Source organism: Enhydra lutris, unplaced genomic scaffold, assembly GCF_002288905.1.
Source record: "Enhydra lutris kenyoni isolate GAN:26980312 unplaced genomic scaffold, ASM228890v2 scaffoldscaffold41, whole genome shotgun sequence".
Lineage (NCBI taxonomy): Eukaryota > Metazoa > Chordata > Mammalia > Carnivora > Mustelidae > Enhydra > Enhydra lutris.
Window position 1 is genome coordinate 9,735,067 of NW_019154125.1, and position 72,089 is coordinate 9,807,155.

The 72,089-nt window shown below is 39.2% G+C and overlaps 1 protein-coding gene and 1 pseudogene across 1 annotated transcript; one reads left to right on the forward strand and one right to left on the reverse strand.

The window, feature by feature from the left end:
- The first annotated feature begins 34,450 nt into the window (after positions 1-34,450).
- On the forward strand, positions 34,451-49,592 carry LOC111155447 (short chain dehydrogenase/reductase family 16C member 5). Its single transcript, XM_022515610.1, has 7 exons — positions 34,451-34,494; positions 36,765-37,111; positions 41,751-41,882; positions 44,101-44,200; positions 46,181-46,325; positions 46,978-47,103; positions 49,467-49,592. Exons 2-7 carry the CDS (start codon positions 36,779-36,781, stop codon positions 49,558-49,560), a joined length of 930 nt encoding a protein of 309 aa, XP_022371318.1. The 5' UTR covers positions 34,451-34,494; positions 36,765-36,778; the 3' UTR covers positions 49,561-49,592.
- Positions 49,593-59,689: 10,097 nt separating this feature from the next.
- On the reverse strand, positions 59,690-59,869 carry LOC111155362 (annotated as a pseudogene).
- Positions 59,870-72,089: the final 12,220 nt, after the last annotated feature.

The following is a 72,089-nucleotide window of genomic DNA, read 5'->3' on the forward strand; positions in this document are numbered from 1 at the left end:
CCAGTCTCCCTAATGAACATCGATGCAAAAATTCTCACCAAGATACTAGCTAATAGGATCCAACAGCACTTTGAAAGAATTATTCACCATGACCTAGTGGGATTTATTCCTGGGCTGCAAAGGTGATTCAACATTCTCAAATCAGTCAATGTGATACACCACATTAATAAAAGAAAGAACAAGAACCACATGATCTTCTCAATAGATGCAGAAAAAACATTTGACAAAATATAACATCCTTTCTTGATTAAAACTCTCTGCAGTATAGGGATAGAGGGAACATACCTCAATATCATAAAAGCCATATATGAAAAACCCACAACAAATATCATCCTCAATGTTGAAAAACTGAGAGCTTTCCCCCTAAGGTCAGGAACATGATAGAGATGTCTACTCTCACCACTATTGTTCGACATAATACTGGAAATCCTAGCCACAGCAATCAGACAACAAAAAGAAGTAAAAGGCAAACACATTGGGAAGAAGAAGTCAAACTTTCACTCTGTATATGACATGATACTGTATGTTGAAAACCCAAAAGACTCCACCCAATAATTGCTAGAATGGATACGGGAATTCAACAAAGTCACAGGATATAAAATCAAGGTGCAGAAATCAGTTGCATGTCTATACACTGAAAATGAGACAGAAGAAAGAGAAATCAGGAATCAATCCCACATACAATTGCATCAAAAACCATAAAATACCTAGGAATAAAACTTACCAAAGAGGTAAATAATCTGTAACTGAAAACTATAGAACACCTATGAAAGAAATTGAGGAAGACAAAGAAATGGAAAAATATCCCATGACCATGGACTGGAATAACAAATACTGTCAAAATATCTATGCTACCCACAGCAATCTACATATTCAGTACAATTCCTATCAAAATACCATCAACATTTTTCACAGAGCTAGAACAAACAATCCTAAAATTTGTACAGAACCAGAAAAGAGCGCAAATAACCAAAAGAATGTTGAAAAGGAAACCAATGCAGAAGACATCAAAATTCTGGACTTCAAGTTCGATTACAAAACTGTAATCATCAAGACAGTATGGTACTGGCACAGAAACAGATGCATAGATCAACGGAACAGAAGAACCCAGGAATGGACCCTCAATTCTAGGCCAACTAACCTTTAACAAAGTAGTAAATAATATCCAATAGAAGAAAAGAGTTCAACAAATGGTGTTGGGAAAATTGGACAGCCGCATGCAGAAGAATGAAACTGGACCCTTTCCTTAAGCCACACACAAAAGCAGACTCAAAATGGATTTAAAGACCTAAATGTCAGACAGGAATCCATCAAAATCTTAGAGGAGAACACAGACAGAAACCTCTATGACCTCGGCCACAGCAACTTCTTGCTAGACATATCTTCAAAGTCAAGGGAAACAAAATAAAAAATGAACTATTGAGATTTCATCAAGATAAAAACTTTTGCACAGCAAAGGAAATAGTCAACCAAACTAAAAGACAACCTAAAGAATGGGAGAAGGTATTTGCAAATGCCTTACCAGATAAAGAGCTAATATCCAAAAGTCTATAAAGAACTTACCAAACTCAACCACAAGAAACAAATAATCCAGTCAAGAAATGGGCAGAAGACATGAACAAATATTTCTCCAAAGAAGATCTTCAAATGTCTAACAGACACATGGAAAAAGGCTCAAAATCACTCAGCATCAGGGAAATACAAATCAAAACCACAATGAGATACTACCTCCTACCTGTCAGAAGGGCTAAAATGAACAAGTCAGGAAACAGCAGATGTTGGGGAGGATGTGGAGAAAGGAGAACCTCCTTACACTATTGTTGGGAATGCAAACTGGTATAGCCACTCTTGAAAACAGCCTGGAGTTTCTTCAAGAAGTTAAAAAGAGAGCTACCCTATGATGCAACAATTGCACTACTAGGTATTTTTTAAAAGGATGCAAACATAGTGATCAAAAGGGGCACTCTCACCCCAATGTATACAGCAACAATGTCCACAATAGCCAAACTATGGAAAGAGCCCAGGTGTCCATCAACAGATGAATGGATAAAGAAGATGTGGTGTATATATATACAATGGACTATTACTCAACCATCAAAAAAAAAAAAAAAAAAAAAGAAATCTTACCATTTGCAATACATGGATGGAACTAGAGGGTATTATGCTAAGTGAAATAAGTCACTCAGAGAAAGACAATTACCATATGATTTCACTTATACATGGAATTTAAGGAAAAAGACAGATGAACATAGAGGAAGGGAGACAAAAATAAAATAGGACAAAATCAGAGAGGAAGACAAATCACAAGAAACTCTTAACATTAGAAACAAATTTAGGGTTGCTGGAAGGGAGGTAGGTAGGGGTAACTGGGTGATGGTCATTAAGGAGGGCACTTGATGTGATGAGCATTGGATGTTATATGCAACTGATGAATCACTAAACTAATAATATATGTTAATTAATTAATTTTAAATTTTAAAAAATGCACCTTTCCTGGACAGTTTTTCTCATTCTGCCAATTTATTGGAATGAGGACAAATCTGGTTTACAGTAAATCCAGGAAGATGAATGAAAGATAAATGTAAATTTTAATAGAAATTGTTGAAAACTGAAGAATTAAGCATACTAGAAAAACCAGTTTTTAGGATATTTAGCAAACTATAGCCATAAAATGTTGGTTTAATTCAACTGGTATAGTTTACTTAAAAGAAAAACAAGTTCAAATTTTGTGTCTCATAGATAAACACATAATAAATTTTAAGATTCTTGAGAAATGACTACACCATACCAGTAACTATTTTGTATGGCCACAGAACTGCACAAAGCATAAGTGTTAAATATTTATTATATGAATCTGTAATTCATCAAATACTTATTGAACAAATAAAATAAAAAGTGAATGAAATATTGGCAGTGTGTTTCTATCTCCCAGGCTTGTAAGGCCTTCTTTCCTTTCATGATTAAATCTAACCATGGTCAGTTGGTCTGTACTTCTATGGTTGCATGAGTAGTTAGTATAAATGGACTATCAGATGATTTCTTTACTTTACTATGTATTATTGTATTCCCTAGTTCATGGCACACTGAAATTATGACTCTTCCAAGGTACAGAGAATTCTTCCTGCACCAAGGGAAAAATCCCTGGTACATGTGGCTTTATTTATAAAGCAGGTATTCTTATTTAAAACGGCAGTGATAAGGACAATAGTCTCTCTTTTTCTCTCTTTTCCAAAAAAACAGATAGAGAGAAAGAAATGTGCTTATTGGCTCATTAGTCTCTTGGGTTAAAAAAAATTGAAATAGTTTCCATCTTTTTGTTAGGTAAATAGTGTGAAGATATAGGAGTAGAGTGGCCACAAAAATGACTTTAAGTGATGTTTTGTCCCCAAGGATAAGCCAGAGAAAGGAAAGGGAATTTCAATTTTTAAAATAATTCCAAGAATTAACTTCTTAAATTCTATTACAAACAGCTTTTCCCTTTGTTTCAGATGATTGTGCAAGCAAATTCACAGCTTTTGGCTTTGCAGTGTCTCTTCTTTGAATTAAGAATACTTTAAAAAAAAGTAAAATTAAAACCAACATAACTTGCTCATAATTCATCAAAACTGGAAAGTTTGGTGTCTGTACAACCAAGTATGTGAACTCTTAATAATAATCTTTGTTCCTATAACAATCTTCTAATGTATGTCAATTATCATCTTTTTATTTTGAAGTTCTGAAATATGAGCAGTCAAACAAAAGAAATAATGAGAATGCCTAATTTAGTAAAAAAAAATCAATATGTATTGAATTAATGTATTGAATTTATTCAATTTAAAGATAATATGTTAGCAAATTAATGGCATTGTGAAAATTTATAGCTAAATTGCTAATCTGAATATTACAATATAACAGAAAAATTGGTAGAGAGAAGTTATTAAAATAGCATTGTAGTGTTAAGAAGATGATTTCTTTCCTAAAAATAATACAAAGTAAAAATGATCCAAAACATAAACTATTTCATAAGATTGATTAATATATGTGGGGAACTGTTGGGGTGATATTTTGATATAAAGGTTACATTTGGTAGAATGGTGCAAATGAATATGCAAATAAAATAAGAGGACTTTAACACAAAGGAGCCAATCAGTAGAGTATATTGAAAAGTATAAACATGATTTAAGGCAAGCACAGTTATTACAGTTGCTAAAGAAGACTGACATGATCCAAATGGCATTAATTAACCATATTTGTAGGAGAGAGAGAGCCAACCAAATGGCTGACTAAAAACAATGAGGCTATTAAAAGTCCAGTGAGACTGTAAAATTAAATAAAAAGTACCAAAGCAGGTGATGAAGAGTTGAAAAATATATAGGGGGGGAAATCTCACAAAGAGATATGTATTAAGTTGGTCAAAATTAGCAGAAAATCATTCAAAATCTGGAGTTAGATCAAAGGGCATGCAGCAATCTGAGAAGCATTTATTCAATAAAATCTACAGAAATTCAGTAAGAACACAGAGAGGACATGGCCTTGGGCTGGAGACTACACCCATCCACCCACAGCTCTGCCCCATAGAATAACGGTTCCAGTGGGCTTGGCAACCAAGATCTGTTTCCATCTCACTCAGATCTCTAAAGTGGAATTGCCATTCTGGGTAGTTTGGCAGCAGGTGAACATCAGAAGATCCATCTTCTGTGAATGACTGATATTGAGTGGGTAGACTCAGCCAGACAGTGCTGTTCCTCTACTCCCAATTCCCATTAGGCAGGAAAGATCTTGAGAAAGGCTGTTGGTGAAGAAAGTAATTCTTTCAAAAACAACTCTTTAGTGTTGGAAAGCTGTGCCAGTAATCTCAGCAGTCAAGTAGCAGGTCCCATCTCTTCCATCTTTTTCTTAAAGATTTTATTTATTTATTTGAGAGAGAAAGAGCACAAGAGAAGGAAGGGACAGAGGGAGAAGGAGAAGCAGACTCTCCACTGAGCATGGATCCCGGGACCTTGAGATCATGACCTGAGTGTAAATCAGACGCTTAATCCGCTGAGGCACCCAGGCAATCCTCTCCTCCATCTTCTTAAGACAAAGATCTGTTTAGGGTAGAGTTACCAGACAGTAAATATATGCAGATCTCAACCTCCCCTGTTCTGGATTGTGGGAGATTCACACATGGTGGAAGCAGCAGCAGGGTGTCAGCCCAACTTCCTACCATCTCCCCAGCCCTCGTATCCTACATAATAAGGACAATTCAGGTAAGGCAGCCAGAAGATAGTGAGTTACTCATCACACTCTACTCTTTCTTTATGACACAGAGGTTCTGCCAGGTAAGGGTCAAATATAGCCTCAAAGATTGGCATCTCTCAGCTTGTCAAGAGACTTAACTTCAGTCAGATAAGACTACAGGTCAGGGTCCACAGTCTGTCATGGTTCTGAGAAACAAACTGAGGGTTTTGGAGGGGAGGAGGGTGGAGGGTTAGGTAAGCCTGGTGGTGGGTATTAAGGAGTGCATGCATTGCATGGAGAACTGGAGGTGGTGCATAAACAATGAATCTTGGAACACTGAAAAAATAAAATAAAATTTGAAAACATTTTTAAAAGAAGACTAAAGATCAGAGCATTGCCCCCCCCCAAAAAAAATCAACCAGCAACACATTGTAGAGGTTAAGAACTGGATGTGATACAAATAGAGGCAGACCAGCTAGAAATAAGGGAGGAGATAGTCAGATTGCCTGGCTAAAATCATAACTATCCCTGACAGACAGGAAAATTATATGCATGCCAAAAATGGTATCTTTGAAGGGATGACATCAGTGACATGTTTCAAGAGACATAGACCTCACTGAACTAGTCTAGTCAAGTCACTAAATAAATAAACAAGCAAATAACCATAAGAACAAGGCTCATGGAGAACTATTATCCAGAACTGCTACAATATATTGTTTAACATGTCTTTTTTCTAACAGAAAAGTGTAAGATATGCAAAGACACAAGACAGTATTGCCTAATCATAGGAAAAGATGTGGGCAATGGAAATTGTTTTAAACTCACAGAAAAACTTCAAAGGAGCTATTACAAAATAAATTCAAACATCTAATGGAATACTTAGTTTAAAAGCATTAAGAAAGTACAATGACAATGGTTCATTAAAGAATAGAAATTTTTTAAAAAACAAATGTAAATTTGGGAGTGGAAAAGAAAAATAACTGAAAAGAAAGTTTCACTAGAGCAGCTCAATAGTAGATTTAAGCTGGCAGTAAAAAGAATCAGTAAACTTGAAGATAGATGAATAAAGAATATATAATCCAAAGAAAAGAAAATTAAGAAAAAAGAAAAAAGCTTCAGAGAAATCTGAGACACTACAAATCACATCACCTACACATGAGGACAGTAGGAAGAAATAAAAGAAAGAACCAGGAATTAATATTTAGAGAAACAATGTCAGGAAACTTCCCAAATTTAATGAAAAATATTATTTTACATATTCAAGAATCTAAATGAATTCCAAATAGGATAAACATAAGGAGTTACAAATCGAGACACATCATATACTCAAAATGTTGAAAGATGAAAACAAAAAGAGGAAGAGAAGAAAAAATGGCTCATATGTATATCATGTACCAGAGGAAAAAGATGACTTATGTTCATTATGTACATATACATATATAAGCTCGAGCAGATACAATTAACAGCCGAGTTTTCAATACAAACAATAAAGGCCAGAGGAAGTAGGATGACATATTCTAAGTATTGAAAGGAAAATAACTGTCAACCAAGAATCTTATATCAAACAAAACTATCTTTCAAAAAATTAAGGTAAAACAAAGCAATACTGAACTCAAAATTTAAAAAAAAAAAAAAGAGAGAATTTGTTACTAAAATACCACCTTACAAGAAATGCTAAAGCTCTTCAGGCTGAAAGTAAGTGATACCAAAGATAATTTGAATCCAACTGAAAAAAAAAAAAAAACTGAGTGTCACATAATAAAAGTAGACAATTTTTAAAAGACTGCATAAATGCATATTTTTCCTTTAACAGATTCTAAAAGCAAATGTGTAAAAAATATGGACATAATAGTATTGTTGAGCCTATATGATATAAAAATGTGATATTTTAGGCAAAAAGAACACAAAGGAGGTGGGTGAGGACAAAGCTATAGCAGTAAGGAAATGATACCAGACAGTAACTCAAATCTACAGGAAGGAATGAAGAGAATTAAAAATAGAGAAGATTGATGTGGCAAATTCTATAATTATATACTTGTTCTTCTTTTCTCTCTCAGCTTCTTTAAAACATAAAATTTATAAAGTAATAATTGCAACAATGTATTTTTTTGGTTTGTAATATATACAGACATATATAATGATAATAGCACAAAAGTGGAAGAGATAATATACCCATAGAGGAGTAAAATTTCTCTCTCTCACTGGAATTAAAGTAGCATAAACCTGATAGATTAATACATTGCATGTCTTAGAAAAATCTCTAAGAAAACTCAAAAATGTAGTGCAAAAATCATTAAAGGATGCCCCTATGAACACCAGAATGCTATAAATTAATTGACCTAATAGATATCTATGGAACATGCCACCCAACAACAGCAGAATTTACTTTCTTTTTACACACACACATAGAACATTCTCCAGGATAAATTATATGTTAGGCCATACAACAACAACCGGAAAGGAATGAAATCATAAAAATTTGTTCTCTCATCAGAATGGAATAAAATTAGAAAACATCAGAAAAAATTCTGAGAAATTTATAATGTGGAAATACAATATACCAAAACTTATGAGATGCAACTAAAGCAGAGCTTAGAAATAAATTTGTAGCTGTAAATGACTGCATTAGAAAAGAATAAAGATCTTAAGTGAATAACTAATCTTTCACCTTAAGAAACTCTAAAAAATAAGAGCACATTAAATGCAAAGCAAACAGAAATTATAAAAATATAGCAGAAATAAGAGAAATAGAGAATAAAAAACTAAAGAAAACTAATGAAACTGAAAGTTGTTCTTTGAAAAGATCAACAAAATTAATAAAACTTTAGCTAGACTGACCAAGAAAAAAAGAGAGAACTTGAACTATTAAAATCAGGAATAAAAGAAGGATTACTACAGACAGAAAAAAAAATAATAAAGAAATACTATGAAAAATTACATACCAAAATTTAGATAACTTAGATGAACCAGACAAATTCCTAGAGGCACAAACTAACAAAACTGACTCAAGAGGAAGTAAAATAACTAGATAATCCTAAATAACATATTGAATTCGTTGTCTAAAAAACTTCCCACAAAGAAAAGTCCAGGCCCAGATGGCTTCAAACATTTAAGGTGCACTCTATCAAACATTTAAGGAATATTTAATACCAATTGTTCAAAAACTCCTCCAAAAATAAGAGAACTGAACACTTTCCAACTCACTTGATGATGTTAGTCTTACCTTGACGCCAAACCAGACAAAGGCACCACAAGAAAATAAAACTGGGGAGGAGTAAGATGGTGGAGGAGTAGGAGACCTAAATATCATCGATCCCAGAAATTCAGCTAGATAGTTACCAAACCATTCTGAACACCTACAAATTCAACAGGAGATTGAAGAGAAGAAGAACAGCAATTCTAGAAACAGAAAATCAACCACTTTCTGGAAAGTAGGATGTGTGGAGAATCGAATCTGAGTTGATATACTGGAAAAGAGACCATGGGGGGGAGTGGCCAGCTCCTGGCAAGCAGTAGAGCAGTGGAGCACAACATCAGAACTTTTAGAAGTCTGCTCCACTGAGGGACCTTGCTCCAGAGGCGAAGTGGGGGGTGGGGCCCTCATGGGGACAGTGTGGTCTCAGGACCCGTGGGTTCACAGAAACACCTGGGGTGTCTGAGTGTGGCAGAGCTCCCAGGCATCGGAGCAGGGAGGCAAGCTGCAGAGATGGAGCTGAGGAGTTAGTTCTCAGCTTGGGGTTACCTTAAACTGTGATCAGAGGCACAGCTGAACCACTGCTCTTCGAGCAGGGACCCCACACGTGGCAGATCCAGGGAGACCTTCTCCTTCCTTTTCTGGGAGAAGTGATGCAAGAGCGTGCTGCAGAAACCTGACAGGTTTGGAAACTCCAAACAGGGCCCTGTGCCAGAGATAGAAATGCTTGGTCATAGGCTGGGTGAGCAAGGAGTGAAGCCTGAGACTGGGGAGACAGGAGTGATTGATTGCTTTTCTCTGAGGACACATTGAGGAGTAGGGACCTGAGGTCTTGGCTCCTCTGGGCCAGAGATTGGGAGGCTGCCATTTTTATTCTCCTCCTCCAGAGCTGTACGGAAAGCATTCAGTGAACAAAAGCTACTGAGAACAAACCTGAGCAAATTACTTAGCCTGGCCATTGACAGGGGACAGGTCAATTCCACCTCAGGCAAAGATATTTGGAATCAATGTAACAGGCCCCTCCCCCAAAAGATCAACAAGATCATCAAGCCAAGATCAAGTTCGCTGATCAATGGGAACTGTAAAACTTTAGAGCTACAGGAATACAGCACATAGAACTCATGGCTTTTTTCCCATCATTCTTTAATTTTTCAAAGTTAATTTTTTTTAATTTTTTTTTCATTCTATTTTTAAAAAATTTTTTCTCTTTCCTATTTTAACATTTTTAAACTATTTTGTCTTACCAATACTTTTTTAAAAAATCTGTTTAAATTTTCATTGTTATATTCTATTGCTTCATTGTATTTAACCTTATTTTTTGTATATATATAGATTTTTCTTTCTTTAAAATTTTGGGATACTGTTTCTTCTAATACACCAAAATATACCCAAAATCTAGTGCATGGCTTTGTTCTCGTTTCCAGCTTGATCAGATTCTTTCCTCTTTTTTTTATCTTTTCAAAAAACTTCTTATCTTATCAATTCCTTTTTTAGAATCCTTTTAAATTTTCATCTTTATGGTCATATTCCATCCCTTCACCATGTTTACCCTTATATATATACATATATAAGTTTTCCTTTCTTTAAAACTTTGGGAGGCAGGTTCTTCTAACAGGCCAAAATACACCCAAAATCAAGTGTGTGGCTCTGTTCTAGTCACCTATTATGTGTGTGCGTGTGTGTGTGTGTGTGCATGCATGTGCGTGTGTGTGTGTGTATTTTGTTTAATTTTCCCTCCTTTCTTCTCCCACCAGTTCGGGTCTCTTCTGATTTGGTTAGTGTATATTATTCTGGAGTCATTGCTACCCCTTATTTCCCCTTTAGTATTTTGTTCTCTCATTCATCTATTCTTATCAGGATAAAATGACAAGGCAAAAATACACACCTCAAAAAAAGAACAAGAGGCAGTACTGATGGCTAGGGACCTAATCAATATGGACATCAGTAATACGTCAGACCTAGAGTTCAGAATGACGATTATCAAGGTGCAACTTAGGTTCAAAAAAAGGATGGAAGATATTAGAGAATCCTTTTCTGGAGAAATAAAAGAACTAAAATCTAAACAAGTTGAAATTTAAAAAGCTATTAATGAGCTGCAATCAAAAATGAAGGCTCTTACTGCTAGGATAAATGAGATAGAAGAGAGAATTAGTGATATAGAAGACCAAATGATGGGGAATAAAGAAGCTGAGCAAAAGAGAGACAAACAACTACTGGACTATGAGGGGAGAATTTGAGAGATAAGTGATGTCATAAGATGAAACAATATTGGAAAAATTGGGACTCCAGAAGAAGAAGAAAGAGAGAGGGAGGCAGAATGTATATTGGAGAGAATTATTGTAGAGAATTTCCCTAATATGACAAAGGAAACAAGCATCAAAATCCAGGAGGCACAAAGAACCCCCTCAAAATTAATAAAAATAGGTCCACACACTGTCATCGAAACTTACAAGTCTTGGTGACAAAGAGAAAATCCTGAAAGCAGCTCAGAACAAGAAGTCTGTAACATACAAAGGTAGAAATATTAGATTGGCAGCAGACCTATCCACAGAGACCTGTCATGCCAGAAAGAACTGGCATAATAATCTCAGAGCACTAAATGAGAAAAACATATGGTCAAGAATACTGTATCCAGTTAGGCTATCATTAAAAATAGAAGGAGAGATAAAAAGCTTCCAGGACTAACAAATATTAAAAGAATTTGCAAACACCAAACTAGACTTACAGGAAATACTGAAAGTGGTCCTCTAAGCAAAGAGAGAGCCTAAAAGTAGTAGACCAGAAAGGAACAGAGATAATATACAGTAACAGTCATCTTACAGGCAATACAATGGCACTAAATTCATATCTCTCAATAGTTACCCTGAATGTAAATCGGCTAAATGCCCCAATCAAAAGACACAGGGCATCAGAATGGATTAAAAAAATCCATCAAAAAAAAAAAATCCATCAATATGCTTTCTACAAGAAACTCATTTTAGACCCAAAGACACCTCCAGATTTAAAGTGAGGGGTGTGGAAAACAATTTACCATGCTAATGGACATCAAAAGAAAGCTGGGGTGGCAATCCTTATATCAGACCAATTAGATTTTAAGCCAAAGACTATAATAAGAGATGAGGAAGGACACTATATCATACTAAAAGGGTCTGTCCAACAAGAAGACTGGACAATTTTAAATATCTATGCCCCTAACATGGAAGCAGCCAACTACATAAACCAATTAATAACAAAATCAAAGAAACCCATCGACAATAATACAATAATAGTAGGGGACTTTAATACCCCCCCCCCACTGAAATGGACAGATCATCTAAGCAAAAAATCAACAAACGCCTTAAATGACACACTGGACCAGATGGACATCACAGATATATTCAGAACATTCCATCCCAAAGCAACAGAATATACATTCTTCTCTAGTGCACATGGAACATTCTCCAGAATAGATCACATCCTGGGTCACAAATCAGGTCTCAATGGGTACCAAAAGACTGGGATCATTCCCTGCATATTTTCAGACCACAATGCTTTGAAACTAGAACTCAACCACAAGAGGAAAGTTCAAAAGAACTCAAATACATGGAGGGTAAAGAGCATCCTACTAAAGAATGAATGGGCCAACCAGTAAATTAAAGAATTGAAAAAATTCATGGACACAAATGAAAATGAACACAACTGTTCAAAATCTTTGGAACACAACAAAGGCGGTCCTGAGAGGAAAGTATATATAGCAATACAAGCCTTTCTCAAGAAACAAGAAAGTTCTCAGGTACAGAACCTAACCCTACACCTAAAGGAGCTGGAGAAAGAACACCAAAGAAAGCCTAAACCCAGCAGGAGAAGAGAAATAATAAACATCAAAGCAGAAATGAATGAAATAGAAACCAAAAAAAAAAAACAAAAAACAAAAAAAAAAACAAAAAAAAAAAACAACCCACACACACACACAGTAGAACAAATCAATGAACCTAGGAGCTGGTTCTTTGAAAGAATTAATAAGATTGATAAACCCCTGGCCAGACTTATCAAAAAGAAAAGAGAAAGGACCCAAATAAATAAAATCATGAATGAAAGAGGAGAGATCACAACCAACACCAAAGAAATACGATTATAAGAACATATTATGAGCAACTATAAACCAGCAAATTTGACAATCTGGAAGAAATGGATGCATTCCTAGAGACGTATGAACTACCAAAACTGAACCAGGAAGAAATAGAAGACCTGAACAGACCCATAACCAGTAAGGAGATTGAAGCAGTCATCAACAATCTCCCAACAAACAAGAGCCCAGGGCCAGACGGCTTCCCAGGGGAATTCTACCAAACATTTAAAGAAGAATTAATACCTCTTTTCCTGATACTGTTCCAAAAAATAGAAATGGAAGGAAAACTACCAATCTCACTTTATGAGGCCAGCATTACCTTGATCCCAAAATCTGTACTCAGAAAACTATAAAGTACTCATGAATGAAATTGAGGAAGACACAAAGAAATGGAAAAATGTTCCATGCTCATGGATTAGCAGAACAAATATTGTGAAAATGTCTATGCTACCTAAAGCAATCTACACATTTTTTTCAATCTACACATTTAATGCAATCCCTATTAAAGTACCATCAATTTTTTTTCAAAGAAATTGAACAAATAATCCTACAATTTATATGAAACCAGAAAGCACCCTGAATAGCCAGAGGAATGTTGAAAAAGAAAACTAAAGTTGGCAGCATCAGAATTCCAGACTTCAAGCTCTATTACAAAGCTGTAATCATCAAGACAGTATGGTCCTGGCACAAAAACAGACATACATCAATGGAACACAATAGAGAGCCCAGAAATGGGAATCTTGCATGATACCACTACACCAGCGGCGCTGAGAGCCCAGAAATGGACCCTCAACTCTAAGGTCAACTAATTTTTGACAAAGCAGGAATGAATGTCCATTGGAAAAAAGACAGTCTCTTCAAAAAATGGTGTTGGGAAAATTGGACAAACATATTCAGAAGAATGAAACTGGACCATTTCCTTACACCACACACAAAAATAAACTCAAAATGGATGAAAGACCTCAATCCATCAAAATCCTTGAGGAGAGCACAGGCAGCAATGTCTTCAACTCAGCTGCAGCAGCTTCTTCCTAAAAACATCACCAAAGGCAAGGGAAGCAAGGGCAAAAATGAACAATTGGGACTTCATCAAGATAAAATCTTGTGCAAAGCAAAGGAAACAGTCAATAAAATCAAAAGACAACTGATAGAATGGGAAAAGATATTCACAAATGACATATCAGATAAAGGGCTTGTATCCAAAAACTATAAAGAATTTATCAAACTCAGCACCCAAAGAACAAATAATCCAATCAAGAAATGGGCAGAAGACATGAATAGACATTTCTGCAAAGACATCCAAATGGCCAGCAGACACATGAGAAAGTGTTCAACATCACTCATTATCAAATACAAATCAAAACCACAGTGAGATACCACCTCAACACCAGTCAGTATGGCTAAAATTAACTAATCAAGAAATGGCAGTTGTTGGTGAGGATGCGGAGTAAAGGGAACCCTCCTACACTGTTGGTGGAAATGCAAGCTGGTGCAACCACTCTGGAAAACAGCAGGGATGTTCCTCAAAAAGTTGAAAATAGAGCTACCCTATGACCCAGCAATCACACTACTGGGTATTTACCCTAAAGATACAAATGTAGGGATCCGAAGGGGCATGTGCACCCAAATGTTTATAGCAGCAATGTCCACAATAACCAAACAATGGAAAGAACCTAGATGCCCATCAACAGATGAGTGGATAAAGAAGTTTGGTATATATACAATGGAATACTATGGAACCATCAAAAATGAAATCCTGACATTTGCAATGAAATGGATGGAATTAGCGAAATAAGTCAATCAGAGAAAGACCATTATCATATGATCTCTCTAATATGAGGAATTTGAGAGGCAGGGTGGGGGATTATAGAGGGTAAGGAGGGAAAAATTGAAAGAAGACAGGATGGGGGAGGGAGACAAACCATAAGAGACTCTTAATCTCAGGAAACAAACTGAGGGTTGCTGGGGGGTAGGGGGAGTAATAGGGTGACTGGGTTATGGACATTGGGGAGGGTATGTGCTATGGTGAGTCCTGTGAATTGTGTTAAGATTGATAAGCCACAGACCTGTACCCCTGAATCAAATAATATGTTAATTAATTAATTAAAATAAAAGAGAAAATAAAACTGAAGATCAATACCCCTTATAAATCTAAATACAAAAATTCTCAATAAAAGGCTAGCAAGGACAAATAAATGTCCCATAATCATCTCAAAAGACACAGTATTTGATAAAATCTAATACTGTTTCCTGATAAAAACACAAGAGGAACTAAAAAAGAAGAGAACTTCTATAACCTGATAAGCAGCATCTATGAAAAACTTATAACTAGCATTTCATTTAATAGTCAAAGACTGAATGCTTGTACTCTAAGATCAAGACCAAGACAACAGTGTCTCCTTTAACCACTCTGATTCAATTTCTGTTCAACAGGACAATTAGGCAATAATATGAAACAAAGATATTCAGATTGGAAAGGGAGAAGTAAAACTATCTTTACTGTTAGATGACATGATCTTATATACATAAAAAATCCTAAAGAATATATATACACACGCAAATTATTAGATATGTTAGAAATTATTAGATACAATGTTATAGGATCAAAATATAAGATCGACATACAAAAGAACCTGTGTTTCTATACACTTGCAATGACAAACCCTGAACTGTATTATTAAACAATTCCACTTACAATAGTATCGAAAATAATAAAATACTTAGGAATAAATTTAACTAGATAAGTGCAAAACATACCCTGAAAGTTACAAAACACTTTTGAAAGAGATTTTAAAAGACTTTAAATAAATGGAAAGACATTCCATGTTCACGGATTGGAACAAATACTATTGTTAAGATGTCAGTATTCTCCAAATTGATCTACAGATTCAATAGAATTCCTATAAGAAAACTAGCTGCCTTTTTTTTTTTTTGGCAGGAATTGAGTGAGTTGATTCTAAAATTTACATGGAAATGCAAGGGATTCAGAAAGCCAAAACTATATTGAAAAAGAACAAAGTTGTAGTGGATCACACTTCCCAATATCAAAACTTATTACAAAGCTACACTAATCCAGTCAGTGTGATACTGGTATAAGGCTAGACATAAAGATCAATGGAATAGTATTGAGAGTCCAGAGTAAATCCTTAAATTATGTTCAGTTGATTTTCAACAGATATTCTAAGATAATTAGATGAGGAATTAAGTCTTTTCAACATATGGTGCTGGGACAACTGGACAGCTATAAACAAAAGAATGAGGTTGAACCCCTACCTCCCACCATATACAAAATTAACTCAAAATGAATCAAAGACCTAAATGTAAGAGATAAAACCATAAAATTCTTAGAAGAAATGATGTAAATATTCATGACCTTGGATTAGGAAATGATTTATTAGCTATGACACTAAATATAAGCAACAACAGAAATTAAATAAATTTGACTTATAGAAAAGTTAAAACTTTGCACTCAAGGACATGAAAAAAGTGAAAATACAATTCACAGAATAATAGGAATTTTTTACAAATCATATATGTTTGATAAGGGACTTGTATCAAGAATATTTAAAGAAGTCTTTACCTTAACAATAAAAAAGACAACCCAACTTAAAAATTGGCAAAAGGTCTGAGTAAACATTTTTTCAAAGAAGATATACAAATGATCAATATGCACATAAAAAGATTTGCATTAGGGAAATGCAAATCAAAGCCACAATGGAAAACAACTTTGTACTCACTAGTATGGCTATACTCAAATAAACAGATAAATGTTGATGATGGTGCAGAGAAATTGGAACTCTCATACATTGTTGGTGAATTGTAAGGTGCAGCCATTTTGGAAAACAGTTTGACAGTTTCTTGAAAATATAGAGTTGCCACATTTTTATCCCAAGATCTATAACCAAGAGAAATGGAAACAACATCTGCCCAAAAACTTGTTTACAAATGTTTATAGCATCATTCTTTATAATATCCAAAAGGTAGAAACAACTCAAGTGATGAATGGATGAATGTCCACGAGCTGATGAGTTGATCAAGAATTGTGGTATATCCATACAATTAAATATTATTCAGTAATAAAAAGGAAAAATGGAGTACTGATACATTCTACCAAATGTATGAACCTTGAAAACATAAGCTACTTTAAAAAATTGTATGTGAAGGCCATAAATGGCATTATTCCATTTATATAAAATGTCCAAAATAGGCAAATTTAGAGACAGAAAGTAGACCATTGATTGCCAGGCACTGGAGGAAGGATAAATGGAGACCATTTGCTAATAGGTATAGTTTATTTGGAGAATGATGAAAATATTCAGGAATAAGGTGGTAATGAATGACTTCCTGAATATACTAAAAGTCACTAAATTGTATATTTTGGAAGAGTGAATTTTGTGATATATGAATCATATCTCAATAAAGCTGTTATTTAAAAAAACAATGAACAGATGGACACGAGTTGTTTCCATATCGTTTCTATTATAAATAATGCTGCAATAGACATAGGGGTACATATACTTTTTTAAACTAAGGTATAATGCTAAGTGAAATAAGTCAGTAAGAGAAAGACAAGTATATAATTTCACTTATATGTAGAATTTAAGAAACAAAACAATGAACAAAGAAAAAAAGAGACAAATAAAAAACCAGACTCTTAAATACAGAGAACAAACTGGTGGTTGCCTGAGAGGAGATGGGTGGGGGAATGGATTAAATAGATAAAGGAGGTTAAGAGTACATTTACATTTATCTTGATGAGCACTGAGAAATGTACAGAATTGTTGAATCATTATTTTACATACCTGAAACTAATATAACATTATATATTAATTACACTTTAATTAAAAAATGAGATAACTTTCACAACTAGGATGGCTCTAATCAACAATACAAACAATAGCAAAGTTGGTGAAGATATGGAAAAATTAGAACCCTCACACATTGCTATTGGGATTGTAAATTGGTGCAGCTACTTTGGAAAATGATAGTTCCTCAAAATCTTAAATGTGGAGTTTCCACGTGGCCCAGGAATCTCACTCTTAGGTATACACTGAAGAGAAATGAAAATATACATCCCCCAAAAAACTTGTATACAGATGTTCATACAGCATTATTCATAACAGCTAAAAGGGTGAAAACAGGGGCTCCTGGGTGGCTCAGTCGGTTGAGCATCGGACTCTTGATTTTGGCTCAGATCATGAGCTCAGGGTCCTGAGATGGAGCTCTTGTTGGGCTCCACACTCAGCAGCGAGTCTACTTGAGTAGCAGGATGTCTACTTAACTTTCTCTCTCCCTCCCTGGTTGCCCCTCCTCCTGTTCATGCAAGCACATGTGTGTTCTCTCTCTTTCAAATAAATATTTTTTAAAAATTAAAAACAATTCAAATATTCATAAACTAATGAATGGATAACCTAAATGTTGCCTAGCCAGAGAGTAGAATATTATACGTGATACAATAATGTAGCAAAAAAGCAACAGAAGTTTTTTACGAGAAACAATTGACTATATGGAATTTATAATATTTGATAAATCACATGCTATACATGCTTTATATCAGTAAAATTTATAATAAATTTCTCTCTATAAACATATACATATATATGCATATATATTCATATTGTAACTGTATACATGCATTTTTAAAATATGAGTTGTGCTAATCCCCTCATTTATGGAACTAGTGTGCCTTTGACTTGATATCTCTACAGCAATGTCACTGATGGGCCAGACCGAATGCTTAGACCATTTATTATATTACTGCAAATCCATTTCCCTCTTTTAACTGTCACAATAATTTCCAAATCTTGGCTGACTACTTCTCCACTCAGGGTTGACATCTTTTATCACAAAACATGAAAAGTGATCAAGCCTCAACACTTGACAGCACAGAGTTAAAGGACTTGCAGATTCATCTGCTCCTCCTGATGCGGGGCTCAATCCCAGGACCCTCAATCCCAGGACCCTGGGATCATGACCTGAGCTGAAGGCAGAGGCTTTAACCCACTGAGCCACCCAGGTGCCCCTCTCTTATCATTTTTCACTTTAGTACCTGAGGCTGTCACAGCCATTCCAATAAGCTCAGTGAATATAACGTATTTACAAAAACATTAATGCAAATTGACCCAAATTTAATTTTTAAATAGACAATATCTGATACTTTTAGAAAAGGGATAATTAAAAATAATTGCCTTGTAAATTAGTGTTTTAGGCTGATAATTTTTCAAATCAGATTTAAAGAAACATACTAGTTTTGTAATGAAAAAAAAAATACAGTTTACCTCGCAAAGTGAAGGCTTATTTGCATTGCCTATTAATTCCGACTGGAGTTGGATGATCATAACAAGGTCCTTAGTGGGACTGAATCTGCTTATTTGTTAAATATAAACTTGTAACTAATCACATTTGTTTGCATCTGGATGTGCTGGACAATTCCTAAGTTCTTTACTCCATAAGAGAAAAGGTTTACCTTCGATGGCTATATACTACTGGTTTGGGAAGGAAAATTATCTTCATAATTAAGTCAATAAGGTATTCTCAACACTGATGTATTTGAATACATGATATGAACTCCCTCTTTTAAAAAAGTCTATACTTACTTGAATGTGCAGCTCACATACCAGTCATTTGGCAAACATTCTTTTTGTAAAGGATTTTATTTATTTATTCGACAGAGAGAGAGAGAGCTCAAGCAGAAGGAGTGGCAGGCAGAAGGAGAAGGAGAAGCAGGCCCACAGGGAGCTGGATGCAAGGCTCCATCCCAGGACCCTGAGATCATGACCTGAGCTGAAGACAGACACTTAACAGACTGAGCCACCCAGCTGCCCCAATTTGGCAAAAATTCCTAACACCGTCTGGGTTTGGAATGGTTCTTGAACTATAACCACTAAACATCAATCTAGCTTTGCCTCTACAAGGTTCAAGAGCTAGTCGGTCATGTTAAAATCAAAACATGAAATTTCAAATAAATTAAAGTATATATTCTGTTAACCAAAGAGGGAGGATTCAATATATAAGATTTATCCCATTATATGAGACATAATATTTCTACATTTATACAAAGAAAGCAGTTTGACTTGATATGAACAAACTAGAGAAAAATTTGGGGACTAACAGAGAACTAAAACATTCCAAAATACAGTATTTTTAAGAGAATGAATTCACTTTTAACTATCTTTTAACTTATAATTATCTTTCAGTTATCTTTTACAATTTTGACACCTCTCTGCCTTCTTAAACCAATAATTCAAAGAATTACTTAACCTTTCTTTATGTCTCAGGGGCATTCACATACTTTCTCTAACCAGGTTGACACTCAGCAGTGACTTTTGAGGGGCCCTTTATCTCTAAATAGACTGGTCCACACTTCCTCACTGAGATATCAGAAGATCTACCCTGTCAGCTTTGACTGCATTCAGACAAGAATGTATCCTGCTTCTAAGTTGGGCCTAAGGAGAGTCTTTTATTCATTCACTGATGCATTCAGGCAACACATATTTCCTGTGTATCTACTATGTGTGGCACTAGAAAGGATAGCAAGTAAGATAGTCACTAAATAAGGTAGAAGACCTATGTGACAGCTGTTGGCCACATAGAGCCTTTGGTTTGGTTGGGTTTTGACTATTTCCCAATTTATGTTGGAAGTTCACTCAGCTTCTCATTTAACAGATTTATAGTATTTTGAAACAGCATAATCCACTCCTCTGTTATCTTTCATTTGTATTTATGCATCACGGGTAAAGTGTTAACAAAACCTTTTGCTTTTCTGCAAGAGAATTTTCTCTTAGGTTAACATCCTATAACTCTGTTCTCCTAGCAACCTGTAAAAGCCAAATGTCAAATATGTTTCTAAGCAACGCTGCTTACGACTAAAAAAAAGAAAAAAAAAGAAAGAAAGAAAAGAAAAAAGGATCACCAATTGGTAACTTGCATCAGACTGAGAGAAATTATAAATGAATTATAAACTCTTGATGGGGAGGAGCACCATTCACTGGGTTTCCTGGAGCTAGAGGATTCTGGTAACTGGGTTCGCAGAATTTATGCCCATGAAACTGTGGGTCTATGGAGCATGAGACTTTAATGCCTGGGCAGATCCTGCACTTGCCCTGTATCAATCTCCTAACACCAGAGCTGGATCTGACAAGAAGTTTCCTGGACATGTGTGTTGAATTCTGTAAGGCCTACCCCCATACAAATCAGGGGAGTGTCTGCCACTGCCCCCTGGCCCCTGAAGCTCCTCTCATACCCTCTGGGTAGACTCTCACCACGCCTGTCTTCTGAGTCTGAATGTTGAGTTGAACCTAACAAGACTCCCTAGTGGGCATTGAACTTTTCCTTCCCTTTTCAGCAACTTGGAACTTTTAGAATATGTAATAGTGTCCATGTAACTCTGCCAGATCTTCACATATAGTCATGAAATCTGTCCAATCAAAGCTACAAAACTGAACTGGTTGTGTCTAAAATTTGGTCACATCTATTCTTTTCTTCCACCAAGTTTTCAAAAAGCAGACCAGTTACTATAACACTTTCCATGTGAGGTCCTACCTTGTGTGATCACAGTACTTAAAGCATTTCTAGGCATGTTGTTTTGGAGAAGAGAAGATTCATTGGTAGTTACTCTCCTTCCACAAGTTTTCCTAATCAAATGCAATTAAGAATAGTCCAAAATATTAACATGTGGAGACAGTATTTAATAATGAATTTGCCATTTTTAAACCAAATACTTGAAAAAAATTTAAAAGCTGAGGAGATAGGAGTCGTTTTTGAGGACGCTAAGAGACAACTAGAATCTTCTATGGGTTTTAGGAAATAAGAGCACTTTCTCTTGCAAAAGTTCTTTTTCTAAAGTAAGCCTTTCCTTTCCTTGGTACTGGAAAAGACACAGATTTTGGCTTAACATAAGAAGGAACTCGGGATGTCTGGGTGGCTCAGTCAGTTAAGCAGCTGCCTTCAGCTCAGGTCACGATCCCCGGAGTCCTGGGATTGACTCCCACATCAGGTTCCCTGCTCAGGAGGGAGTCTGTTTCTTCCTCTGCCTGCTCTGCCTGCCACTCTTCCTGCTTGTTCTTTCTCTCTCTGACAAATAAATAAATAAAATCTTAAAAAAAAAAAAAAAAGAAGTAACTGTCTAATACTAACAGCGGCCTGAGATCAAGTGACTCTTGAGTTTGACTCTTGAAAATGGACTTTTCCATTTCTGAAAATCAAGGGTCAATGACTAAATTATCTGGGTCCCTTCCTATCCTGAAAATCTCTATTTAAGGTTTATTTTTGCAATAAATCTGTATTGAAGAACTACATGTAAAGTATAATATTTGTGGAATTACTGAGTGTACTTTTGACTCATAAACAGAACTCAGTAAGAGAAAAAGGAAATAGGAGAGTCTGGGGTCACTTTGCAAATTTGATAGAACAATGAAAAGTAAGCAGAAAAGCCAGAAATAAAATAGAGAATATCTTATTTTAGAAGAATTATACCTTAGGGTGGAATGTGCTTTTTCTGGAAGGAATATTAGAAACTTCTCAGAATGAGGAATGATCCCCCACCATGAGCCAAGAGGCAAGATGGAGAATAGCAGGCTCTTCAAGCAAGGCTCTCAACTGGCTGTTGGGTCACTTGGGTATGCAAGCTTCAGTTTAGGTCTGAATTGTCTAGGACATTAGGGTTCTTGAGACATGATGTGGAGAAAGAAAATTGTGATAAGCTAACTAAAGAGCAGAGGAACTTTCAGGGTGGGGACAAACTCCTGAAATGGAAAATGTTATTGTGCTTCTCCCATATGTTATGTGATAAAGCTTATTTTTCCCATCCATTCATACCACGCTTCACTTAGCCCCCAAGGAACTGGATCTGTCTTCGATAACACTATTAACATAAAATGCTAAGTAGGGTCTTCAGGTGCATTCAGAATGGAAGCAGAGTTGGCCCAGAAAAGTTCTACATACTTGGGTCACAGGATAACAAGAAAAAAAGAATATATGTATATATATATTTTCTCTCTCTCTCTCTCTCTCTTTCTCTCTCTCTCTCTCTCTCTATATATATATATAAAAGAAAACAGTGAGGAAAATACACCATCCCTCCTTAAAATGAAAAGATGTGTCCAGCAATCATCCCAGACTCAGGAGCAGGAAGCAGGCTCCTGGATCACCGTGGTCTCAGTAGCTTCAAGGCACTTCAGTGAAGAGGGGCCCTGGTGTGAGGACCAGGGAGCTGTGTGAGGCTGGGACAGAGGGTGCAGGGCCCAGCAGAAAGTAAAATGTGGGGATCTCTGTTCAAAAAGCAGGGAAAAGTGATCATTCTGACACATGGACAAACCTATAAATTTTTTTTTAATTTGTTTCCTAGTTTATATAATACAATAAATAATATGTAGGTTATGATAACTTTATTGATTAGAAGAGTTTCCTGGCTCTATTTTTTGCAGATTCATTTCTTAAACTACCAAAATCCATATTTTCGCAACTTCATTTTCAATCGGTAGACTCACTCTAGGCAAATAAAAGACCGCAGATAATATTTTTAACTTTGAAAAGGAACTTTCTGCTGATGAAATTGTTGCTAGAACTTAGGAAATTATATCATAGACTATAACACCATGATAATTTTTTTCAATAGGACACATTCCTGGTAAATTATTTTGAAACATAAATGTTACTACATCTAGAGCTGATAAATCTCATGGAACTTTTCTAAAAATATTAACTCCTAATACAATCCAGATGCATGTGAAGTTTATATCTAATTTTAAATGCAAATGTGTACAATGGCATTTTAATGTTTTCTCTGACATTTCCTATAACTTGTGGCTGTTGTACAAGAAACCAAGATGTACTTCATGGTTTGTTCATAATTCAAAATGCCTGTTGATGCCTTCTGTCGCTGTATCTTCAATTACAAGAGAAAAAGTAATTTTGAAATTGTTTTCCTTACTAGTAATTGGTTCATATGAAAGTGCAACTGAAAGGTATTTTTTCCATCCTATGCAAGAAACCTTAAATTTAATTTCTAGGGGCATCTGGGTGGTTCACTCGATTAAGTGTCTGTCTACAGCACTGGTCGTGATCCCAGCCAGGGTCCTGGGATCAAGCCCTAAGTGGGGCTCCCTGCTCAACGGGGACCCTGCTTCTCCCTCTCCCTCTGCCTGCTGCTCTCCTGCTTGTGTGCTCTCTCTCAAATAAATAAATAAAATCTTTTTTAAAAAATAAACTTAATTTTTATTCCTGAGTCTGTGAATGTTTGCTTGGCAACATACAGCAGTTTTCACAACCAGAAGTTCTAAATCTTTGAGGAATTCTAATAACTCTTTGATGTGCTTTATTACAATGTCATGTACACTTTGATTTTGCGATGATTTACCGACACAGTTTACTGCCAGGGAACTGGCCATTTCTGTGCTGGTGCTCAAATGGGAGATTTAATATTTGTGCAGATGCCTCAGGGCCAGGCTATGGGGACAATGAGCAAGACTGCCTTCAACCCCTGATCTTGACACTGCTCCCCACGTGGGACTTTCTGTCTCTTGCATCTATCACCACTGCCAACTCCCTGGCCGCTGCTGCTGCCACTGACCAGGGCCCAGGTTCAAGCGTAGCCACCTCCTGGGGTTTGTGGTACCCCGACTGCCCCAAGGCACACGCATGCACACAGAGCCCACTGTTGTATGTGCGCCCTCCACCCCGTACATGGGCAGCTGAGGACCACAACACCGTGGGCACACTGCCACGCAGCTTACTGTCTGTACTCATGCACACGCTACAGTGGGCTATCAGACTCAATTTATAAAAGTCAAGTTCAAAGACAAATGGTGACGAATTTTAAGATAGCAAAGACAGATACAACACTGAAGATAAGGCTCTCCTTAGTGCGAGACCTTGAGTAGTTTACATATTGAAGGTCCTTAAAGTGGTCCCTGTACCTGTGTGTCACACACTATGCTGGATCTCCTATGAGAGAGACCAGGAGCCAGCTGGTTCAGACTCAATCCCCAACTTACCCACTAGTTGACCTTCACCAAGGTTGCTCAGCCCTGGTTAATCTAACCTGTAAAATGAGAGTAATAACATGCCACGAGTCAGAGAAGTGAGGACATGATGGATGTGGGGTGGGGTTGGGGGTGAAAGGATTGCTTTACAATAACCCACATAAAGCTCTTAGCACAGTGCTGGCATAAAGCAAATACTCAATAAATTAAAGCTCTCGGGGAGCCTGGGTGGCTCAGTGGGTTAAGCCTCTGCCTTCAGCTCAGTTCACGATCTCAGGATCCTAGGATCAAGCCCTGCATCAGGCTCTCTGCTCAGCAGGAAGCCGGCTTCCCCCCCCCCCCCGCTCTCTGCCTGCTTCTCTGCCTGCTTGTGATCTCTCTCTCCCTCTGTGTCAAATAAATAAATTAAATATTTAAAATTAAATAATTAATTAATTAAAGCTCTCAATATTTTATTGCCCGTGATTAGGAGAAGGGGAGCATTGCAGCCAAGATCGCGGTCCTGATTCAAATGCGTTCCTGGTGCCACCAATTGCCAACCATGACGCCGGGCAAGTCGATCTGTCTGTGCCCAGGTTTCTCATCTGTAATAAAACACATTGATGAATCCAGGCAAAGAACTTAGAAAAGTGCATGGCACACTGCAAGTACTTGGTACTGGCTATTCATATATGTCAGTATCATAATGTATTCTCAGTGTGTGTTGTGATGCTCAACTTATGGATAAGAAACCAAAGCTCTGAAAGGTCAAGTAGCAGCTTATCTGGCATCACACAGACGTAAGGGGTAGAACCAGCTCTCAGACACATGCTACTCCACCACACCCAGCCCTAGAGCCTAGACTCACACCCACTAGCTATTCCCCAAAATAGAAGACATTCAAAGCAAAACTGATATAGTTGACTGGGCACTGAGGGTTCCACAGTGCCAGAGTTACTTCTGCAAAACCACATTAGAAAACTTCTGGGTTTAACTGATTTCCAAACCCTTCCTGCTCTAACACCCAATAAATCCAAATAAAAATATTTGATCTTTTCTCTGTTTGAGTTTCACTCACTGGTGGCTTCCATGGTGTACACCCGAACTACCCTCGACAGTGAGGATCCTGTCCTGAACCCTGGAGGAGATCAGCAAATGATGACCACACACTGTTACCACCGGATAGTATCAGCTCTGACTTCAGGCTAGCTGTCTCAATTACCCACAGCCTGCCCCAGTTTCTGCTGAGCCAGGGGCCAGTGCAATTTTTACCACACTTCCCCATCCATCCCTGGAGGCCCTCTCCTCAGGCTCAGCCCTATGGGCATACCAGACACGCTGGTCCAGTCTCGCCCCAGCAGGGGGAAGCAGGCAGCTGGCTGGGAGCAGAAAGGGGACAAAGAAAGACCTCCCACAGTGGAAGACAAGTCAGGTGCAGGGACTGCTGATCCGCACAGGGGACAGGTATTTGTCCCTCCCAGGGAGAGGGCTTCCCACAGGCAAACCAAAAGAGCTGTTTCTCCAGAAGTCTTTATTTACTACTGTCATTCTTCAAACTGTGAAGATCCCTCCAGCATAGGATGTGCAAAACCCACAATCATGAATTTGATTATATGGAAGCTCTTTGTGAATTGCTCTCTTAAAGACTATGAGTCTACAGTCAAACTTATTTTCTCAAGATTTTATTTATTTGAGAGAGAGTGAGAGAGTGAGCAAGCAAGAACACAAGCAGGGGAGCTGCAGAGGGAGAAGGAGAAGCAGACTTCCTGCTGTACAGGGAACCCCAAGTGGGGCTGGACCCCAGGACCCTGAGATCATGAACTGAGCTACCCAGGCGCCCCCACTGTTAAACTTCGGAGGAATCAGAAAGAGATTGCCTGTCTTGGCGCAGGACTCTCCTGCTACATGTGCCGGACTCACCTGGGAGCACTGCAGGGGTGGGTGAGGCGAGTGGAAGGACCTGCGTGGGTAGGAAGGGAAGAGTGGGAATGGGCATGTGCAAACTGGGGTGTGTGCTTTGGTGCAGGTGCAGGAACAGGCACCACGTGCTAACGGTGGGAGCACCCCGAGCCTCCTCCTGGGGGCGCTGTGCACTGCACCCATGCACAGCTCTGGAAGCTTCACAGCGTCCTCACCAAGCACGAGCCTTTGCAATTTGACAAGAAAATCCTCACGTGGACCTGGAATTTTTAAAAGCCCACTTTGGCCCTGCCAGAATGAGAGGTGCTGCAAGAAACCCAGCCCAAGTGAAAGCTTGTTGCATATGACTGAACTCACCATTACACCTATTTGGCAGGGACTGCCCCTGCCCAAAGGACTGCAGGACATGAAGTCTTAACAAAGTGGAACTACCTAAGAATACTCAGTGGCACAACCAAGCTGCACTTTCTGCCCAGGCTCAGGCTGAAAGATATTCTGCACGACAAACTATTCACCTGAATACCATCACCATTATTGGCAACAATAGGAGGTTGGTAAAATCAGGGAATACTTCACATAAAATAGTTGCCATGATTTCAAGTTGGTGAAAGCAGCACAATGTCTTTTTGTTTAAGTAAACTTCCTGTTGAACTACAACCTACATTAAGGCAAGTTCACCAAGTTCACCAAGTATGCAATTTCTTATGTACTGTGTATTTCATGTACTTAAAGTATATTTTTTATGATAGCTTGAAGCTGTAGAGTGATGTTTGCCATGTAAATAACAGAGCCAGTCCTCGGGGTCAAATGATTGTGAAGCAAAATTATACTTAACTATTAGAAGAAAATCTAACTTGGGTTTGAAAATCTCTGGGTAAACATTTTTTTAATCTTTTTTTTTTTAAGATTTTATTTATTTGACAGACAGAGATCACAAGTAGGCAGAGAGGCATGTGGGGTTGGGGGGGAGCAGGCTCCCTGCAGAGCAGAGAGCCCGATTTGAGGCTCCATCCCAGGACCCTGAGATCATCACCTGAGCTGAAAGCAGAGGCTTAACCAGAAAAGTGGCCCCTCATTTCCTCTTTTAAAATCATCAGTTCAGGTGCACCTGGGTGGCTCAATCAGTTAAGCGACTGCCTGCATCGGGCTCCTTGCTCAGAGGGAGCCTGCTCCTCCCTCTCTCTCTGCCTGCCACTCCCTCTGCTTGTGCATGCACTCTATCAAATAAATAAATAAAATCTTAAACATGAAATAAAATAAATGAAATAATAATTCAGTGCAGAAAAGGAGCTAGGTAATAAGAAAGTAAAATTACTTGGGGCTAAGCTATGTTGAGCTGGTTTGCCAGGATTTTGTTTGAGTTTGTCAGGAGGTAGGGAGGAGGGGTATATCTGTCCAAACTGGGTGCTCATGTACTGGGGAGAAGAGACAAAAACACAAAGCCTATAAATAGCAAGAGGATTGGCTGGGAACCATCCATATATGCCCAGAATCCCAGAAAGGTTACACTGCTGAGGATGTTGAACTAGGGAAGAGGGGAGCGCCTTAGAGACAGTGTGTTGGGGCCAGAATTTACACCATATCTGTTACCTCCACTCTCCGATAAATAAGCCAAATAGTGAGTTTAAAGTGCTCCTAAGAGAAGATATTGGGGTGACTGAATGCACCCCAATAAGGCACACCTGCACAACAACGTAAATTTACTAAAACCAGACTAGACACTGAAAATAAGTGAACTTTCTAGCATGCAAATTACACTTCAATAAAACTTTATAGGGTGGGGGTTGAAGAGGGGGAAGATTGCCTGTCTTACTTCTTATCCTGATCACGGATCCATCCACCAACAAATTGTTCTAAAGCTAATACAAGCAATTAATGTCCTTCAGTAGTAGTATTTCCACTGATTAAAGATAGAGTGAAAAGGGGGAAGAAACTCAAGAAGAGAAAAGCAAAATAAAGAGAGGAGAAAACTTATAGGTGTACCATGACACACTGGCTGTGTTTGAAGGATCTCTCAGAATAATTACACAACCGAGGCAGAGAAAACCAGGTCAAATCTGCATACGTTCATTACCATAAACTCATGATTGCTCAAAATTTTTTTTAAAAAGTTCGTTACAGGCGATAATGATCTTGGAATAAATAGAGGAGCAAAAATAAACTATAACACCACTTCCTTTTGTATTTTTCTGGGACAGGCAGAATGGGAAAGTTTGGCTGTGTGCTGGGCACAGGGAATTCCAGTCACATACCCGGTCCCATCACTGTCTCCCCTGAGCCTTAGTCTTCTGAAACTTCTTAGTTTCTTTGGAATATGATTACTTTCCCAGTAAGGTGGCAGTAAAAGTGTCCCATCTCTTTCAACCCTTGGATTACTATTCCTATGTGTTGTTCTTCGTACACTTTCACATGAGTCAAATATATCTAATACTGCTTCTTCTTCTCATGGAAAGTGCAGATCTACCTATCAATGAATACTGTTCCTAAATTTTAGAATCTCCTGCTACCAAAATCAAGTCTCCCCAGATAATATATTTTGGTAAAACTACTATATTTTGAATGCATCATCGGGTGACTAGATTTCTTCCACTATTTTGCAAAGTAATCCCCAAAGACAATACGTTCTTAAAATAGAGTCCTTTTTAGACAGCAAGTATGTACATTTTAATCATTATTTGGGTTTTTGACATAATAAAACAATGCATGAAATTTGTTTAAAAAATCTAATAATACAGAAACAGACATCAGAACATGGGAAGTCTCCTTTCATGCCTCTTAATTTTCTTTCCTGCTGGGGTAACCACTGGGAATGGCTCCATCTGTATTTACACACACACACACACACACACACACACACACAGAGTCACACATTCACAATGTACTCATCAATTTGACTTCAGTGGAGTAATTCTGTACTTTTTTGTTCACTTAACACACCCTGGAGATCTTTTCCTGCCAGTAAATATAGTTCTAACTTCATTCGTTTTATCTACTTCCCAGAATTCTATTATGTGACTACACCATAATTAATAGGGTACATGGGCCTTTAAGTAGTTTCTAATTTTTTACTATTGCAAACAAGCTTCATTGATTCCTAGACTTGGAGGAGAAGCATCACAAGGCATGATGGTTACTGCCCAATTGCTTTGCATAAAGGATGGGCCAGTTTATACTCCCACGCACAATACATGAGAATGCCTGTGTTCTCACGTGTTCACCATTCCTGAATTTTAATCTAACTTTTTAATGTCTCAGTATTAATGGATAAATAAAAATAATATTCCAACTTAATTTGCATTTTCCTGAATATCAGGGAAATTTAGGATCTTTTCAGAGTCATTTGTATTTATTTGCCTATGAATTGTCTGTGCGTTTCTTTTCTAAGTTTTAAGTTTAATTCCAGTTAGTTAACATATAGTATAGTATTAGTTTCAGGTGTACAATATAGTGCTTCAACTTTTCCATGTATCACTTGGTGCTCATGACAGCAAATGCCCTCCTTAATCTCCACTACCTCTTTAACCCATCCACCCACCCACCTCCCCTCTGGTAACTTCTGTTTGTTCTCTATGATTAAGAATCTGGGGTGCCTGGGTGGCTCAATCAATTGAGCTTCCACCCCTTGTTTCCAGCTCAGGTTATAATCTTGGAGTTGCGAGATAGAGCCCTGTATTGGACTCCATGCTTAGGTGGGAGTCTGCTTGAGGTTCTCTCTCTCTCCCTCTCCCTCTGCCCCTCCTCCCACTAATGCATGTACTCTCTAAATAAATAAATAAAATCTTTTTAAAAAGAGTCTGTTTCTTGATCTGTCTCTCCTCTTTTTTCCCCCTGTTCTCATTTGTTTTGTTTCTTAAATTCCATGTATGAATGAATTCATATGGTATTTGTCTTTCTCTGACTGACTTATTTGGCTTAGCATTATACTCCCTAGATCCATCCAGATCATTGCAAATGGCAAGACTTCATTCTTTTTATTTTATTTATTTATTTAACAGAGAAAGAGACAGCGAGAGAGGGAACACAAGCAGGGGGAGTGGGAGAGGGAGAAGCAGGCTTCCCATTGAGCAAGGAACCTAACACAGGGCTTGATCCCAAGACCCTGGAATTACAACCTGAGCCAAAGGCAGATGCTTAACGACTGAGCCATCCAGGTACCCCAAGGTTCCATTCTTTTTTATGGCTGAGTAATATTTCATTATATATATTGCCTCGGCATTTCTTTACCTGTTTTTCCTACTGCCTTACTCAAATCAGTTTATAGAAATGCTATAAAATATGGCTTATTATCAATTCTTTATGTGAACATATTTTCTCCTACTCTATTGTGTGTCATTTTACATTGCTATACAGTATCTTCCCTTTCAATGGAATTTTGGGGAAAAAACAGGATATAAATGCATATACTCAGTCTACCAGCTTACATGAAGATGTCTGTATATCTGTATACTCTAAGAAACATTTTTATTTGGAAATACAAATATGTACATAATGGGAAGTTTGGAAAATACAAAAAGACACAAAGAAAAAAGTTCATCTATTTGAAAAGAAAAAAATGCTAAGACATTGGTGTATTTACTTCCAGCATTTCTAATGCATTCTAATGAAGACTATCAGAAAAACTGGATCATATATATTTATTCTTATACTATGTTTTTATTTATTTAGTAAGTTAGTTAGTTTTAAAGATTTTATATACTCATTTGACAGAGAGTGAGAGAGAGAGGAGCAAGGGGAGGGGCAGAGAGAGATAGAGAAGCAGACTCCCCTCTGAGCAGCGTGCCCAACATGGGGCTCTGCCATCCCAGGACCTGATCCTGACCTGAGCCAAAGGAAGATGCTTAACTGACTGAGCCACCCAGCCACCTCAGTCTTATACGATGCTTTTTAAACTAACATTATGTAAAAGTATTTTCCTATATACCCTTAAAAATATGATTTTATAAAAAATGGTTGTAGAGCCCTCCATCTGTGCATATTTGTTAGAAAATAATGATGTTTGTTTTTATTAACCTGCTTATTCCCCAAAAGAGTAATGCATGATTCAATACAGTCAAAAGTCTCCCTTCCAACCCATGACTCCCACTGACCAGTTTCCCTTCCTGAAGTCAACAAATGACACCTGATTATTTTCTAAATATAAAGTCCCATTGGTGGAACTAGGTGAGAGGGTATAAACCTTTCTAGCTCTCAATACATACTTGCTCTTCAGCAATGTATAAATTACACCACTCCCTTACGAAGACATGCTCTTTTTTTTCTAATATTTGTCACTTTGTAAGGCAAGAAACACTTTACTACTCATTTCCCTAAGAATAAAGTTAGAGCGTGTTTTCTTTCCTATGTTCATCAGCCTAGTCTACAACTTCAGTCATTACATAGGCTTTTCCCAGCCTTTGCCACAAAAGACCTTTTAAAAATGTTTTCTTGGGGTGCCTGGGTGGCTCACTCAGTTAAGCGTCTACCTTCAGCTGAGGTCATGATCCCAGGGTCCTGGAATTGTGTCCTGAGTAAGACTTCCTGCTCAGCGGGGAGCCTGCTTCTCCCTCTTTGCTCACTTGCGCTGTCTCTCTCTCTCTCTCTCTCTCAAATAAATAAAATCTTAAAAAAAGATAAGAATACATTCTTATCTTTCAGGATCATAGTCAACCTGCTGAGTTTCCCCTACTTCAAGTCAAATTGGGGTCTTCTCCAAACACCAAGGCTTATATTTTCCTTAATGACATCATTTATGAAATTGCCACTGTTTTACATTCATACTTTGTTTTAACAGGATTTCTAATAATGCTTGAGATTTCTTTCCTGAGTTCTACTCTGACCTTCTCATTAGAAAGAAAAGTAGCAGCTCAGAACTTCACTCAAAGAAAACATGAAGAGTTCATGGGCTGGTGTTTTCCACTGGCCACCCATCTGACCTCTTGCAGCCAGGTGATGTGAGCTGGAGCCAGGACAGACTATTCTGCGCCAGAATTCACTACCACTCCCAGGTGTTGCTCACCTCCCCACCTTGGCCCATTCCATCTCCAAAATCTGAAAGACCTTTCCAGTTACCTCTCCTCATGATGCAGGCTGGTTAGAGGCCCCTATTCTATGCACCCCAGGCACGGAGGTGCATGTCTATTGTGAAAATTAAAAACAAAACAAACCAAGAAAACAGGATGAGCCTTGAAAATTCGGAGCAGACAAAGCCAGTTGAGTCATAAGAGCAAAGTTTAATTTAGCTTATTTTATAAGACTAACTTGACCTGAGCTGTTTCTTGCTTATCCCTCTGACAAAACTTGCAACTGTTTCCCAAGGTCGATAGGTGGTAACCACTGACCAATTTCCTATCATTTAAGAAAATTCTAATATTATAACCAATCTCAGTGAAGAGTAGTCACTGCCGTCTCACTATATAAGCTGCTTTAATATGAGACTCATTCCAGGTTTTGGTTTGAGCATTCCCAGTCTGCAAACTTTCTGGTGTGCGCCATAAACTTTCACTGACAACTAGTTCCTTGATTCACTGGTCTTATGTCTGTTATTTCTGTACTTTTGACACTAACATCCACACATGTGCAGTCCATGGATGTGCCCCCTTCACCTCCCCCACCCAGCTCCCCAAAGCTCTGCAGTGCTCCAGAGCCAAACACCAAGCTGGGTACAGCACTTGCCCGGCACAACACATGCCGGTAGGCAATGACTGCTGAGCTGAAACCCGTCCACACTCACCTGCCTCATTCACCTTCAGACATCACAACTATGCACTTTGCACAGCTCACCACTCCCTACAGAACACCCGTAATGCACCAAAATGACCTTCACAGCTCTTCATTGCACTGGCTTTTCCAGACTTATACAACCCACCTGTTTCTTCTCATGGCCAAATAAAGAAGGAATGTTTAGTTCCTCACACAAAAATTGGCTAACCTGCTCTCCCTCGAGGTTTCACCACTTGTGTGTGTCTGACACAACCCTGAGTCAATTCCAAACACAGTCTTGTCCTGACTTGCTGGTTTTCCTTCAGCACTCTGTAATTTATGGATATTTCAGCTTCTTATATCACCCAACAAACTCCACCCTATATAATAAGCATTTCAGCAATGACTTATTCTATATTAGAGGATTAGCTAATGTTGACTGAACATTTTTTTTGACAGCTATACCATTGTTATACTGTCTAGGTCTTGGTACACAGAGGTGTTCAGTGAACACTGACTGGACCAGAGTATGTTGTTGACTTTTTCTCCACCTCATCTCCTTAGAACAAACCTCTCCCTCTCTTACTTCTTGGTCTCCCGCCAGTGCCGCACCCACTCCTGCCCAGCACCCCACCTTCCTTCCAAGAAGTCCCACACTCACACTCTTTACAGCCATTGGGCCAGGGAAGCTGTTGTTGACCTTGATCCCAACTACAGGAGTCAGATTCTGCTGGGGAACTCCTGCCCTGCTCTGCACGCTGCTGAGAACTGACCCGGCTCCCTGCGCACTCCCTGCCGCCCACCCAAGGACTCCTGCACCTGCCTCCTTTTTGGTCTCTAACACAAGGGTTCCCACTGGCCCTACCCCTCCAGGTTTCAGGATTTTTCAGGATTTTTCAACATCCAGGGTTGATTCTTGTATTCGAACCGTGTGCGTCCAGCTATAGCGATCGAATGTCCAGCCTCTATAACTGGCAGCCTGGGGGAAAAAGAGGAAGGGGGGGGGGGGGGGAAGGAAGGGAGGAAGGAAGGAAGGAAGGAAAGAAGGAAGGGAGGGAGGGAAGGAAGGAGGGAGGAAGGAAGAAAGGAAAGGAGGGAGGGAGTGAAGAAAGGAGGGAAGGAAGGAAGGAATGAAGGAAAGAAGGAAGGGAGGGAGGGAAGGAAGGAGGGAGGAAGGAAGAAAGGAAAGGAGGGAGGGAGTGAAGAAAGGAGGGAAGGAAGGAAGGAAAAGAAAAGAAAAGCCGAGTCAAGGGAGCCCCAAGGCGGGGCCCCAAGGTGGCTCCACCCAGTGCGAGGGCGGAGCCGTCCCCACCTCGGACTTGGCCTGGGGCAGACGCCGAGACAAACTCCGGAACCTCGCGCAGCCGGGAGCTTGCGACGCGGCGCCGGTGCCAGACTACTGCTTGTCGACTGATCGCGAGGGCTGCGTGTCCCGGGTGAGTTCCCGAAGTCCAGACCCGGGGCCGGACGAGACCTCCGTGAGGAGGTGGCGCTGCACCCCTCCGAGGCGCCCGTGGCTCGGCGTCCAGCCAGCCACCCGCCTGCCGGCGGTAAAGCTGTGACGGGGTGGCCTGAGGAAGGGGGGAGGGTGGCGTTGCGAGAGAGGGCGCGGGCCGGTGAGCCCCGGCCCTGAGGCTGGGAGTGAGCGGGCGAGAGCGCCACGCTGCTCTCTGCTGCCCAGCGCGTCTACCACTCTCTCCCCACCGTCCGCAGTTCATCACATACCTCTCACCAGGGCAGCTTGCTCCGTCCTGGCATGGGAGGCAGAAGACATGTTTACATTGCATCAAGTTAGTTCAGCATTTTTTTTCCCCCCGAAGTAAGCTCTATGCCCAACATGGGGCTTGAACTCACGACTCTGAGATCGAGAGTTGCTGCTCTCCCGACTGAGCCAGTCAGGTGCCCCAAATTATTTCAGCTTTTGAACTAAGTAGTCAGGCCCTTTACACACCAAAGTGTGTAACCTGATTAAATTTAATGTGCTCTGTAACTTCCTAAGACAGAGTCTTTACACTAAAACGGAACCTTACATTTACTTTTGTTTGTAAGTATACTTACTGTTACCATCTTTCCTTGCTATGGGCAGGGATCTAATTTATATGCTAGCAGGAGCACCAGTCATAGCTCTAGCCAGTCCAGTCATTTTGCTGTTGTGGGCCTGGCATTGTTCTAGGAAGGCCCCCACATTATGGGCATTAGGAGTGGAGACAGAGGTGATATGTAACTTGGCAGGTGCTGAAATCCAGCCCAACTCCTCTTGCCCCACCCCCACCCTATACACCCTGGAAGGAGGAGCTGTGTTCAGGGCAATGAGAACCTTTGCCCCACCACCAATTTGCTCAGAGATTTCATAAGGGATCTTAGGGACAGTATTACACACCTTAACACTTTACCTGTATTAAGTTTTAACTTCCACAGCTCCCCGATTGGTGTATCCTGCAGAATCCCCTTATTTAGAAGAGGAAACTGAGGCACAAAAGATAAAATATTTTAACCAAGTCTGCAGAAAAGTCAGTGGCAGATCCAGAATTCCAACCCAAACTTTAATCTCTACACCGCACTACCTGTGCAGATACTCAGCAGACACCCTAAACCCCAAATGAGAGAGACCTCAGGATGCCAAGCTCTTGAGAACTTAATAAGCAGCTGCCCAGACAGCGATAAGTGGTTAAGACCTTGCTCTAGGTCTTACATCATGCCAACACTGAACCATGGAATCTGAAGTTTGGGGCCTCTGGCATTAAGAACCTTTCCCCAGGTCAGTGGTGAAACTTCTAGCCACCATATGGTGTTGGAGCCCACTGAGGAGAGAAATAGAACTCTCTCCCTGGGGCGCCTGGGTGGCTCAGTGGGGTTAACGCCTCCGCCTTCCGCTCAGGTCATGATCCCGGGGTCCTGGGATCGAGCCCCGCGGCGGCCTCTCTACTCTGCAGGGAGCCTGCTTCCTCCCCCTCTCTCTCTCTGCCTGCCTCTCTCTGGCATGGACTCTCATAGTGGTGTGCCTGAAAGGGGGCATGGTTGGTTGAGTTGGTGTGAGTCCTCTCGTGAAAGGAGTGTTGACAGTGCCCAGCCTGCTGCCTGGGGAGGGTATCCAGGGTGTTCCATTATTGTGGGACGGCTGACCCTCATCCTTGCAGATCTGAAGACACACACCCCACAGTTGAGCTTAAAATGAGAATCTGAAAATCACCACTTGCCCTTCAGGACACCTTCCTTCCAAATTCTGCACCAGCCCCCCATGTATGCCCCCCCCCATAAATAAGTCTTTAAAAAAATAATACCAATACAAACCCAAAAGGAGGCAAAAGTAAAACCAGAAAGGTAGCAGTTACCACATAAACATTACAATATAGTTATGACTTTGAACATAAAAGCAGTCAGCGGGACTTGGGATTATTATGAAGAAAGGTTAACTGTGAGAAAGAATTAACTTCTCCTTCAGGTCAAATATTGGTGTGGTTACAGTTCCTGGTTAGGGAACATTCTTTCCTGTCCTACTCAGATGTGGACCCAGCTTGGTTCTGTGAATGAAAGTTGGCCAAGACACAGTCCCTGTGTCTAAGTTCAGAGTCTGCTACTAAGATAGAAGCTTAAATAACACATCCCAGTTTCTGCTGCTATCTCAGAAAACATGAGCTCCATGTAGTCCACACACTCAGAGGGAGTGGTCACGGATGGCTTTATGTGGGTCTCTCTTCCTTTACAGGTCTCATCCACGACATGGCTTCCAGCCTGAAGTCATCCAAGGAATTGATTGTTTTCTTAGGAAAATCGATGATTGCTTTTGTGGAGCTTTTGATTTTCACCATCATCCCCAAACCACGGAAGAATGTTGCTGGTGAAATCGTGCTCATCACTGGAGCTGGGAGCGGACTGGGAAGGCTCTTGGCCCTCCGATTTGCCCGCCTTGGATCCGTGCTGGTTCTCTGGGATATCAACAAGGAGGGGAACGAGGAAACGTGCAGGATGGTGCGGGAAGCTGGAGCCACGAGAGTTTATGCCTACACTTGCGACTGCAGCCAAAAGGAAAACATATACAGAGTGGCCAAGCAGGTAGATCTTGTGTCTTGCTGTTCCCTGTGGGTAGTAAGCCCCGTTCACGGATACACTCACGTGCCTCCATTTCTCTGTCCTTTTGCCTTGCTTGCTGTTCCCTGCGGGTAGTAAGCCCTGTACACAGATACACTCACGTGCCTCCGTTTCTCTGTCCCTTTGCCTTGCTCAGTGCAGCTTTGCCTGTCTCCAACTTCCCTTTAATTGAAAAAGTTTTGAGGAGTGAGAATTAGGATTTGTGAGTTGTCATTGTATACCATACACCACATGAAACACCCCAGCTGTATTGTATCCTAATCCTATAAAGTGAGGTCCATGACTGTCTCCATTTCACAAATAAGAAAACCAAGGCTTAGGGAGGTAAGTAGCTCCCCTAAGGAACAGGTACTAAGTAGCAAAGATCTGGCTCAACCTTGAGTCTGTTGACTCCATAGTACACACTTGGCCCTGCCAACCAGGTGGTACAGACTGTGTTACAGTATAGGAGGTAGAGAGTGGCCCTCTTATTGAAGGAGAAAGGAGACATAGAGATATTGAATAATCTGCTCAGTGGTCCCAGAGCTAGCCTTTGACTAAGCCAGGGCTTGAACCCATATCCGGTCTGAGCTGAAACTCCCCTATTTCTACCACACCACAGTGCCTTTCATTTGAATGTGTATTTCTCTTAAGTAATCATAAGAAAATCAGAATATTTCATTCATCCTAATGGTGCTTAACCACAGTTGCTCCTTTGGTGATGATACAGCTGTGCATTTAAAGAAGACTTTCAGGAAATCAAAACCCCAGTAAGCAGTGGTAAGAGGTTTTTTGTTGTTATTGTTGTTCATTGAGGCAGGTACTTGTTTGCTGCCTCTTTTCCCTCATAAGGTTTTTCTTTATACCCGCATCGACATGAGTACTCCGCATATCACTCTCCTGGGCCACCTTTTTGGCGGCCCCCAGAATTCCCCAATTTAGCAAGAAAGTAGGAACCAGACTGGCCTGCAAAGAGCAGCCCAGCCCCATTGGAAAGTTCTTGCACAGCTTCTAGCCCCTACCTCAAATCCCCTTGCTGTTTCCCACCTTACTTCTTAGTGGTAAGATTGGCAAGTCATTGGCAGGTGAGTGTGTAGCTTCTGTTGAAATTTGTCTTTAAATTCTATACATCTGTGACTACCATCTCCAGTCCCACGCAGCCCCATACAGTCTGGAGACCCCAACCTGACAAGCTAGTGCCTCCCTCAAAGTGCCAACCTCACAGATGAATGTCTATGCACTTACAGCGATGATCACCTGGCATGTCTCCTCATGCTGACTGCAAACAACTTCTGTAGCCACTCTTAAGCAATCTTCGGTTCATATTCACATACTGAAGACCATCCAATACTGAGCAAGCTAATACGAGGCACTCTATAAATAACCACCTCTTCCCCGTATCTGTGGCTTAGTTCTGACCAACATGCTTAGTTCAGAAATGATCAAATGGTACATATTAGCAGTTCATTTTTCAGCTTTTCTTACTTATGGGTCTTAAAAAGAATTGATTATGTGCTCTTCGGAATTCAGGGGAAGCAAACTACTCTCCACTCATAAACCTCTCTCTGGAGAGAGGAAAGATACCAAAGGATTTTCTAAAAGTATTCCAGAGAGCAGTGATCATGATGAAAGGTTTCAGATTGGTATGACATTGTGTCATCTCCACAGACCCCAAGAACTTTGAAAGCTAGTGTCCTCAGATTATAGTTGGCACTAAGTTCAGAAAGCGTAGCCTTTGCTACTTGGCAACCTAGGTAAGCGATTATTTTAAACAATAAACACATGATGAGAGTGGGGCTGTATCATGGTTGCTTACCTTTGCTGAGGCATGTAGAAGTGTCCTGACTACATTTAATGACTGATCCCTTAGATAAGTCAAATCAGAATCAATTGACTGCATTGGTTCAACAGCGGCGGGGGCGGGGGGCGCTCTTTGTGACATCTATGAGAATTCCATAAGGTTTATTTCTGCTTCCTGATGTTCAAGGTCAAATTTCAGGATCATTTCATCTTTTAAACTATGTCATCACTAGTAGAAGCAGACTTTTCTTTATTGCCCACCACCACTAATGAGTACTGGTTGGGAAGTTCATATCAGCCATCTTGGACAGTTTAAAGTGAGACACTGACTTGCACGATCTTCTGGCTTTTCCTTCTTTTCTTTTCTTTTTTTTTGTTTTTAAGATTTTATTTATATATTTATCAGAGAGAGCAGGGGAAAGCACAAGCAGGGAGAGTAGCAGGCAGAGGGAGAGGGAGAAACAGATTCCTGCTGAGCAATGAGCCTCATGTAGGACTTGATCCAGGACCCTGAGATCATGATCTTAGCTGAAGGCAGACACAAATCGACTGGGCCACGCAGGTGCCCAGTCTTCTGGCTTTTATTATAGCTGGGTTGTTTGTAGAGAAATCCCCACCAGCAGGCAGGCCCAGCTTATGTGGGAGTCTCACTAGACTTGTCATCCAGGGTTGAACACACTGTTGCCACATTCTTACAATGAGGAGAATAATGAATGCAAAAAAAGAAAACTAGTCTGTTGTATTTTCCCTTAGCTGTTACCCTGTGTCTCTTATAAAACAACACAATGCAAACAAGCTTACTCTCATTTTATTGGGTTATCATTGGTCAGTAATACTTAAATATATGTCTCATACAATTAAAGCTGATCTTTTTTTTTCCCCCTAATGTGGTGGAGGCTGAATACTCATGATGTCTTTCCAAGCTAATTTAAAAGGCAAAAGCAGACTTTTGAGCAAGATAATCCTCATTTTAAAAAAAAGGAAAAGATAAACCTATATATAAAACAGATAAAGCAATATAAACCTATATACAAAACAGATAAAGCAATGGGAAGAAAGATTATTCACATGAAAAATCTTATCACAAGTGCTTAGCCCAGTACATTTAAGGTATGATTCATAAAGATACAGTATTCATATACTGCAAAGACACAAGCCACAGATAATGAAACCAGGTGCCATTTTGAAATTAAAGTCTGATGTTAATTTTGTCAAGTATATGATAACATGCTTTATTCAGGTGAGAGGGGGCAGTGGACACACATATCTGTTTATTTCTCTGAGATGTAACTTCTGGCTTTGCCATCCCTGACTCTGAGCAAGGCTATGAGCTAATATCCTAATGGCTTCCAGTTCACAGCCCTGTCCAGCTTTTTTTTTTTTTTTTCCATTTGAGTATAGTTGACACACAATATTATATTAGCTTCAGGCATACATCGTGGTGATTTAACAACTCTATGTGCTAGGGTATTCTCACCACAGGTGGAGCTACCCTCTGCCATCACACAAGGGTACCACTGACTATGTTCTTCGTGATGTGCCTTTTATTCCCGTGATTTATTCATCCTGTAACCAGAAGCCTGTATCCAGTTTTGCCTTAGGTAGGGCTAGTTGTTTCTAGCCTTGACTTTTGTTCAGCTTGAAATTGACTAAATATTTTACCCACTCTCCAAATAAAACTTTAAGTCAGATCTGTTTCCAGTGCTTTTATCTGAAAATGCTACCATAAGGTGAGGTTTCCTTGGTCCTATTTATTTCATCCTCAGTTTTCCCTAGACTGCCACTCTGGTTGGCTCAGAAATCCCTACCATGTCACCCTCATTGCTGGGGCTCAGGCCTTCCAGAGCAGTGGATGAGGTGGTAGCTTCCACCTGGCTTCAGTAATACATCCTGCTCTGTGCCAGAATGTGCCATCCATGTAGAGAGCTGTACACACACACACATAGGCACACACACACACAGCTAGCATTGTAAGGGGTACTGCTGTGAGCTTCCTGTTCAGCACAGGGCAACTGCAACCAGGGTTCTCTCTGATCAGGGGAGCAGAGCCCCTGCTTGGGATACAAATTACAGGAATGGAATTCCAAGCACAGAAAGGAACAAAGGGATACCACCATCTTGTGTCACCAATCCTGAAAAATCCTGCACTCACTTCTGCCATAATAGCCAAGATTACAAGCTAAAGATTTACTATAAGTGAAAGGCTCCAAGGTCCCATGCAGAAATTATATTTCTTAAATACAAGTTATGGAGTACCTACTCTGGCCAGCATTACAGCAGCAAATGGGGCTTACTCTAATCCTCCCTTCACATATCTTAATACCTAGAAGCCTGTGGTAGGGGGATGAAAGCCAGCTAGTTGGTATAAGCAGGACAGACAGGTTTTGAGCTGTGGCATGTGCATAAAACCTGTTTAGAAATGTCATGCTTCCTCTGTGCCTTCCTGCTCCACCCCATCTCAGTGTGTGCTGGGTCTTGATTTATATCACATGACTATAATGCCTATCTCAGTGATTGAAATAACCTACTACTTACATGGAGCCTGAAAAAGGGACTAGATTGTCTCTAACTGCTCTGTTAAGGAAAGTAGCCCTGCAGCGTTGGAACCTCCTAGGAAGGGGGGAAGAACTGAGAAGAAAAGCATCAGACGTGGATCTCTGATGCACCGTACACTCAGCAGAGGAAATAAAGCATACTTTGCAGAGTACATAACCTCCGTCTGAGTTAACTAGGATAAGAAGCCTGTAAAACTATGGAAATTTAAGCTTAGATCATGTAAAGAATTACTCCATGGGTGGTGTATTGCTCTTGTTATTCAATGCAGGTTAAAAAAGAAGTTGGCGATGTCTCCATCCTAATCAACAATGCCGGAGTCGTGACAGGCCAAAGTTTCCTCGACTGCCCAGATGAGTTGATAGAAAAGTCTTTCAATGTGAATTTTAAAGCACATTTATGGGTAATTATTTTTTCTTCTCATAATAAATCTAAAGTTACTCTGAATTTAGAAGTACCTTCCTCTTGTTTTCTTACAATTTTATTCACCTCTAACTAAAGCACGGACTTTTCAATTTCAGATTTCTCCTGGTTGACCCTGATGCTCCCCCTCCCCCACCCTGGATCCAACTTAACCTATACCTGCGTGAGCCTTTGCTCAGGAATCCTGCAAAAAGACAACTGTCCTATGGTTTTACTGTCATTTATTGATTATATCAGGTGCTGTCCTAGGCACTTCCTGTATAATCATTGAAACAGCTCAGTGAAATAAGGGATCAGAGGAGTTAAAAGATTTGCTCAAGGCTACACAGAAATGATATCACATAAATTTGACCAAGGTGACCTTATAATTTCCCAAAACTGGAACCCTTTTGAAAATGGAAAAGATAAAAAATAATAATAATGATGATTAAAAAGAGAAAGTGAAAGAGAGCATTATTAATAAACAAGCATTAATCAGGTCTATTCTGGGCAAACCAAGATGTGCAGTCACCTCACTCAGTATCTAATCAAGGAAAAGAGAGTCTCTACCAGTAGCCTGGGTGACATTAAAGGGCACAGGAAGGTGCCATGGGCATTAAGGATCATAGCCCCTGACTTCTAATATGATGTGCCCCTTGCAGAATTTGGGTTTTCCTAGCTTTTGCTGAACCTAGTCTTGCCACACCTCCCCATCCACAGGCATGCCCCCCATTGCCTCTCTTTGCTCCACTGCCCGGGTGGCTCTCTGCTGGGAGGGTGTATTTGCTGGAGACTTCTGAGCTCCCTCCATCCTCCTTACACCTCCCCAACAGACTCCCTGCCCTACCATCATTGGCAGCCTTCAAATGTTATTTGGACTTTGTCGGTTTCTTTCACCTAGTTTCACCAAAAGTGTCCTGGCACTGGTGGTATTGTTGGTGTTCTGTATTGTTTTCAGGAGAAAGATGGAAAGATTCTGAACTCAGTGAGCACTGTGTTCCTTTGGGAGCTACTGCAAGTGATTTATGTGTTCTTGTCCCAAATATCCCTCTCCTTTGTTAGAATGAAGTTAGATTCTTGGGCCAGAATGAAAATAAAACCATCATCTCATTCATAGTCTCCACTTCTGTTGCGTTCTTTTTCTTCCTGGGTCTCTTCTTTCCCTGCTTTCTCTCTCTTCCTCTAATTGTCTTTCTAGGCAAGTCTGCATACGTTCTTTGAGCCCCTGCATAGAGTAGGCACTTAATTGCTAGTGGGTCAGAGGGCTTCTGGTGGTCATGCTCCCAAGGGATGCGTCCCCAGGGAGAAGTAAAGAGACCTCAGACCATCAGAACTCAGGGAGCTTTTCATTATGCTTCGCTGTGGGCTCGCTTTGATTTTCTGCCTCTAAGTGTTAGTTTCTCTTGGAAAGTCATTGTGATGCACGCAAACGTCATTTGACTTCTATAAGAGATCCCTTTTCTCATATTTACTCATATGATTCAAGTGTGAAAACAAATATGAAATAGAAATTCATTGAAATATGCAAGTATTCCTGTCTAATGAGTTATTTCTGTGTTGTAGAACATATCTTCTGTCAAAACTCATTTCTCTCTCCTTTACCTTCTTTTTTCAGGTCCCACATCAAAGGTAAAGGTGCTCTATATTACTGAGACACAGCACACACCCATTCTAACATATCCTCTCTGCTGACATGGAATAGAAATTAGAAACCATTATCAAAGAAGCAGAGATGAACTTCAAAACAGAGTGATTTTTTAAACCAAAGCCAATAGTGGCATGTCCGGTGCACAACGTCCAGAAAAATTTGAAATCCAAATATGATCCAAGAGGTGAAAAAAGGCAATATAAATCTAAATTATCATATCTCCAGTACTCTCACTGGTGTGTGGTTTGTGCCTGCCATAGTTAAGATTCTCCCATACTGCTTGAATTATTGTCGGAATATTGTTTTTGGAATTTTGTCGGAATATGTGTCACATATACACGAAATATAAGTCTAAATAAGTTGTTTTGAACAATATTGGAACCACCATCATTAAATACTGATTTGCCAGGTTGAACAAACTAAGAGGCTTGCTTGCCAGATGTTGACATTTTTTTATACCCCAGTGCCTTCAGGTAGTTTGATGAGCTTAAAAGACTCTTTTCATCACAACGATCATATAAACATCTGAAAACAGTGTAAACTGTTAACAGTTCTTTCTTGCTCTTCTTAGACTTACAAATCCTTTCTTCCTGCTATGATCGCTAATGAGCATGGACATTTGGTTTGCATTTCAAGTATGGCTGGATTAATTGGAGTGAATAAACTGGCAGGTAAGAGAAACGTATTATTTAGCAGTTGCAAAAAGTTTTATAACTTGATCTTAGTTATCCCTAAACAATCAACGCTGATTTGAGGTACCAATGATAAAGGGTTATAAATTACGAGACATATTCAATAAGATAAGTGGTTGAGAACATGGTACAGCAGAACTGCCTGTCAGATTTGCTTACATGCAGTTGAACTATGCCTTTTAGAATGATTAAGTCAGCGTAATCTCCTGGGCTTTAAAAAAAAAAAAAAAACAGAGAGAGCGCCGCCTGGGTGGCTCAGTGGGTTAAGCGTTTGCCTTCTGCTCAGATTGTGATTCCACAGTCCTGGGATCCAGTCCCGCATCAGGCTCCCTGCTCAGCCAGGAGTCAGCTTCTCCCTCTGCCTCTCCCCACTGGCTTATGTACTCTCCCTCTCTCTTTCTCTAGCTCTCTGTCATATAAATAAACAAACAAATAAAAGTTAAAGAGGAAAAGAGAGATCTTACTGATAAATTCTTTTTATGCAAGTGATTAGCATAGTCACCATCTGGGGGACCCCTGGCACTGTTATTGGGATGATAAGGAGGAGCACTCTGGCTTCTGAAATTTCCATTAAGTGGTCTTCTTCTGGGCATTTGGAGAAAGTTTCTCCAGCCCAAGAAATCTAAAATTAACCTCTCTGCTCACCCACTGGTTGAAGACTCACAGCTCAAGATGGTAAGCACAGTTCAGCTCAGTTATGGGAATAGAGTTCCCAGAACCATCAGTCACCCCAAATGTTATGCATGTGTACACATCTCCCCAAAAGCGGGACTCCCCTTCCTCCATCCTTCTTAGAGTTCACTAGGTTTTATTGTGACCTCGTGGGTCTCTGAACTCCTGCTGGTCTATTTGTAGTTCCTATGAATCCTTTTCCTGGCACAATATCTTAGGATACAAGACTCTCCCACGCCCTGTTCACCCTAGAAGCATGTGTAAGACTTTTGTAATTTCCATGGTGTGGGTCTTGGCTCCCCTGCTTCATAATCAGTGGGGGTGCTATGTAGAATGCAGATTGCCTGAGTCCGGGTTGTTTCTGCTCATCTGAATTTCAGAGATGCAAGGGCTCAGTGAGCTGCATTCATGTCCCATGACTCAGGTGATCCTAGAAGCTGCTCGGGACTCCCCTCTCCCCTTCCCTTCCTCTACTGTCTAATCCACCGCAGTCTAGGAACCTGACTCTTGTCGGTTGTAGTGGCTGCTTCTCCCCAGAGGAAGGATGGCTCATTTGCCTCTTCTGACTTTGTGAGGAAAAGGAGAGTCAGAGTCCACCTAAATGCCAGTTCTTCTCCAAGTGTTCTGTGAGTTCAAGATTCAGATGTTCACTTGGAGTGAGTGTGATTGTAGACAGAAAACTCAAAACTGACATTGATGCCACTTCCCACGCCCACTGCATTCTCAAGATGGATAAGAAGTAGATGTTGACGTTTGCCAGTCTGTTTTTCTCCAGCAAAGAGAAAGTTAGAAGTTTAGTTAGAAGATAGTTAGAATAGTTAGAAGAAAATTTGATCTGAGTATCTTGACCCATGGTGATCTCTCTTGCCTGGACTCCTACATCCCTTATTATTTCATTTCTTCTTTTGTGTGTCTCCCTGCCCTGATGCTCTTGAAACTCTTTGGGTCAGGGACTGGACACACATGTCACGTTCCATGGAACAGTTCACACAGTGTCTGACCTCTCATCAGGGTAGAAGTAAAGTCTAGCAGGGTGACCCGCAGGGGGCTCCCCGAAGCCCTGCGTCTCCCAGAGGGCACTTGGTCCTTGTCAACAGACCTTTAGGTGACGCTGCTCCTCCCCACTCATTCTTTACTTCCTCCGGTGGACCAGACCAAGCTCATACAAAATAAGAACTCTGACATGACTGTCCAATTCTCCATGTGTATTCCTGTTTATGAGGAAAGCTTGATGTAATGCCGCTTAAAAACTCTAGCATATACATTGGCGGTATTTGCCTTTTTCAGATTACTGTGCAAGTAAATTTGCAGCCATTGGATTTGCTGAATCTGTATTTATGGAAATAGTAGTCAAGAAACTAAAGGGGATCAAAACCACTATTGTGTGCCCATTTTTTATAAAAACTGGAATGTTTGAAGGTTGTTCTACTGCGTAAGTATGTCCTTTGATTTCAAAGAAATGACATTTTTAAAAATGATTGACTATTTTATATTGTTCTATTCATTAATGTTGTTTTAAAAAGGTATTTCGTAGGATTCAGCCTGATTTATAAGTGATTTCAGAATTGTTTCTTTCTTCAAATGTGTTTGCAATTAAGACATTGAGTTTATTAATGGTTTGGTTTATTGGAATGGTTTAATGGGATGGTTTATTAAGGCCGGGTCCAGCTCACCCCACGCCGTAGCCAGATCTGCTAACCATCCCCCCAGCGTTCCTGGCCGTAGTTTCTCTCTGCCACCAAACTCCATTCTGCACTCTTCCCTGACTGATTCCACAGCAAGACTGAAAATCATGGGGGTGGGGGGCACAAATTCCCAATTCTGCATCTTGTGGAGATGACAGGAAGTTGTTCAATATGGTTTCATGTAGATGCATATATTGTATCATCAGTGTGTTAATTAGAGGCATCATTTGCCATTTTAAAGTTAAGTTGTCACTAGCATGTTGATAATAAAGGAATAAAGAGAGAAATCGATCATATCTGGAAGGGAAAGAAATAAATAAGTGATAATGTTTGCAGCCTTTTTTTATCCCTAATTTATAAGATTTTTTTAGTAATCATTTTTTTTTCTTAACTCCTTAGCCATCCTTTCCTGTTACCCCTTCTGGAACCAGACTATGTAGCTGACAAGATAGTAGATGGCATCCTGAAAGACAAAATATACTTAAATGTGCCAAAGTTTATATCCTTCCTATTGTTCTTAAAAAGGTAACCATATTCCTATTACTTCCTATTACTTCTCTAACCAGCCAGTCAATAACTCATTCTCCTTACAGGAGGAGCCACTTTAAAAAATACCTGTTAAATGAATGCACTTGGATCCCTTCCTTGTGTCTGTCTGCCAACATGACCTCAAATTCGCATAGCCTAGAAGATGGAATTGGATCCTGCCAGCCACCTTAGTATTGCATTATTGTCAGAGAGAAGTGGATTTACTGAATGACCTGTGGACAGATTGAAGTCATTTTTTTTTTCTTTTTTAGGACAGATGGTCTTCTTGTGGGTATCATAGAATAATTGCATTGGAACAGATATCGTGTCCACACTTCCTTGAGTACAGATCCCCAGAATCAAGGGCAGACAGTAAGCCAAACATTTCAGGAAGTTGTGGTATGGGTATAATTGGCAATAGAGGATAAATTTGAAGTATAAAGGGTTAAGAGCATTGGAGGCAGGGACTAAAAAGATAACCACCTCTTGAAAACACCCAAGGGCATCTTTGCTTACGCTCTCTAGTCCCATTTGGATTTTAGTGCTGAGACCCATCCACGGCAGTCTGTGAACATGGGACCTGGTTCTAGGAAGGGTGATGCCAAATTGCTGAGCAGCTGCAGATTCCCACTATCTCAGTTTGTTTTCTGGACTGGAACAGGTCATCTAATTATACAGCACCCCCCAACCCATCGAGGTTTCTGCTTTGCAAGGAAGCATATTCCGTGTTTGAACCACTTTCCTCCATGGTGCTGAAATCTGTCTCGTTTTAACGTTCACTGACTCTAACTTTGCCCTTAGCATTATGACTAATTCCATCCCTCTTGACAGCAGTTCTTGAGTTATTTGAACATAGATAGTATGGCTGGCAGCCACTGTCCTTCTTACATAAGGAAATGCCTTTTTCTCTCCTGTTAATTGTATCTACTTTGCACAACGCACCAAAATCATTCCTATGTCCTTTCACAGACCAGGTTTCACCTAGCACAAGAGAGATAGAGCCAACAGGTTCTGGGAGGCAGGGCAAAGGACCTTGGATAAGCACTTTGAAATCTGGTGTTATGATCCTGCGGCTTACTAAGTTTGTGACTCTGAGCATGCCCTTTATTCTCCCGTCCAGTTTCTTGTTTACGATTTAGAAGTCATTGCTTGTTAGAGCTTGTAGATTAGTGAACATCACGCAACTTATAGGACAGTGTGGGCGTTCACAGGACAGTGGCTATCTGTTGCCTAATCGATAGAAGTATGTGGTATAGTAATGCCAAGTGTAAAGAACAGAGGACTTAATTTTTCTAATGTTTTTGAATAATCATAGAGGTTATATTTACTTTTATAAGATATGAGAGATCTACATAGTTCCTGAGAAGTATTTGGAAACAAGAAGTTCGTTAAAGGGGATGACATCACACATTCCCTCAAATATTCATTCAGTAAGCATTAGAGAGTGCCTAATGTGTGCCACAAATTGCTGATCATCCTAGGACCTGGGGTTACGGCAAAGAAGGAGAGAAAAGAGTCCTTGCCCTCATTGAAATTTTCTTCTTGTGGGGTGGGTGGCAGGGAACGGACAAAAAAGTTAAGTAAAAGAAAAGGCATGCTGGGTAGTCATAAGTTCTAGGAAGAAACAAAGCAAGAAAGAGAAATCCAAGAGTAGGAGGCAGGTGGTGATGCAAGTTCAGTTTGGACGTTCAGTATGTTGCTTAGGGGAGGGATCATGGATGAGGTAACATGCGACATTCTAGGGAGCCCACAGATGGACAGTGAGCTTAGTGTCCTTTCCTTTCCTCTACTCTGAGGACAAGTCTTAGGTTTAATGTGCCTCCCCTTGCTCTGCCTTGTGACTGTCGGAGGGATGGGGTCTGTGCTGTCTTGGGAAGGGTGAGCGGGCATGGAGATGAGTGGTCCTAGTTAGGTCTTGCCAAAGGTCCTGGGACCTATCTAATCCCCACAGGAGTCCCAGAAACAGAGACTGAGGACTTCATTTGATTCCGGAAGAAACAGGCTCAAGAGTTAAGTAATGGACCTGGGATGGTTTGTAAGTGACAAAGCTAAGATTCAAGCCAGGTTTATCCAACTCCACAAGACTTCACTGCTTCCTGTCAATCATGATATAGTGCAGTGAAGCTTTGGAAACCAATGTGAGAAGTGAGTCGAGTAAATGTAAATAAAGCTGGAAGAGATATAAAGGCCCTGAGCCAGGTCCCCCCATATAGTGGACAAGCCCCAAGTGATCCTAAATCATGCACACTGATGTGTGCACATGCCAGTGACTCCCATCTGCAGCAAGTCAGTGACCCTGCATTTCGACCGAGGCACTTCCATGATAGTAACCAAGAAAACGTCTCTTGTGTTCTCTTTAGTATCTTGCCTACCAAGATGACAGTGCTTATGGCTGACTATATGGGCGCTTTTAATATGATGGACACCTTTGTTGGCAAGAACAAGAAAAACTAAAGACCAACTCAATGGCTGATAGCCAGCATTCCATAATCCTGATTTCAAGAAAAGCATTTTTGTCCAACAGTGTATCTGGAAACTACAAGTACCATTCTTTCTCTGCTCTCTGGACTATTTTCAACCTATCTGCTTTCTGGTTGTTGTTGTTGTTGTTGTTGTTTAGTTAAAAAAAGAAGAGCCCATTTTTGTCATTTCTGCTTGCTACTGATTTGTTAAGAAAATGAATCCTGTCTCTCGAACTGCCCTTCACTTTGGTCATTGGGGATAAGGCCCAAGTGGAGGAGGTGGCTTTGCTTGAACCTGCAGTACAGTGAGGAGTGAAGAGGATGGATGAGTATTTTGCTTGAATGCCCTCTATACAAAGGACACAGAGTTCAGGGTTCCCTGTCACCTTGAGTCCCATGTCCTTCTTTCCAAAGCCAGCCATACAAATCCTTCGTTCTGCATGTCCCAGGTACTCAGACTACATACCAGTCCCACTCAGGGTATGTTAGGGGCCACTGTGTCCTGCACATTCCCTGAATGAACTTAGTAGGCAGTGATTTTAGACCAAATTCTATGTAGGAGCATTTTTTTTTTTTTCCCTAGAAGAGATAAAAGAATGGTGGCTTCTTATTCGGAAAATGACATTCCACTGAGTTAGATGAACTGCTGCCTAGTGGACTGGAAAACATATTCATGTGATCAATTTCAAATGTTTCATTTAGTATTTCAGGGTGGGATTCGTGTTGTATTTTTCCACAGAATGGACAGGTCTATGAATTGGCATTCATCTGTGATGCCTTCATTTCAGATCTATTGTATGCTTACAGTTTAATGAACTGGCCAACTGGAGATTGGAGATTCACTATAAAAGGAAGATTAAGAAAAATATGTTAATTACCATATCCCTGAAACTCCTTCCCAGGCTGGGAGGGGCATCTGCCTTGCGAGAAAAACAGGAGCCTTTGTCTCTTACCTTCTTTTGTGTGGGGAGCAGGAAAGGATGAGAAGTACCTCAGAAGACTCTGTGAGAGTCAAAAGAAACAAGTCATGAATATCTTGGGGGTAAGATGCTCTTAGAAAGGCAGTGGCCTTAGGGAATATGGAAGCTGGAATCCACTGTGGACTGATTTAGCTTGAGCTGCCTGAGTGATTCTGACAATTCTGCCCCTGTGTTTCCTGTCCATGCAGAAAGCCTCCAAAAAGAGGGAGAGGGGGGAAAAAAAACAACAACAACAACTTGTTTTATAATAATAAAAGTAATAGCTGAGGTTTTATTGTGCCTGGCACAAATCGATGCCCCTAACACACATTATTTCTCTAAACAAGCATATCACACCATTACTCAAGGAATAATGAAGGTATTTGGTGTATGCTGAAGAATAAAAGACATTTTATTTCACAAGAGTGACATCCTACTCAACTGCAGACGTGTACCAAGCCGCTCAAAAGGCCCTCTTAGCCTAACCAGCTAATGTTCCAAATCCTTGGTTAACAAGGTTAATTAAGAGAGAGGCACAATATTGCTCCCCTATTACAATTCCAAAAGCGTACATTCCAGGGGCCTGTCTATTTAGCTGAAGAATAAAGAAGAGACTCGAGGGATTTCCAAGAACAAAGGTCTGGGGCACAGTGGGCAGCCACCACATCGTCACAACATTAACGGCAATTTTTTCTAATTGGAGTGCATCTTGGCTGGACTACTACAAAGGCCTGAAATTCAATTGTGGTTTTACAGTACCCACGAAATTGTCTAAACAAATTTGGATTTACTTGAAGAGCTTCTGTGAGAAAAGACCACATGTAAATTACAGCGTTCTAGAGGGTAATCTACAACAAGGTGACTTCATCCAAGGGGAGCAAGTGCTCTCCGCATCAGTTTCCTAGCAGTTTCCACTTGAAGTTTTGCCCTAATGAAGCCATGATCCTAAGCAAGTCTTGAGATGTGGAAGCCTTAAAGATCATCCAGAATGACATGATCTGGCATCTAGGAGTCAGCCTGCTGCTCAAGAACCGAGAAGAATTCTTGACATTAGAAGGAGTTTGGCTGAATACAAATGTGCAACCACGCCCTTGTTCTGTTCCTTTGGTTTTTACACTGTGATGCAGTATTAGGCCACAACAAAGTACTGTGGGGTGGGGAGCTGAGACAACAATTTATTGCCTTACAGCTTTGGAGCCTGGAAGTCCAAAATCAAGGTGTCAGGTGATTTGTTTCTGTAAGAACTCTCTCCCTGGCTTGCAGAGAATATCTTCCTTCTGTGTCCTCACACAGCCCTTCCTTTGCGTGTGGGTGCAGAGAGGGAGATGTCCCTCTTCCTCTTCCTGTAAGGCCGCTAATCCCATCATGAGGGCCCCACTCGCATGACCGGATCTATCCTTAATTACCTCCCTGAAGCCTCATCTCCAAACACCACCACACTGCGGGTCTAGGGCTTCACTATATGAATTTGGGGAGATATAAACAGTCCATGATAGAAAAGGAAATCCAGGCTATACATGATCTTTACACTCCTCAGTGTTCTAAGGCTGAGGTAGTCATGATTCGTCAAATGAAGTCACTTAGAATCTTAGAGGTAGAGTGACTCAGATGTTTGGAAAAAAACAAAAACAAAAAACCCTAATAGCAACTCCAAGAGTTAGCACTTGAGAGAAACATGACCAAGAATTTGGGCCAGTAAACAAGAGCTGACATGAGGCAAAATGTCCCATGCAGAGCTAGTTTGTGAAGAACTCTTAGGGCAGTGTCTACACCTTCATTTCTGGGATAGTGGCCTATTTGGGATTTATTCAAACATCCCGGCTCACTTCCCTCCCAAGCTACTGAACAGTTTCCTTCTGCTATGAACAGGCCACAGCTGAGCCACTGAAATTGCCATTCGTGGCCTGTATTCCTTTTTTTTTTTTTTTTTCCTCCCTCATAAGTTTGCTATCAACTTGGAGACCAAACCAGTAACAAGTGCACCAATCATTGGTGCTCAGCCCTTGGGAAGTCTGCTTCTAAGATGGTAACTGTGAGTGTCCTTGCACCTGGACCCCCTTCCTCTGGACCAGTACTGAGTAAAGCAGTGATGGTAGAGGTAAGGCCCCTCAGCTCCATGTCCTCAGTTCCTGCTACAGGGCTTGAGCTTCATTGGTTGGCCTCACATTGTCTTCATCCTAGCAGTTTCCAAGGGCTAGCCTTGATCGCCCATGGGGCCTCAACTCAGAGCCAGGCAGATCTGTCCCCCTTCACTCCTTCTCTTTCCCCTGGCGGGTTTTCTGTGCTTCTTTCTTCTCAAGTTCACCACAACCCATCCCATCGCCCACTCTTTCCCAAGGGTAACTTCTCTTACCTCACCAAGAAAATGGAAGTTGATAAGGACAAATTCCTTTAGCAACCCAAACTGATATCTTCACAGGCACTTCCTTCTGCCTTCACCTCCCTGCTCTGGTTGACCCTGTGGCTTGCACTTTCCTTCCAGCACTTTCCAGGGCTTTTCACCCACACCTCAGTATCTCCACCTCCAAGCTGCTCCCTGCATCCTGTCAGTGCACTAAACACTGTGAGAAGCTGAAAACTAGCAAAAATAAATTAACTTTACAAAAACCTCCATCCCACTCCATCCCAACAAATCTCTCTTCATTGGTAACATCATCTAAAATACAGCCTAGAGGAATTTGTCCATCTCCTCTCCTCACATTGGTTCCTAAGCCATCCTGCTTCCACCTCCAATGGGTCACAGCGATTTCTCTGAAAAGATTCCTGGAGATTTCACTCCACATCTTATTTACTTCTTAGGACTGATATTAACCTCTCTGCCTTTGTTCTTGGTATCATCTGCCTACGGGCCTGTTCTGCTGTCCACTCCTCAAATTATTAATGTTTGTCAGGTTTTTGTCCTTGGATTCCTCAATGTGTAGATCATGTCCCACCCCCAGGACTTCTAACCATGTCCGCTGTTCCTCCTTCTGGGCTCTGTCCATTATTATCAGCAAGATGGCCACCATCATGGCCGCTTTCCAGGCAGCAAATGTAGGAAGGAACAAAGGCTAAAGAAACAAAGCCATCAATTTGTCTTTTAAGAATATTTCTAGAAGCAGCCACACAACACTCTTCAAACATTTGGGTCAGATGCTAGTGAGACTGGGGACTGTAGTTTTTCCTGCAGTAGCCATGACTCCATCTAATAACTGTAAGAGTGGGAAAATGGGCATTCAAGTCATCTTGGTCACAGCTGGGGATTCAAATGAGTTTAGCTATGCAACTTAGGTCAAGTGATGTGAACTTTCTGAAACTCTTTTCCAATTCTGCCAAAGACTGTAATTCTTCATATGATTGTTGTAGGGATTGAGGTGGCAATTATAAAATGCCTAATGTAAGGTTGGTTATATACGCAATAAACACCTGTCTCTACTATGTCCCCTAACTAAAATCTGACCTTGAACTTCCAGTTTGTGACAATGTGTGTGGCACTACTTGAAATCTCTTTATCTTACAATTATATTGACACTTTCTAACCTGTATATGAAAGGTATTTTAGTATTTCACAGTGAGAAGTGGAATTATTACCTCTGGATGAACATTTGTGAAGGTTACAGCATTGAGAAATAAGTCACTAGAAGGCTGAGGTCTAATCAGAAGCTAATAGAAAGCTCCCTTTCTCCCCACTCCATACTATACACCAACAGACACCCAGCATAGCAGCAGATTACATTGCTATAAGACACATGCTCTCTCTCTGAAAAGAAATACTTAGGGAAACCCAAAGATTACAGGGGAGACAGAAACAAGGATGCTAAGGGAATTTGAAGTCTTTGGCACTTATGGCCACAGAGAACATTGAACACAGCCAAGCTCCTAGCCAGATAACATCAACGCTCACACCAAAAGCCTACTTACCCAGTTTCTATGACCCAATAAAATATGCTCATCTTTCAACAAAAACTCACAGAATGTGCCAAAAATCAAGAAAAAACACAGTTTGAGGAGACAGAGTACCATTTGACCCACACTCAGATATAACAGAGATGCTCAAATTATCAAGAAAAGAATTTAAAATAACTATGATTCCTATATTAAGGGCTCTGATGGGAAAAGTAGATAAAAGTAGATAAAGTAGACGTTATCCATCTAACAGGCCTTTTTCTTCTTTCCACAACACCTGAGTCATGTTAATACAGGGAATTTTGGAAAGCCCCTAGGAATGGGAGCTGATTGCCAGGGGAGCCAACCATGACTAAAGGGTTGGAATTTTCAGACCCACACCCTAGCCTTCAGGGAATGAAGAGGGGCTAGAGGTTTAATCAATTGCCAGTGGCCAATGATGTAATCAATCATGCCTAAGTAATGAAGCCTCTTTTAAAACACAAGAGGACAGGCCTCAGAGATATTTCCATGTTGGTGTATGCTTCTACCTGCCTGGAAGATGGTGCACTCCATTCCATGGGGACAGAAGTTCCTGCACTTGGGAACTTTCTGGGTTTTATGTACCTCTTCACCTAGCTATTCACCTACATCCTTTATAATATCCTTTATAATAAACTGGTAGACACAAGTAAATGATTCTCTGAATTATTTGAGCCTTTCTAGCATATTAATCAAACTGGAGGAAAGGAATGGGAACTTTCAGTTTATAGCCAGTGGCTCAGAAGTACAGATAACAACCTGGACTTAAAATTGCCTTCTAAATGGGGGAAGACTTGTGGGACTAAGGCCTGTCAACTTTAAAGTAAAACAGCCAGTTATTTTACCAGCAAAATGCGTCTATTCAGGAATAACAGAGAAATTGCAATTCAGGACATGCCATGGCAAACCAGAAAGTCCAGAGATCAAAGCAAAGGAAGGTTACTTTCTAGAGAGAAAGAAGAAGGTGGGAGGGGCTGCTTTGAATGAAATCCGTTGGAGGCAAGTGAGAGTTCTAGGCTCTCATGGTTTCTCATTGGCTAAGTTGTAGTGTTTTCTTATTGGCTGAGCTTATTTCTGTGTCAGGAGTCCTCAGACTGGAGTAGTAGAGTGGGCTCCTTCTGCTAGTAGTGAAAGGTCCATCTTTTCCCATTGGGGTTGTGATTGACAAGTGGTAGGGCATGAGAGCTCCCCTTTCTGGCCTCCTGACTCCATTTTAGATGAGGTTTCCTTTACTGAGTTTCACATTTCCCGCTTTTGTTCATGATCTTTCTCTGAAAGCATCCTTGAATTAAGAGTTAGGTTTTCCACATTTAGTGGTTTTTTGCCCCTCATGCCAGGAAGGACATTTCCTTGTGATGTCCTATGTTGGAGGGAAAGTAGGTGACAGTTGGAAAACACGTAAGACCACATTTGAGTAGCAAGGAAGGTTAGGAAAGAGTACTTTCAGGTACTTCTTATCTAAAGTCTGTATCTAATCAAGGTCATAAATGTTAGAGATCATCTGGAAGCACTGAACCTAGCATCACCCTATTGGGTATGTCATTTCTACAAAGGTTTGACAGGCAACAGGAACAAGACTTTAAAATAATAATGTAAAACAGAATCAAAAGTACTATGACAAATGCAGCTTGTATGATGGTTCTAGCCAGGAGTCCAAACCTGAAGGTGACTAGCTAAATGGGTTTAAAAAAAGAAGGTGTCATTAGGTGCAATTTGTTGTAACCAATGGACTTGTTCCTTGATTTTGTGTAATTGAATTTCTACCTCTCCAGAGGCATTTATCCAGGTGCAACAGGTGGGATTTGCTTTACATAAACATCTTATTTAGCAAGTAGGTACTCAAGGGCAATACAGCTGTCTAAGACCACTTTAGCCAATGAGTCAAGTGATCGATTTTTGGCTGCTACTGCTTTGGCTGTGGAATCAGCTAGCACACTTAATGTTAGGGAGAGATTTCTGATCATCTTTCATTGGCACTTCAATATAGGGGAGAAAGTTTCTTCTGGTGGAAGCAAACCCACAGCCATGTATACTTCCTGGAACTTCCTGTTTAAGACATTTATGAAGGGTTAATGAGGGAAACCAACTGGAGGCTTCTGATTTATTATGGATGTTGACAAGGACAGTTAAACATCCCTATAAATATTGACCTTCAGCTCACCAGCTATCTAAATATTCATATGCCCACAACTTAAAGCAGGTAGAGTGTAGAGAACTCCCAACTAAGGTCGGTTATTGATATATCCATTAGCTGGAATTTCCTGATTGATTTTTTCAAGCCATGGATTAGAGAAATTTGGATGATATTCTGTGAGGTACCATCCCATCCAAAACGGGTCTCCTTGAAAAATCTTGCAATGAGAAGTTAGCCCGTTTGTATTTCCCTTGGGTACAGGGAACAGATCATAGGAAAAATTGGTTCCAAATAAGGCTAAGGAATCTTTGGCATGAACAGAACAGAATTTCTGGTGACAAGTCTAATAGTCAGAAAAGTCACCCCTCTTAACAGTGGCCAGGGAGATATGGATAATGATGTTCTCTTCCCAGGCCAATCCAAGAGTAAAAGATGTAAAGAAAAGAATAAAAGATTTTGTGTTTAGTTAAAGTAGGAAGTCCTGATCCTTCTAATTGGGAGGAAGCAGTCTACCTTGATGTCAGGTTATTGTCTTCTTCGTCGATTTGATTTGGAGGCCACTGGCATTTGCACAGGAGGGAGAGGATATCAGGCAGAACCTTCTTTGGGTGTGAGATGTGTAGTCAAGGCTCAAGTCCCTGAAGTTTGGCTGCCATTTCAGTAATGAACAAGACCTGCTATTGTGCCCTCCAAGACTTAGGAGCAGTCTTTGTTCTTACTGATTCCAAGTCAGAAGAGTGGGACAAACCTGGAAACATTAGTTTGGAGAGTTGTAGCCAGATATATGAGGAAACTAGAAGAGTTCAGGATCCAGTCCAGTTTACTGGTATATAACAAAACCTCAAAGACAAGTAACAGGACTAGAATCTAATAGAGACAAAGGTGCAAACACAATTTTTCTCTCTGTAAGTATGCCCATATTTTGCCAAAGATAATCACAGTAAAACTCACGTGTTTGCATTAAATTTGCCCAGGTTATTCACATAGTTGTACTGAAAATAATGACTGACCATGCAAGTTCTTTTTAAGACTGTTTTGTTGGAACTTTTCATAAGGAGTCTCAGACTGAACTATCACAGGTACTGAGGCCAGGAAGTCACACCAAAGACTGGCCATCAGATTTACCTGTAACCGCATTCCAGTCAAAGCCTTGGCAATATAGCCAGTGTCTCTGATTGTGTCCTGTTATAAGGAGAACATATTTTTATTGAACTTACGCAAGTAACAATAATGTCATGAAAAAAATACTCAAGAGTTTCTAAATTCCAGAAGGACCAGGGAGGGAGAAAAAAATAAATGTTTTCATCTTTCTTTACAAAGGTATACTTTATCGAATTGCTGTAAATCATAGATAACTTAAGAAAAAGTGCTCCTTAATCTGAAAAAACCAAAGCATCAAGGAAGGAGCAGTATTTCAAAGAGTCATAGTAATTATGATCACCCTCCTTAGTTCATTTAGTCCCCTATAATTAGTACTTGTTTTGCCTGAATCTAGTTTGTCCACTAGTTCTGGAAATTCTTATCAAGTCCAGTTTTATCATCTTAAAGTTATCAGAAACCTATATTTGTCCAAAAAAAAAAAAAAAAAAAAGTCCTCTCCACGAATCTCCTTAAAGATCAGGTACTTTTTCAGGAAAACATGTAAAAGCTTCAGAGAAAAGCAGTAACTATCTGTAAAAAGACTTAAAGATGCTTATTTTTAAACATCTGATGAAGTTCATTATAATGGAATTGACAAGTAAATTTGCTTATTTCTGTAACATGCAACATTTGAAGATAATAATTAGAATTTATGACTGATAACATTATACTGGAACATACGAGATTTCCAACATTTCACACAATTTCAGAAATGCTTATAATGTATACCTACACAAATAAAACATAAAGAAGGCTTAGTATTACTTCTCATTCAACAGCACTTCCTACATAATTTAACATAACAAATTAGCATAATTAGTTTAACATCTTCCTTTTTATAAGAAGAGAGAACAAATCTTTTGAGAAGCTCCATGGACTCTCTGGAAAATCCAAATGTCAGTTTGACTAGAAAAGACAGTATTTAGAATTTTATTTGAAGGAAGTTATTAAAAAATATCAAAAAGGTTTAAAACATTTGATCAAATAGCATCATAGGTCACTGTGAAACAATATTTAGTTACACATTTAACCATAGGGACAACTAAAGACTTCATGAACAAATATAGAAGATTACATAGTTCTGAGCAGAACATAGCTCTTTTAATATAGTGAGTTCTACTAGATTTAAGACAATTAAAGACCTGATTCAGACAACAAATACAGAAAACTATTTTGATATAAAGATCACTCAAAAGGTAAGGAAAACCCTGTTTACAATTTCTTATTAAAAGTTGACCAACAGGATCACCTGGGAGGTTCAGTCAGTTAAGCCACTGCCTTTGGCTCAGGTCATGATCCCAGGGTCCTGGGATGGAGCCCCGCACTGGGCTCCCTCCTCATCAGGAAGCTTGCTTCTCCCGCTCCCTCTCCCCCTGCCCCAACTCGTTCCCTCTCTCTCTCTCAAATAAATAAATTTTTTAAAAAAGTGACCAGCAATTCAAGAAAACTTGTCCTTTCAGTAGATGAAAGAAAATTAAGGTTTGGTTTTACATAAGTACACTATCGATACCAAAGGTTTTTTCTTTTTTTAAACCTTGAAGTTCATTTAGCTTGACTATGCATGAAATTTCTTTCCCAAGGTTCCTTTCCACGAACCTTCTACAAGTTTTTTCATCTTTTTGTTTTGTTTTGTTTTTTACATTCAGGTTTTGATATATGTTTTTCCCCTCTAAATAGTCTCACTTTAGGACAAAAATACTTCCTTTTCCTTCAACAAGAATGCATCTCTATTTTTCATACCTTCTCTTACTGAAAACACACATCCTGCTTTCCTTGCATAAGATTTTTCCCTATTATTTCCAGTAGACTTAATTACATTTATTAGAATTTTTTTGTACCTCACAGTTGCATTTATTCACACCAGAAAGGAAACAACATGTCTACAGGCACAGAGCAATGCTCTGTGTTGCCATCTAACAGAGCTTACTGAGATTTATAACCAGGCTGATGGTCCATCTGATGTGCACTCCAAGTAAAGATGGTTAATGATGACTACAAGCAGGTGCAGGACTCAAAGCTTTCAAAGCTTTACTTCTTTTATCAGCACTTCTGATGTTATAAATGATGACACCCATCAACCCCATTCCTACACAAAGCTGGTAAATTTGAGTATAGTAGGGCTTCATGGGAATCCAAACTTTTTTAACAAGGCTTTGGAGCATCTTGACCCAGAACCCCCAGATCAGGCTGCCCCAACCTGCATTGCCAATGACTTGCAAAAGTCACCAAGTGCCTATCATTTATTAGAATTCTTAACCCTTTGAAAGCTTAATTTCTAGTGAAAACTAAGAAGTAAGCAATGTTACATCAGCCTTCTTTAGACTGGCAAATTTATTAACATTTTATAATTTCTTAAAGTATATGCTTTTTTAAATTTCATAACACAGCACTAACACATCTAAATATCTTTTAGTTTCTTTGTCATAAGAAACCAAAAGTAGATAAAACTCTGCTCGTAATTAATGTTCGAGGATTTTATTTTGTTTGGAAATGATCTAGATATTTAGTGACTATCCATCATCTAATTTAACTTAGCAAAATTCTAAGGTTTTAAGTTACCAAAAAGACTTGGATAATCTATTTAAGTAGACATGAGTATTGCTGAAAAGTTCATTTGTAAACTTCTTCTTGTATCTTTTTAATAATAAATATTCTTAATATTATATTAAGATTAGTCATGAAAATCTCATGAGATATTAAACAGCTAACCATAACCTTAAATTATCTTTTTTCTCTGACAAATTTTTAATACCTAACATGAATACATTTAACCTTTAGTAAGTCTGAGATAATTAAAAGTATTTTATTTACTACTGAAAAGTCTAAAAAGTGCCTATTTTAATTAAAGCAACAATTTTAAAGTAGCTTAAATACTGAATTTTTTCCTAAATCACATGAACCTGAAATTCATTTGGATTAAGTTTCTATTATATTTCTAAGAACTTAATTTATTTAAGTGCTTAGTTTTCTTTATGTTAATTAAATAGATCTCTCTTAAATATTAATTTTGGCAATACCATCTGGAGGTAAAAAATACCACATATCTACACATCTACATATATAGACACACATGAACATACAAGAAAGATGCAAACGGAGACCTTAAAGTTCCCATGTTAAAATTACTGTCATGAATTAATTAAAATAATAAAAAGCTCACTAGTTATAAAAGAAATCAAGTCTATTCAAATAACCTTTCCTCCTTTCCTTAGCCTTCTGATAAAAATTGCCTCCTTGAAGTTTGCATATCAAAGAGATTGTCCAGATAAGAGCCCTGGAGAAGACCCTGGGTAGAATCTTGACACCTCAAAAGCACATGGAGAAAAAATGCAAGATTTTGGTTTCCTTGGGACAATATGTACAAGCTTTTTGGGATGAATGATAGAGGTTTGGGGATTGATAAATGGGATTGGTGGGCTTCAAGTTGTTTTTGGAGCCCCACCTCTGGTCTTGCAAAGACTAAATTTGTACAAGCACAGCCTTTTTAATTCATGGAAGAATTCAGTTGCCATCTAAGTGATATCAAAGGATTGGCACATCCATCCACCATTCACCTGTTAGCATGCTTTTTTTTCCCTCTGAGTACATTTACCTTAGAGAAGAAAATCTAAAAACAAAATTCTATCAGGCTCTGAATACCAGCTTCCAATCTGACCAAATTTCTGATCACAAAGTTATTAAATCCTTCCAAATGTCTTGCCAGGTTGTACCTGGGGACAAACAGTACATATTTCTGACAACATTAAACAAACTCTATGGACCTAAGAAACATCCTCAAGGAGAATATAAAGATATTATCGTCACAAGATTGATAGTCACTCCCAAAGATTACCAAAAGGACTGACAACCTGCACATCCCAGTCAGGCAGAAAGCCAAGCCAAGTTTGTAAACTGAGGCAAACAAGGAGGCCATAGTCATCCCTGCCTGGGAGAGAGAGTATCAATAATGAATTTTTCTGGATTTGGAAAGGAAGGAAGAATGTGAAATTTTATTTTCCTCTCAAGACGAGGTGCAGTAGGTAATCGGTTTACAAAAACTTTCAAGAATCCTCCCTCGTTTAATAAATTCTTTAACTATGGCTCCTACTTTGGCATTTGACCAAGGATTGCAAAATACCTGAAGAGAATCACCCATAGCATTGGGTGGTCTTATTTCAAAAGGTAACCGTTTAATTATCTCTTCAGAATAGAAAGGCAATTCTAGACAATACTTAGTACTAGACTGAGTACTCAAATAAAGTAAAGGGGAATTACATCAGTCTTATAGGTCAGTCTTATAAGCTTTTGTGTGAGATACCTTTTATCTCTTTACTTTTTCATGAGCCTTTTGCCATGAATCTTTCAATGAAACTATTCTGAAATTTTGAAATCTTTTGATGGTTTCTGTATGCCAATTAAAATAGGTATCTCGTTCTCTTTGTCTTTCAATTTTGGAGATGCAGCTTTCTAATTTGCTTTTGAGAAAAACAAGTTTGGCAAGATAGAAATTTCCCAGGGTGCTTGGGTGGCATAGTTGATCATGACTCAGGTCATGATCCCAGGGTCCGGGAATTGCGTCCTATGTCAGCAGGGAGCCTGCTTCTCCCTCTGCTCCTCCCGCGTGCTCTCGCTTTGCTTTCTCTCACAGGCTGTCTCTCAAATACATGAAATCTTTTTTTTTAAAAAAAAAAAAGGAAAGAAAGAAAGTCCCCCATAATGACCATTGAAAATTTAAATTATTTCTAGTTAAATTGGACCATTTGGTTAAAAATGCACCTGAGAAAGGACCGCAGTTTTTAAACATAAAACCAACAGGAACTCTTGAAGGGGATGTGGGGGACTCTCCACAAAGTATTTAGAGGATTGAGATCCCATTACTCAAAACCAGAGGTTCACAAAAACAAACAAGTACTCACCAGAAAGGACAAAGCCCTCATGAAAACAAAGAGGACAAAGCCTTTGAACAGATTCCTAAATACAGTCTACAGAGCTCAAAACACAAAGAGAGTACAGCTTGAATACAGGAGAAAACATACCCTCAAATTCCAGGGTCAGGGACAAAGCAGGGAGTTCAATGGCCTCAATGGGTACTGGCAAGTGTTTGATCACCAGCCTTGGAGCTGTTACGGTCTTCTGTGGATATTATTTCTCTGACACCAAGTAATGTCAACCTTAAAAGTAGAACAGCCCATTATTTTACCAGCCAAATGGGTTTATTATTATTAAAAGGTAACCGTTTATTATCTCTTCAGATATTGAAGAGATATCTGAAGAGATAAAAAGGAATTGCAATTCAGGATGTGCAAGCTGTGGCAAACCACAGAAGAGATATCTGAAGAGATAAAAAGGAATTGCAATCCAGGATGTGCAAGCTGTGGCAAACCAGAGACAAGTCTGAAGATCAAAAAAGAGGTGAGAAAGGAAGAGAGTTGGGAAGGGTTGCATCCCACATAAAACTGAGTAGTGTTATTTAAGAGTGGACTCAGATTAATCAAAACTATGTATTGTGAACTCTAGAGCAACCATTAAAATTTTTTAAGAAGTATAATTGACACACTAAGAGGTGATAAAATAGAATTATATAAAATGTTCAATCAAATCAAAGATTGCAGAAAAGGATGGAAAGAAACAAAAACAAATGACAAATCAACAAATAGAAAATGCTTTATTCATCTACCTAAATAATCACTTCAGATGTGAATAGATAAATACACCAATTAAAAGACAGAGATTTTCAAGGTGGATTAAAAAAAAACACAGCACAGGATTCAATGATATATTACTATAAATATACTTCAACTATAAAGACTCAGGATAAAATAAAGGGATAGAGAAAGATATATTATACTAACACTAATCAAAAGGAAGCTGGCGTAGCTATATTAATTTCTGACAAAGCCGACCTCAGAACAAGGAGGTTTACCAGGGATAAAAAGAAGCACTACTTAATGATAAAGGGGTCAATTCTCTTTGAAGATGTAACAGTCTTACATATGTATGCATCTAACAACAGAGAACCAAAATACAGAAGGCAAAAACTGATAGAACTGAATGGAAAAATAGACAAATCCACTATTATAGTTAGGGCTTCAATAGCCTTTCATCAGTAAGTGTATAGATAAAGTAAATGGTAAATCAGTACAGATACAGATCACCTGGAGAGCACTATCAATTGATCTAATTGGCATTATAAAATACACCATCCAACAACAGGAAAATATATTTTCTTCTTAAGTTCATCTCCATCTTGGAACAACCACCAAGATAGACCACATCCTGGACTCTCACACACATCATAATGAATTTATAAGAATTAAAAACATTAAAGTATGTACCCTGACCAAATGGAATTAAGCTAGAACTCAATAACAGAAAAATATCTGCAATGTTTCCAAATATTTGAAAATTAACACACTTCTAAAGAAGCCATGAGTCAAAGAAGTCTGAAAAGAAACTTGAAAATATTTTTAACTAAATGAAAATGAAAATACAACTTACCAAAATGGATGGAATGCAACAAAAGTCATGCTTAAAGGGAAATTTACATCATTACATGTATCCATTAAGAAAAAGAAGAAAGTATTTTCAAGTCAATAATCTGAGCTTCCACCTTAAGAAACCAAAAAAGAGAAGAAAATCTTTTTTTTTTTCAAGATTTTATTTATTTGACAGAGAGAGATCACAAGTGGTCAGAGAGGCAGGCAGAGAGAGAGAGAGGAGGAAGCAGGCTCCCTGCAGAGCAGAGAACCCGATGCGGGACTCGATCCCAGGACCCTGAGATCATGACCTGAGCCGAAGGCAGAGGCTTAACCACTGAGCCACCCAGGTGCCCCAAGAGAAGAAAATCTTAAACCTAAAGGTTAAAGAAGATAAAATGGAATCATAAAATGCTTGCAATGAGAAAAGAAAGTAAAAGAAATCAGCAAAATTGAGAAGATTGTAGTTGTCCTCATAGCTGATAGAAAAGTCCCAGATGCATTTTTTTTTAAGGTTGGCAGATTCTCATGGAACTTAGACCTTAATTCCCCCATTAAAGTTTTAGAGGCGTATATAAAAGTTCATTTAAAAATCTAACTGGATTTTATTTTTATATTGAGCAACCAACCCATTTATTGAGTGGTGTGTAGGCTAGGAGTTTTAAGTGGTCCAGAATAAGAAAGGGCTCTCCAGCAGAGTGGTAGAAAGATGGGTTTCTTAATTAATGGCATTGGAACAACAGGGAAACAAATAAGATACCTTACACTATAGTAGAACAAACTGCAAATAAATAAAAGATTTAAATGTACTAGAAGAAAAATATGAGAAAATTCAATTTATTAAGAAAAAGATGAGAAAATTTAACTAAAAATACATAAAGGTACTAGAATAAAAACATGAGAAAATTCAAAGAGAGTCTTAGAGCAGGGAAAGCCATTCTAATTAAGATTAAAATCTGATTAAGACTAAAAGGCTAGTGAGTCCCAGTAGATAAATATAAAAAACTTCTTTATAGTGAAAAAAGTTTTATATTCATTTTAAAAGGAATGTATGTAAAGCTTCTTTAATAAGTAAATAGTTCATATACTTCAATATTTACCATTCAGTGAATGTGAAATCTTTTAGCATATAAAATTTATCAAGTGAAGAAAGTTTTCTTACATTCCTAATTTATCAGAAGTTTCTTTTACTAAGATCATAAATAAGTGTGTTTTTTCAGTTTTCTAAAATAACTTGCATTAAACCAGAATTAGCTCTTCCTTGAAAATTCTATAAACTGTACTTATAAAACTGAATGGGCTGGTGGGTTTTGAGAGGGAGGATATTGGCTTCATTTCCATATATTTAGTTCTTACTGCTTGATCCAAGTTCCCTATTTCCTCTTTTTTTTTTTTTTTTTTTTAAGATCTTATTTATTTAAGAGAGAGACACAGCAAGAGAAGGAACACAAGCAGGGGGAGTGGGAGAGGGAGAAGTATTCTCCCCACTGACACAGCAAGAGAAGGAACACAAGCAGGGGAAGTGGGAGAGGGAGAAGCAGGCTCCCCACTGAGCAGGGAGCCTGATGTGAGGCTCATCCCAGGACCCCAATCATGACCTGAGCAAAAGGCAGGTCAGATTAAAGATTTAAGCCACACTTAAAGATTGAGCCACCCAGGAGCCCCTCCTTATTTCCTCTTGGATCAATTCTGTCTTTGTATTTCTTTCTAGGACTGCTGTCATTTCATTCAAGTTTTTCATGCTCATAAAACATATCTCATTGGTAATACTTATATTAATTCTAAATCTCTTCATGTCTACAATCATTTTTCCTTCTTCTGTATTATAAATGATACTGAATCCAGCTTTTTCTTCTACACTCATATTATCTTTATTAGGAGTTGATGCTTTTCTATTTACCATCTACACAAATTTTTTTTTAGAAAAATATCAGTAGAGTTTGGGATTGGCCAAAGAGGCTACCTTTAATAGAAGTGTTCCTTGTAGAAGTTTCCAAGGCAAATTGCACAGCCAAGCCACGAGGCTTCTTTGAAGCTGGGCTGAGGGGTAGAAACTGGAGTGAGAACAATTTGAAATTCAGAAAGGAGGAGTGAGATTAAAAGATCAGGCAGCTAGAGGTTGTTATTGTACGATTTTATTACTTCATGTGTCAGATGATGTAGTATGTCACCTGAGGCCATCCTCCGAGTATGAGAACCTCATTCTGTCTCTGCCTTTACCCAAGCAACAAAGTTAGTATGAACATTACAAAGGAAAGCCATCACTCATTGCTGATTTTCCCTAAATTCTGTCTGAAGAAAATGGGCCCTTCTTTAAAACCCAAATTTTATACACACACACACCAATTCTGGATTTTAGCTAAATTAATCAGAAGGTGTTGTGTGGTAATGTGCTTTGGCAATATTCTCCCTTGGGCATGCACCAATCCTGGATTTTAGCTAAGTTAATCAGAAGGTGTTGTGTAATGTGCTTTGGCAAAATTCTCCCATGTGCATGTACACTTTACCTTGGCCCACTGCTTACGTATTTGTGTTATCTGCCATCCTAGGTAAACATTTGAATTATTGGATCCTCGTATAATAGGTCTGTGAATATGGTCCCTTTGCAATCATTACAGACTTGTCACCTGAGAATAGAAGGTTTTCTGGGCACAGACCCACCAGGTCATGCCCTTTATGCACCTACCAGTGTAGTATCCATCTTCTCTGTTCACACCTGACCAGCATCCTATAACAAGCCCTAGCCAAACCCTGAATTTTGAAAATATCCTATGAAATCAGAGCTTGCTACTTGCTCTTACATTTAACTTTCATTGTGATGAGAAATGTCTAAATGTATTGCATTAAAATTTATGTTTCTAAAACTCTTATAAGTGAAAAGTGCTCCTAACAACTGATCCAAGGCTATAAAAAATAGGATAACAAATTGTGTATAATCCAAATGATATAAAATTTAAAATCATTTGGAGAAGACCTTAGGGTGGACATGTACCAAAAATAGCTTAGGCGTTGCCTCCATGGGTAATATGACTGAGGGTGATTTTTTTGGTGGTTGTTGCTTTTTACTTCTTTTTCCTATATCTTTCAAATTATAATGAGAATGTCACACTTGCTGTGGGTGACGGCTCAGATCTCTCTTACCCCCTATACACCATCCCAACTGCTGCAAGTTATTACTAACAGCTTGAACCTGTGACCTTCTCTCCGGACACCATTTGTTGAAGAGACAGTCTTTTTTCCATTGGACATTCTTTCCTGCTTTGTCAAAGATTAGTTGACCATAGAGTTGAGGGTCTATTTCTGGGCTCTCTATTCTGTTCCACTGATCTATGCGTCTGCTTTTGTGCCAGTACCATACTGTCTTGATGATGACAGCTTTCTAATAAAGCTTGAAGTCTGGAATTGTGATGCCACCAACTTTGGCTTTCTTTTTCCAACATTCCTCTTGTTCCATATAATTTTAGGATTATTTGTTCCATTTCTTTGAAAAAAATGGATGGTATTTTGATAGGGACTACATTAAATGTGTAGATTGATTTAGGTAGCATAGACATTTTCAAAATATTTGTTTTTCTAATCCATAAGCATGGAACATTTTTCCGTTTTTTTCTGTCTTCCTCAATTTCTTTCATGAGTACTTTATAGTTTTCTGAGTAAAGATTCTTTGCCTCATTGGTTTGGTTTATTCCTAGGTATCTTATGGTTTTGGGTGCATTTGTAAATGGAACTGACTCCTTAATTTCTCTTTCTTCTGTCTTGTTGTTGGTGTAGAGAAATGCAACTGATTTCTGTGCATTGATTTTACATCCTGACACTTTACTAAATTCCTGTACACGTTCTAGCAGTTTTGGAGTGGAGTCTTTTGGGTTTTCCACATATAGTATCATATCATCTGTGAAGAGTGATAGTTTGACTTCTTTGCAGATTTGGATGCCTTTAATTTCTTTTTGTTGTCTGATTGCTGAGGCTAGGACTTCTAGTACTATGTTGAATAGCAGTGGTGATAATGGACATCCCTGCTGTGTTCCTGACGTTAGCGGAAAAGCTCTCAGTTTTTCTCCATTGATAATGATATTCGTGGTGGGATTTTCATAGATGGCTTTGATGACATTGAGGTATGTGCCCTCTATCCCTACACTGTGAAGAGTTTTGATCAAGAAAGGATGCTATACTTTGTCAAATGCTTTTTTAGCATTTATTGAGAGTATCACATGGTTCTTGTTCTTTCTTTTATTAATGTGTTGTATCACATTGATTGATTTGCGGATGTTGAACCAACCTTGCAGCCCTGGAATAAATCCCGCTTGGTCGTGGCGAGTAATCCTTTTAATGTACTGTTGGATCCTATTGGCTAGTAATTTGGTGAGAATTTCCACATCTGTGTTCATCAAGGATATTGGTCTGTAATTCTCTTAGTTGATGGGGTCTTTGTGTGGTTTTGGGATCGAAGTAATGCTGGCCTCAAAAAATGAGTTTGGAAGTTTTCCCTCCATTTCTATTTTTTAAAACAGTTTCAGGAGAGCAGGAATTAATTCTGCTTTAAATGTTTGGTAGAATTTCCCTGGGAAACCATCTGGCCCTGGACTCTTCTTTGTTGGGAGATTTTTGATGACTGCTTCAATCTCCTTACTGGTTATGGGTCTGTTCAGGTTTTCTATTTCATCCTGGTTCAGTTTTGGTAGTTTATATGTCTCTAGGAATGCATCCATTTCTTCCAGATTGTCAAATTTGCTGGCATATAGTTGCTCATAATATGTTCTTATAATTGTTTGTATTTCTTTGGTATTGGTTATGATCTCTCCTCTTTCATTCATGATTTTATTTATTTGGGTCCTTTCTTTTTTCTTTTTGATAAGTCTGGCCAGGGATTTATCAATATTATTAATTCTTTCAAAGAACCAGCTCCTAGGTTCATTGATTTGTTCTATTGTGTTTTGTTTTGTTTTGGTTTGGTTTGGTTTTGGTTTCTATTTCATTGGTTTCTGCTCTGATCTTTATTATTTCTCTTCTCCTGCTGGGTTTAGGCTTTCTTTGATGTTCTTTCTCCAGCTCCTTTAGGTGCAGGGTAAGGTTATGTATTTGAGACCTATCTTGTTTCTTAAGAAAGGCTTGTGTCACTATATATTTTCCTCTCAGGACTACCTTTACTGTGTCCCACAGATTTTGAACCATTGTGTTTTCATTGTCATTTGTTTCCATGAATTTTTTCAATTCTTCTTTAATTTCCTGGTTGACCTATTCATTCTTTAGAAGGATGCTCTTTAGCCTCCACGTATTTGGGTTCTTTCCAAATTTCCTCTTGTGATTGAGTTCTAGCTTCAGAGCATTGTGGTCTAAAAATATGCAGGGAGTGATCCCATTCTTTTGGTACCAATTGAGACCTGATTTGTGACCCAGGATGTAATCTATTCTGGAGAATGTCCCATGTGCACTAGAGAAGAATGTGTATTCTGTTGTTTTGGGATGGAATGTTCTGAATATATCTGTGATGTCCATCTGGTCCAGTGTGTCATTTAAGGTATTTGTTAATCTTTTGCTTAGATGATCTGTCCATTTCAGTGGGGGGTGGGTATTAAAGTCCCCTACTATTATTGTATTATTGTCGATGTGTTTCTTTGATTTTGTTATTAATTGGTTTATGTAGTTGGCTGCTTCCATGTTAGGGGCATAGATATTTAAAATTGTCCAATCTTCTTGCTGGACAGACCCTTTAAGTATGATATAGTGTCCTTCCTCATCTTTTATTATAGTCTTTGGCTTAACATCTGATGTATCTGATATAAGGATTGCCACCCCAGCTTTCTTTTGATGTCCATTAGCATGGTAAATTGTTTTCCATCCCCTCACTTTAAATCTGGAGGTGTCTTTGGGTCTAAAATGAGTTTGTTGTAGACAGCATATTGGTGGGTTTTGTTTTTTTATCCATTCTGATACCCTATGTCTTTTGATTGGGGCATTTAACCCATTAACATTCAGGTTAACTATTGAGAGATATGAAGTTAGTGCCATTGTATTGCCTGTAAGGTGACTGTTACTGTATATTGTCTCTGTTCCTTTCCTGTCTACTACTTTTAGGCTCTCTCTTTGCTTAGAGGATCCCTTTCAACATTTCCTGTAGAGCTGGTTTGGTGTTTACAAACTCTTTTAGATTTTATTTGTCCTAGAAGTTTTTTTTTGTTTGTTTTTGTTTTTGTTTTTGTTTTAAAGATTTTATTTATTTCTTTGACAGAGAGAGATCACAAGTAGGCAGAGAGGCAGGCAGAGAGAGAGGAAGAAGCAGGCTCCCCACTGAGCAGAGAGCCCGATGCGGGGCTCGATCCCAGGACCCTGAGATTATGACCTGAGCCGAAGGCAGCGGCTTAACCCGCTGAGCCACCCAGGTGCCCCTGTCCTGGAAGGTTTTTATCTCTCCTTCTATTTTCAGTGATAACCTAGCTGGATATAGTATTCATGACTGCATGTTTTTCTCATTTAGTGCTCTGAATATATCATGCCAGTTCTTTCTCTCCTACCAGGTCTCTGTGGATAAGACTGCTACCAACCTAATATTTTTACCATTGTATGTTACAGTCCCGGGTTGCTTTCAGGATTTACTCTTTGTCACTAAGACTTGTAAGTTTTACTATTAGATGATGGGGTGTAGACCTATTCTTATTCATTTTGAGGGGGGTTCTTTGCACCTCCTGGATTTTGATGTTTGTTCCCTTTGCCAAATTAGGAAAATTCTCTACAAAAATTTGCTCTAATATACATTCTGCCCCCTCTCTCTTCCTTCTTCTTCTGGAATCCCAATTATTCTAATATTGTTTTGTCTTATGGTATCACTTATCTCTCCAATTCTCCCCTCGTGATCCAGTAGTCATTTGTCTCTCTTTTGCTCAGCTTCTTTATTCTCTGTCATTTGGTCTTCTATATCACTAATTCTCTCTTCTGTCTCATTTATCCTAGCAGTAAGAGCCTCCATTTTTTATTGCACCTCATCAATAGCTTTTTAAATTTCAACTTGGTTAGATTTTAGTTCTTTTATTTCTCCAGAAAGGGCTTTTATTTCCCCAGACAGGTTTTCTCTAATATCTTCCATGCCTTTTTTGGCCCCAGCTAGTACCTTGAGAATTGTCATTCTGACCTCTAGATCTGACATATTACCAACGTCCATATTGATTAGGTCCCTAGCCTTTGGTACTGCCTCTTGTTTTTTGTTTGTTTGGTTGGTTGGTTGGTTTTCTTTGTGGCGAGTTTTTCCACCTGGTCATTTTATCCAGATAAGAATATATGAATGAGAGAATAAAATACTAAAAGGATGCAATGACCCCAGTATAATGTGCATTAACCAAATCAAAAGAGACCCCAAATCATGGGGAGAAGATAGAGGGTAAAAAGAAGTTCCAAAAAATAAATAAATAAATAAATAAATAAGAAAAAGAAAATATATATTAGACTGGTGAATAGAACAGAGCCACCCACTTGGTTTTGGGAGTATTTCCGTCTCTTAGAAGAAGTTACCTCCCAAAATTTTAAGTAAGAAAAGAAAATATATATATATACACACACACACAAACAAAAATAAGGGTAAACACAATGAAGGGATGGAATATGACTGTAAAGAAAAAAAAATTTTTTTAATTCTATAAAAGGAGTTGATGAGATAGGTTGGTTGGAAAAAGAAAGAAAAAGAAAGTGGAGAGAATTTGCTTAGGACAGAGACTAGAACAAACCCTGAGCTAGATTTAGGGTATAGTTTGATCTCTCAGAAGAAGTTGTGTCCCAAAATTTTTTAGAAGAAAAAAACCCTATGTATGTATACAAAAGATAAAGTTAGATACAATGAAGGATAAAATATAACTATAATAATAAAGATTCAAAAAGATTTTTTAAGAAAGTTATTGTTAAGATAAACTAGTTATAAAACGTTAAAAGAAGAAAGAGT

Excerpts from the sequence above, each read along its gene's own strand:
- LOC111155447 (XM_022515610.1), top strand. The coding sequence starts at position 36,779 with ATGGCTTCCAGCCTGAAGTCATCCAAGGAATTGATTGTTTTCTTAGGA. Across the intron at positions 37,112-41,750 it reads TATACAGAGTGGCCAAGCAG|GTTAAAAAAGAAGTTGGCGA; the intron begins GTAGATCTTGTG and ends TATTCAATGCAG. Across the intron at positions 47,104-49,466 it reads TTCCTATTGTTCTTAAAAAG|TATCTTGCCTACCAAGATGA; the intron begins GTAACCATATTC and ends TGTTCTCTTTAG.